The 72089-nt window shown below is 32.3% G+C and overlaps 3 protein-coding genes and 1 long non-coding RNA gene across 9 annotated transcripts; 2 read left to right on the top strand and 2 right to left on the bottom strand.

Moving 5' to 3' along the window:
* The first annotated feature begins 46125 nt into the window (after positions 1–46125).
* Positions 46126–46464, top strand: LOC122526374. Its single transcript, XR_006306043.1, has 2 exons — positions 46126–46165; positions 46245–46464. It is a non-coding gene; the product is annotated as an uncharacterized LOC122526374 (long non-coding RNA).
* A 6922-nt stretch (positions 46465–53386) lies between these two features.
* LOC122526412 (piggyBac transposable element-derived protein 3-like) lies at positions 53387–54802 on the bottom strand. Its single transcript, XM_043649805.1, has one exon. It carries the CDS (start codon positions 54032–54034, stop codon positions 53387–53389), a length of 648 nt encoding a protein of 215 aa, XP_043505740.1. The 5' UTR covers positions 54035–54802.
* Positions 54187–55077, bottom strand: LOC122526411 (piggyBac transposable element-derived protein 4-like). The gene is made up of 3 exons (XM_043649803.1): positions 55018–55077; positions 54365–54856; positions 54187–54252 (listed from the first exon to the last, which is right to left on the bottom strand). Exons 1-3 carry the CDS (start codon positions 55075–55077, stop codon positions 54187–54189), a joined length of 618 nt encoding a protein of 205 aa, XP_043505738.1.
* A 3105-nt stretch (positions 55078–58182) lies between these two features.
* LOC122526517 lies at positions 58183–71520 on the top strand. 6 transcript variants are annotated; one of them, XM_043649963.1, is made up of 13 exons: positions 58183–58381; positions 58854–58959; positions 59555–59752; positions 59850–61640; positions 61728–61956; positions 62059–62573; positions 62666–62889; positions 62974–64482; positions 64894–65054; positions 65147–65313; positions 65394–69360; positions 70363–70445; positions 70528–71520. In XM_043649963.1, exons 3-13 carry the CDS (start codon positions 59651–59653, stop codon positions 71245–71247), a joined length of 9468 nt encoding a protein of 3155 aa, XP_043505898.1. In that variant the 5' UTR covers positions 58183–58381; positions 58854–58959; positions 59555–59650; the 3' UTR covers positions 71248–71520. The 6 variants fall into 6 exon arrangements, with proteins under 6 accessions (XP_043505898.1, XP_043505899.1, XP_043505901.1 ...); XM_043649964.1 differs by having other exon boundaries at positions 58835–58959; XM_043649966.1 differs by lacking the exon at positions 58854–58959.
* Positions 71521–72089: the final 569 nt, after the last annotated feature.

The following is a 72089-nucleotide window of genomic DNA, read 5'->3' as shown; positions in this document are numbered from 1 at the left end:
TCTTGAGTCAAGGTCCTGTCGGGAATGATCTGCCTGTCTCATACTGCTCGCGAATTTTGAATAAAGCAGAAATAAATTACTCCACAATTGAAAGAGAACTTCTGGCAGTAGTATATGCAACAAATTATTTTAGGCCTTATTTATACGGCCGAGAGTTTACTCTGATAACTGATCACAAACCGTTAATTTGGCTGAAGTCAATTAAAGATCCGACCTCGAGACTCGTAAAATGGAGTTTGAAGTTAGCAGACTATTCGTTCAAAATCATGTATAAACCCGGAATTGCTAATGCCAATGCAGATGCCTTATCCCGAAATCCAACGGAGATGAGGAGCGTACTCCCTGTATATGCGGACGATTCAGACGACAGCCCGATTAGGTTCAATGTCAGACGCGCATTGACAGAAAACGAAGACTATGACATCGACGAAACAGCTGACGGGACAGACGATCTCGACGTGACGTCACCTTCAACAGCTGACGCAAGGATAACGGAAACAGACAATGAATACTCTGACGTCGAGAGTGCCAGCGACTCAGCTTATTACGATAAATTATTCTCTCCGTACACACCAACGAGAATAGACATGCGTTTGAGAATGATAACGGGAAATGTAGGCGAGACAAGGGACTCCCTGCATTTAAGGCGAGATAACTTGATAGTTTTTACGGATCTTAGCGGTACACCTTGCGACGATGGCGCCAAACTTTTGGATAAAGCCAAACGGCTCCCGAAATCAGAACAATTAGTGTTAGCTCGCGCTAGGGTAACTAACATCGGAAAATATAAACTAATAATAATACCTATAAAAGAACAAGCTGAGAACTCTACAAAATTTGAAACTCTAGTAGAAGCAATTGGCGCTTTACTTTCTGTTACCCGTGAATTGGGCCTTAAATCTGTAAGTATTTCTAAGACAAATAATATCGATGGCATCCCATGGTCGCACGTCCAAAAGAAACTTCAAAATACCTTCGAATCTAAAATTTGCAAAATTATAATCTGTCTTAATGAAATTCTAATCCCAGAACAGGAAAAGCGTGATGACATTCTTGCAGAATGCCACTCTTCGGCTATCGGTGGACACAAAGGCGTAACAAAAACATATAACAGAATTAGGCAAAAGTATCATTGGCCAAATATGAAAGGAGACATACAAGAATACATTAGAAATTGCGAAGGATGTCAATTAAAGAAATTAGTTAGAATAAAGTCTAAGGAGCCAATGATACTAACCGATACGCCAGGAGCGGCATTCGACAAAATCGCCATGGAAATTGTTGGACCACTTCCGGAAACAAAACAGGGCAATAAATATATTCTCACTATACAAGATTCATTAACAAAATTTTTCATTGCAGTAGCTCTGAAGACAGCTACATCAGTTGATATTGCGGAAGGCATGGTCCATAATTTTTGTAATATATTCGGAGCGCCACGCTCAATTCTGACTGATCAAGGTGAAAATTTCAACGGCTCCCTACTAAGGGCAATTGCTAAACAGTACCGTTGTAAGCAAATGAAAACCACAGCATTTCATCCACAGTCAAATGGATCACTTGAGCGTTCGCACATTGTCTTAATAGAGTATTTAAAACAATTTATTAGTAAGAAGAGCGAGTGGGATAATTGGCTCACTCACGCTATGTTCGCATGTAATACTAGCACACATGAGAGAACTAGGTTCACACCTCATGAATTGGTATTCGGAAGACAAGCGAATGCTCCTTCGGGAGAGGTGCTTACGAACGTTGCCCTGGAGAATACCTATTCAGAATACTATTTAGATCTAGTTCATAAAATTAGGTCAGCCCAGAAAATAGCAAGAAGGAACCTGGTAGGCGCAAAAATAAAATCCAAATTTTATTATGATCGAAATGCTCGCGGCCAAAAACTTGAGGTCGGAAATAACGTTTATCTGTTGAAGCAACCAACTTCTAAGTTTGGAAACCAATACACTGGCCCCCACCAGATTCTAGAGATTCTACCTAATAATAACATAAAAATTAGTTATAAAAATAGAAGTAAGACTGTCCATCGAGACAAAGTAAAATTAACTAGAAATAAAAATTAGGACAATTCTTGCAAAATTATCACATATATGTCCTTTCGTATGAATCTATTATAAGAAATTTTTGTAAAGACCTGTACATCTGCAACAGAAAGGATGCATTCCGAACTTTGCCGCATCATCATCGGTTACGTCACCATAGCTTCCGCATTGTTGGGATACGATTGCGGCGGGACAGCTGTGAATATAACATCTGTGTCACTGCTGGAGACAGGGGACTGCATGTCCCCACCACAACGCCCAATAAGACGAAGACGTACATACAGCTGTTACAGCTGACTGACTACGATACAACACCGGTATACCAGTGTCGGATTAAAGTTGACCGTGTCATTTACTACTGCGGCATCAGCTCACACATATCAGCTGTTCATAACGGGCGCCGCGTATATCTGATGGACGTGTCTGCCGACGTTTGCAAATCGATCATTAATACCGGTACGCTTTCCTTAAGGGGTTATACGCAGTTGCGAGGCTCGAAAAAGACGTATTTTCATGAATTTTTTATAGAAACAGTTTTTATTTCTCATCAAAAGTGATGGTAATTCAAATAGAGCCAACTTTTGAGAATACAATAGCGCGTCGATTATGTAAAAATATTAATCTGCACCGCTCCTGTAGATGATTTCCTGAACGTCCTCTAAAAAAAGACGTTTGGCGGTGATCTTCATTTTGGCGGTTTGGATTATTGAAATTAAAAAATATGGTGGATTCTTTTAAAGGATAGATTAATGCAGGTATTAAAACCAAGGAATAATAAAACTTTGATTTTTGACAAAATGGCGTCTATTTGAAAAAAAGTTGTTGTTTTTGACTAAAATTTTCGTTCTAAATTGTTACAAAAAAATAGTAATAAATTTTTTAAAAATTATTCCTTATACTTAATACCTGAGGAATATATCTAAGAAGATTGTGTAAAAATTCGAAACCGATCGGTTAAGCCGTTTTTGAAAAATCGAGATCACCGACTTTGAAAATACCGTTTTGAGAAAAACGCGTTTAAAGTTTCAAAGAGACATTTACACATAGTTAAAAATTTTTGTTTGCAGCTTACATGAAGTGAAAAATATTTTTCGGATCGATTTGAAATTTTCAGAGAATATACTTAAATATATGTACATTCCGAAAATGAAAAAAAAAAAATCGATTTTTTTTAAATTCTAACTGCGTATAACCCCTTAAATTCGTTCACTCAATTGACCGGACATCGCGTAAATACGACCGATTTTCGGAGTGTTACATTAGCAGGCTCCATAGCCACCGACGGTAAGTGCCTCGGCACACAATATGCAGATACCGACGGAACATGGGACGGTGTAGTAGTGCAAAGTGTTAGATAATTAATTTGTTCTTACTCCTCTTGACAACCCCATCTGGGACGTCACAGGAGGTGGAACTGGTGGCAGCGGTGGGATGCTAACCTTTTCGCCGACCGTAAATGGAATTTCTTTATATTTTACAACAAGCACTTCCCTGATATAGTCAACTTTTGTCGGAATGGAACGAAGGAACTCGTTGCCTAATATTCCATCCGTAGAAATAGGGAAGTGATTGTCTATTGCCTCGTATATCGTTTCCACTTTTGCGCTGTTTGCGATGTTTTCTTTTATAGGGATAATTATTAATTTATGTTTCCCTATGTTAGATACTTTGGCACGAGCTAAAGTCGAATCTTTTAAGTGTGGAATAAGATTTGTTTGTTCTAGTAGTTTAGCACCAGTATCGCAAGGTGTGCCGTTTAAATCAGTAAATATTACAATATTGTCGTGCCTTAATTGTAGAGAGTCTCGTGAGACTCCTACATTTTGTGTTATCATATTTAAATTGTTGTTTGTTTTTTGCTGTGTCTGTGGAGAGTATAGTTGTTCGTAGTCACTAGAGCTTTCACTGTCTGTATTTTCGTTCTCTAGTGTTGGTGTTGCTGATCGTGACGCGTTGTCAAAGTCATCTGTGCCGTCAGTTGTCATGTCGGGGTCACTGTCCTCGTTATCTGTCATCGTGTCCTTGGTTTCAAAATGAACAATACTATCGTCGGAATCGTATGTGTTTATAGGAAGTACTTTTTTAATTTCTGTCGGATTCCGTGATAGTGCGTCAGCGTTAGCATTTGCAGTACTACTCCCTGACGTTTTTGCGGTAACAATTATGAAGGGCCCAGGATATATGGCAATCATCGGTGGAGAAGTAGCGCACATCATTAAATGCACCCCTGTTCCAGTTAAAATTAGACACACAGATAGTTGTTTTCGAGAACTTCCGGTAACATACCAAAACGCAAGTATGTTCCTAAGACCTAAATCTAGAATTTTAGTAAGCAGAGGCACGCAGGAGCCCTGTAATTCTTTACTCCCACATGTATACTTTGTCGAAGGCGTCTGGTATCAACTACTGCCAAAACCAACTTATGTTAAAGAACCACATATCTTACAACCACAAACCGAAGCAAATTGGAAATATACCGATGCGGGCTCTCTCGCGACAAGTGGTATCTATTCGCAAGCGGACCTGGAAAATCTACGGGACCACGTCATGTTCCCAATGGAACAACCTTCAATAATAAATCATATCGCAAGAGGAGCCGCCGGAAAGGAAATAAACTCGGAAACATTAAATTTTGTGAATCTCGTGAGTGAAATATTAGAACATATACGGGAACAGTAAGAGTGAAAGATGATGTGATCTCACTAAGGGGAAATGTGCGGTGCACCTTTTCGGAAGGAACATGCCTCACGGACGAAAACGGGAGTGCTTTTTGGACAGTAATTCCTAAATCGGCGTGCAACTTCGAACAAAACACAGCCTTATACGAAGGCACAGCAACGAAAATAGTTTCGCTTGTTACCATTTCACTATTGTCAACAATATATACGGTGATAGAGGGAGATACGACTTTCGCATTGATTGGCAAGGAAGAACACCATCTCTGTGGGTATAGTTTGATCACGACGGAACATCCGAAGCTATTCATTTTAGAGACACAGCGAGGAAGAACGTTCACAACAAAGGCAAAAATAACACCTAACAATATGGATTTGTTCGCCTACGTGAACTCGAAATTTGTGTACGTAGAAAAACATCATCGTGACCAGTTAGAAACTCTATACCACAGTGTACTACAACAAAGATGCAATCTGGAACAGCAAGTCATTAGAAATGCGTTAGCTTTGGCAACAATCCTTCCTGATGTCTTTGCGTACACGATAATGAAAAAACCGGGATACATGGCAGTGATAGGCGGTGAAGTTTCACATATTATTAAATGCACCCCGGTTCCTGTAAAGGTGAGACACGCGGGAGAATGTTACCGTGAACTCCCAGTAACATATCAAAACACCAGCATGTACCTTAAACCAAAATCCAGAATTTTGGTAAGTAAGGGTACCGAAGAATCTTGCAACGCACTACTACCGCAGGAATATCTGGTCGAAGGTGTTTGGTACCAGTTGCTGCCAAAGCCGACTTACGTAAAGGATCCGCAAATTTTGGAACCAGACACGGAAGTGTTGTGGAAGTATACCGACGCAGGATCCTTGGCAACGAGTGGTATTTACTCACAAGCAGATCTGGACAACCTTAGGGACCACGTAATGTTCCCTATAGAACAGCCTTCAATACTGAACAGTATTGCCAGGGGGGCAACCGGTCAAAAAGTGCAAACAGAATCATTAAACTTTATGAACTTTGTGAGTAAGAACGAATTTAACAAATTTGCGGAAAGTGTTACTTCGAGAGTTTGGAACGGACTTTTGAAATTTGGGTCAGTCAGTGCGGCAATATTAGGGGTTATATTTATATTTAAAATAATAAAAATAGTCGTTGATTCTATCTTGCGTGGTTACGCCCTACACACGATATATGGGTGGAGCATCCATCTATTGGGTGCTATATAAAGAATTATTAGTTGTGACGTCCTAGAAGAGGACTGCCAGGGAGCAAGAACAATTTTAGATAATTCTCCGATCCGATACCGACTTTCTTGCTGTCTTCTCGGCAAAGAGAATAAATGCCCTATTTTGAGTCAGCCTGTAGAGCCAGTACTTTACCCGGGATCTGGGCCAGAAGTGGAACTTAACCCTTGTAATGAGTAAGAGATGACAACTTACCTTGATGTTAATATTGCTCTATGATTTTAGGGAATCCTCGGAATGTGGTCCTCTGTGCTGATTTCCGGAGCTCCTCCTAACAACCCGATTGTTATACGAATTTCAACGTCTTCACAGAATACAATTCTGAAGCATTGATGATATGTATATTAATGCAAAACTGATTCCTTCTCTTTCTGTATGTTTTGATATTCCCTTGGCAGGTTCAGCCACGTTAGCTTGACCTGAAACTAGTTCGCGTTTCCGTATCAACGTCATATGTGCTATGTATATATCTACAGTAACGCACTCGCGTTTGATATACCAATATAAAATCAAAACGTCTACCTTCAAATTATTCATACGTCAAGAATAAAATTTGAAATAAAATTTTACAACGATTTAAAAAAAATTTTAAGCTACAATTTATTTATTAACAATTTTTTCAATCTCATGTAGTTGAAGCATTAATTATACGAATAGTACTTTAATAGATAGACGATATTCTGTAAAATCATAACCTTTTCGAGGATATTGATATCTATATTTAATCATGTTCTATATTAAAATTATTCTACGTAAAAAAAAGTCTACATCACTTTCTTGTATTATATATTCATTGTTTTTTCCATTTATTCTAGCTCGCTAAATCGCTGTCGATAAAAAAGAAATAAGATACAAAATTAATTAAGAAATTTCAATTATTTTCTTTCCACTTTAAAAAATACGTCTCTCGAAGAGATTATCACAAAAGATTTCAGAATCTTCTCATGATATAAATAATAATAGATATTCTTTGTGAAATATCACTTGATATTATATAATTCTCAGAAGAAGAAACAAATTCTCTTTCTTTTCTCTCCTTAGTCGTTCGACGGAATATAATCGTAATATTATGCTTCTGATGTTCCAGAACATGTATATTCAGATTTATGCAAAAATAGTACAGGCTGTAGTAGGTGCACAGATGAAACTGGAATATTGAGCGGAAAATTTGAACTATGTGATTACGAGCGAACAAAAAAAGTTTGCTCGATCGCTCGATGAAAGGATATAAATTGTTTCGTTCGTTTTATAAGCGTAACGCTTACAAGGGGACCTTACACTGGGATACCCACGGATTTTAACGAGCTTTGGTATATTAGTTGTATATTTTTAAAGTGTTATCGTGGTAAAGGGTTTTTTCAAAATGCTGAGCCAATTTTGAGAAAAAAGGTTTTAAAGTTTTGATTTTTGTTGTATATATGTTTATATTATCTTAAATTTATCAGTCTATTAAGTGGCGCGCTAACATCAGTAGTAAGCGTTCTTGTTTCTCGTGCCGCTAGTTAGTGTTCGATCCTTCATGAAGGAAGTTATTTTTAATAATTTTTTTCTATCTGTTTTCAAATTTTTTTTCATATTTCTTAATTTTTAAATATATACAGAAAAGAGAAAATTATTTATTACAAAAAAATTACAAATAATAAATTTTTTAACATAATATAACATTTTGAAAAAACCCTTTACCACGATAATACCCTAAAAGTATACTACTAATATACCAAAGCTCGTTAAAATCCGTGGGTATCCCAGTGTAAGGTCCCCTTGTTAGTCCATGGATATTGCGTAAATTTAATCAGTATTCTAAGCCAACGTCAAAGCGTTACTGTAAGATAAATTAGAATTTCCTGCGTAGTAACGAATGTCGAACCATGAATCAGTATTTTCTACCGAGTGATGGAACTAAAGAGTAAAAGAATGAAAAATGAAAAATGGAAGAAACAATAAAAATTTGGCTTAAATTTTCATAATAATAGTATAAAGTTGTGAACCATGATAAATTTTACACCTCTATTATTTCACGACCCTTAACTAATAGAATTTTTCATTATTTTTATTCCACAAATATCTAAAATAAACTAACCGAAAATCCAAATGCTAGTAACGGAAGTTCGGGAAAATTTTTTAAGGCCATAATAAACGTATCTGATTTCATTCTTTTATTATCAAAATATTTACTTCTATAAGTAATATAATAACCATAATATTCTAAAATAGATATAATCAATTAGAAAATAATTTTAATACGAATAATTAAATGTTTATAATAACATAGATATGTACATTGTTAATTAATTATGTTTTAATTTATAAATAAGGTAAATAAATCGATAAAGATAAAAGTCAAAGGACAATTCATTTTATCGTTTATTTATTATAAGCAATTTCGTTAAACGATATTTGGAAACGACGACTGTATGATAAAAGATTCATATATTAAGATTTTAAGTCAATATCACTTTCACGACATATGTATTCTTTTTATTTTCTTGAATAGAAAAGAGAAGAATATTCACAGGTTACACGTACAGCATTTCATCATATTATTTTGCGGAAGAACTTTTCTACGTAATTGGAGGTGAATATAGAGTAGTTGATACTTCTTTCGTAAGATTTATACGGTGGATTTATAAAGTTTAGAGCTGGAAAGGTTACGAATACCTCCAAACAAGAAAGGAAGTTGAACTATTTTAAACATTTATACCTCACAAGAGACATTTGCTTAAAACCTTAACGATCTCGTAAATATATAAATATTCACTTATTTATTAAACATTTTTACCCTATTGTTAGCTCGAGAAAAGATCTTAAGAGTTGATTTCGAAGAATAATTATCCGAGAACAAGATCTGTTCTTCTTTTTCGTTTATTTAATCGATAGATACATATAGACTTCTCATCAAGCAATGAAAGTAATGAAATCATTCGAATTATCTCAGACGAATAGAATGATGAAAATTAGAATTTGCAAAATAAATATGTCAATGAGCATTATAAACAATTGATTAACATACAAAAAAGGACATATCCAGAAAATTGAATATTTTCGTTATTTATCGAATCCTGTGCAATGTAATTTTATTTAATCCTTTCTGTTACCAACAATAGATAAAAATCATTTATCATCGTACACACTCCTTGTATTTCTCCAATTTAGTTACTCTCGTTAATATTAGATATTATATAATATTAACTATATAGGACATTAAGAACGCCTGAGTCATACGAAATGTATAGACGAATCCGGAATCAAACAGTGACATTAGTAAGGCAAACAAAGCAAAATTATTGGGAGACTTTTTCGAAAAGAATGGAGAGTGACTTCTATGGACTCCAAAAACAAATCTGACGATTTATTAGAAATCAAAGAAAGGAGGTCAATGAAATGATAGAAACAAACCAGATCACAAAAGAAAATTGGATTAAATATCTAACAGAGCTCTATAAATCAGAAGAACCTCAAACGGAACTAAATACGCCAGAAATAATAACCAGAAGCGACATACAAATTGAGCCCAGTGATGTAGAAACAGCTATCCAAAGACTAAAGAATAGGAAGAGCTCAGGGCAAGATGGTATCCAAAACGAGTTAATAAAATATGGTGGCCAACGTCTCACACAACAACTAACATTCCTAATCCAAAAAATACTATGCCAACACAAAATACCTGACGAATGGCGTACTAGCACAACTATAGTTATGTTTAAAAAAGGAGACAAACAGCTGCCTACAAACTACAGGGGAATAAACCTTTTAAACACTTCATTAAAACTAACAACAAAGATTATAACGAATAAAATTAACAGCTTAACAAATCTAGAAGACGAACAGCAAGGATTCAGATCAGGCAGATCGTGCACAGACGCGGTTTTCATCATAAGATAAATAACAGAAAAATCAATTGAATACAACAGGCCAGCATATATATGTTTCATTGATTTGGAAAAGGCATTCGACCGAGTGCAGTTAAAGGATGTTATACACCTCCTTTATAACCGGCAAATTCCGAACAATATTATCAAGACCATAGAGGACATCTATAGAAACAATAAGATCCAAGCAAAGATAAATGGCGCCTTGACTGAACCGATTGATGCAGATCGTGGTATCCGACAAGGGGATTCCCTAAGTCCCCTGCTTTTTAACATCATTATGGACGAAATAATAAGAAACGTAAGACTGCTAAAAGGATATAAAATGGGCAGTGAAGAAATAACCATCCTATGCTATGCTGATGACGCTGTATTAGTGGCCGAAAATGAGGATGATCTACAACGTCTACTACACCGATTTAACTGCATAGCCAAATCATTCAACATGAAAATATCGGCCCAGAAAACAAAATGCATGACAACATCAAAGACACCGTTAAGATGCAAACTGGAAATTGAAGGGAAGGTTATTCAGCAGGAAATGAGATTTAAGTACCTAGGAATAGAAATTTCAGGATATGGTGATGTTGAAGCAGAGGTAAGAGAACAGACGATGAAGGCATCCAGAATAGCGGGTTGTTTGAATGACACAATATGGCGAAACAAAAACATTGACATAGAGACCAAAGCAAGAATTTACAAGACAATGGTAAGACCTATTATGTCACATACCGCAGAAACTCGACCAGACACGGCGAAAACGAAACAGTTACTAGAGACAACCGAAATGAGAGTGCTTCGCAGAATAGTTGGAAAAACACTACTGGATCGAGAGAGAAGCGAAGATATAAGAAGAACATGCAAAGTAGAAAACATCAACGAGTGGATACTAAAAAGGAAAAAAGAATGGAACGAACACATCAATAGAATGGACAACAGAAGAATTGTCAGAATTGCACGGGATAAGTCACCGGCAGGCCGCAGAAGCACGGGGCGCCCACGAAAACGATGGTGCGACAATTTAGCAGTGCAATAGGCAGAAAAACGTCGTTAAGGAACAGGCAATTTGCCTAAACTAAAGAAAGAAGAAGAAGAAGAAGATATAATATTATGATGAAGCAGGATAAATAGTTAAAATAATAGAAAAGAAATTAATTCAAGTAAGAGATTGTTCTGAAAAAATGTTAGTACCAAAAAAACAACGTATTAGAATAATAAGGTTTGTCATTTACTCGTCTCATCGATGTGATGTTACCTTAATCAGAGTTCGTACTAACGGTAGACAAATAATAATAAATAATAAATATTAAAAATATGTTACACTTGTGTGTTGGCTTGAATCTATTGTGTAAAAAATTTCGTAGATAGCATGAGTGTGAGAGAGTGTACAGGTATAATGAGTGGAAATATGTAAAACATAAATATACACATATAGATAGACCGATTAATATACAGGATGTAATAGCATAAACGCGAAATACTATCAGATAACTTTAACAAATCAAAACCAGAACAAAAAGTTTATATGAGCATATGTCCTATTTGACCTTGTTTCAGAGTTATAGCGAATTGGAGTTTGGATTAACTGAATGCACTTACATTCACAAGAGGTGTTCAAAATGACTTCCTTTTACCTATGCACAAGCTATAATCGTTTTACAAGCGATTGCCTTACTCTCTCTCCATATTTTCAAACAATTTCTCGGATATACCGGAAGCTTTTGTTAAATCCTTTCACGAAGTATTTCAGCATTGTCTATAGGTTTTTTTTATATAGAGAATGTTTTTTAAATAGCCTCACGAGTGAAAATCCAGTAGAATTAAATCTGAGAAACGAACAAGCTTGGTAGCAAGACCATCATGATTTATTATTTTTGTTTGGAAATCGATGTTTAAAAATTTTATAGGTAGTTGGTAAAAATGCAGCGGTGCTTCATCATGCATTAACTATATAGGTTGTTCGACATCCAGTTTAACGTCCTATTTCCGATTTTTGTAATAATCATTGCGATAGAAACACCACGTATAATTCGATGTAACTCCGAAACAAGGTCAAATAAGACATATTTACAGGAATTTGTATTTTTGTTTTAATGTGCCGAAGCTATTCGTATAATATTTTGCACTTATTCTGTTACTTATTCTGTATTGATGGAGAAATACCTAGTCAAATATGGACAGAGTGAGTGTGAAAAAAAGAAATAACTTTACGGTCTCACATAAGATTCAATATTATAAAATTAAAATCTTTAGATAAAAACTGAATTGTACTATTGGTTTTCTTTACAAATAAATAAATATATAATTGCAATCCTTTCGATATCACTCTTTAACAGTTTGTATTATCGACAATTAGTGGAAACATCCATCACCTTTCCATATAAGAATAATTTCCGTTAAATCCTTCGTATTTTTTGTCAATTAGATATTGTTTCATTATATAATAGAAACCTTGTTATATGTTAAATTATTCCAATTCATAGACAATAATATTTTTATGCAGCAATTAAACCCAATGTAAGACGTTATAAATACCTTAAAAAACGATTTATTTACAAATACCCTTTAGAGAAAAATTTTTTCGTTAGAAAACATTCAAACAGCTTGGGTTCTCAAGTGCGGTACTCCCGCTGACGGTCGGCGTCACGTAACGTGCAGTGATGTCGCAGTATTCTGTTCAGCGGAAGGTACCGTGGCGGAGAACCCGCCCATAGCGAAAGGCTTAATAATAAAATCAGAAACGAAAAAATACCACATTTTCGGTTAACAAAAGTATTCGGACAGATCTTATTTACCTTTTATTTAATACATTCGCAGCAGATAATTTTTTTAAATTTCTAATACCGAGTACCGGCAAAAATAATAAAATTCTGACTCTGGTTACCGCAAACTTCTATCGTTAAAAAAAAAAAGCAAGGATAAAAATTATAATATTTCTTTGAAATTTCAATGTTGCATTTATGTGTTGTTTAAGTTCGCCCTAGATTCTTTAATACGACGTAAAATCAAGAAGAATACCGGAAAATATATACCGGAACTGTGTCTCGTCGGATTTAATCCTTGTCCAAATATATTTGCAAATAGATATCGCATAAATTATGTGTATGTGGGGTTTTGTATTATTAAGAAGTGTAGATATGAATGTGTGAATGGTATGTGTGTGAATGGTATGAGTGTAAAGTGATTGAAAAAATGAAAGAATGCATCCGGTCGAGACAAAGGAAGAGCGTTAGATAGGAATGTTAGTTTATAGGCCAGTCAACGCGGGCCTAACTTCGACTTTTTTAGCTAAACGCGTGCATCTTTGTCCTAAGGGTAAGTTGACGACGCTGAATCGAATGGTGCTAATTTATTTAAATTTGATCCCGAGGTTTTGAGAAAAAGGGTAAAAAAGGGTAAAATATAGCCTTATCTTAGAATCTAGGCATTTAATCGAAAAAAGTTTCAATCAAAAGTTGTAGAGAATTAAAATATACATAAAAAATGCTCTATGAGTTATCTTCGTATTTTCAAAAATAAGCGAATAAAATTGGATTGAAGATGGGAAAAAAATTGTAAGAGTGGGAGAAAGCAAGCTTATTCCTCCGTCGCGTTTTACACGCGACCGAGCTAGTATGCGTGCGAGCGTCCGTGTGCACTAATACACAAATGAAGGATCTTCGGCAATCTTCGGGACTCTCGGTCTTGAATGAAAGTGCGAGTGAGAGAACAAACCAATATTTCTCTCTTTTTATTTATCATGCGATAACGAGTATTATTGTCCTTGGCAATCGATTGTTGAGCGTTCTGATATTTCTCTTTTTATATTTTTTCTTTCGGTAGCGAGAATTTTACGTCTTGGCCATCGAGCGTCGAGCGTTTTGTACACGAGTGCGAGTGAGAAAGAAAACCGATATTTCTCTCTTTCTATTTTTTCACTCGGTAGCCAGAATTTTACGTCTTGGCCATCGTGCGTCGAGCGTTTTGTATATCTATATATATCGGCGTATAAGCGCGGCATTTTTAAATCGAATCTTGATGCTTATGGCACGCCGTTTCTTTATTTATTGTCAAAAATAATGAACCTTGAGTAAAAAAAAAAATAATTCATTTTAACAGAAACTATTATTATTTAGTTGAGAGTAAAAATAATGAATTAATTTTGTGCCTCGCCATAAAATTAATTAGAATAATTAATTGATATAAATTCTTTGCCTCACAAAAATTTATTTGTATATCAAATTGAATACGTATTCTCTTTAAGACGAAATTTAAAATTTAAATATTTTTCCTATTAAATTATGTATTTTATAAAATTTTAAATTACTGACTTTTTGTCTCGTAAAAATTTATTAGTTTATCAAATTAAATACATATTTGAAAAAGAAGAATTTTATATCCACACATAAAATTAATTCAAGATATATATGAAAGGATATTCTAAAAACGTGGAATTTATTTTTTGTCTATACATAATTTTAATTCATTTTTATTATGTTATAAGAAAACAGTAATGCATTCTGATTCATCTTCGAGGTCTTAAGAATTGTACGAAAAAAATTGAGCAATTATCGAGTGGTGCGTTAGCCTAAGTAGTAACGTCTTTGCTTCTCGCGCCGGTTATTAACGTTCGATTCTTCGTGGGGGAATTATTTTTTTTATAAGTTTTTCTATCCTTAGGTTATATAAATTATTTTTACATTTCCTAATTTCTAATTATATATAGAAAAAAATTAAAATTATTACAAAAAAATTAAAAGCAATAAATTTTTTTACATCTTGCACAAATAAAGGAAGATTTATTACTTAAATTACAAATTCATCCTGTAAATATCATCCTAAAAAATGTCTCGTTTCAGGACGTTAAAAATTAATTTTTGTTATTTATTGGATATTATTTAATTTATAATTAGTAATTTTATTACTTGCGTAATAATGTTGATTTCTTAATAAATTTTATATCGTTAGTGCAAAATTTGAAAAAAATCTGAGGTGGCTCTCACTGACCGTCTCCTTGTTAAGGATAAGGCCAAGACGAAAAAATTCTTGCTACCGAAAGAAAAAATATAAAAAGAGAAATATCAGAACGCTCAACAATCGATTGCCAAGGACAATAATACTCGTTATCGCATGATAAATAAAAAGAGAGAAATATTGGTTTGTTCTCTCACTCGCACTTTCATTCAAGACCGAGAGTCCCGAAGATTGCCGAAGATCCTTCATTTGTGTATTAGTGCACACGGACGCTCGCACGCATATTAGCTCGCTCGCGTGTAAAACGCGACGGAGGGATAAGCTTGCTTTCTCCCACTCTTACAATTTTTTTCCCATCTTCAATCCAATTTTATTCGCTTATTTTGAAAATACGAAGATAACTCATAGAACATTTTTTTAGTATTTTTCAATTCTCTACAACTTTTGTTTGAAACTTTTTTCGATTAAATGCCTAGATTCTAAGATAAAGTTATTTTTGACCCTTTTTTACCCTTTTTCTCAAAAACGGCACCTTTCACCTCAAAAAAATTAGCACCATTCGATTCAGCGTCGTCTATTTACCCTTATATCAAGTTTCCACCTTCTTTCCTGAGATATGAAGGAAACGGCCCGCGTTGACTGGACTATTTCGGTAGCGAGAATTTGTCGTTTTGACCATCGATTGTGTGACGTCCCCGCAATTAAACGAGTAACCCCACACAAAAAAAAAATTCGTTCCTTATCCCGGTCAATTTCCTTTAATTTTAGAAACTCTACGCGGTTTAGAACTACGTTGCCCTATTTTTGGTCAGTCCGTTAAGCCGGTACTCTACCAGGGATCTGGGCTAGAAGAGCTAATAACTTGCAAGTTTGAGATGGATGAGGTGCACTTACTCTTGAAATTTATGAATATGACCTCTGGAAAGATTTCGTCTTGGTATGAATTGTGCTAAATGCCGATGATCCGCAGACCCTATTGCCTTTGAATCGATTGCGTCGATTGGATGGTCGCAGGATTTCGGTGTAATAAGGTTTTTAGTTATTAAATAAATGTCACTTGATTAACAGGTAAAACTAAAGTATATTCTTCAAAGTTTAAAAGTAAATAAAAGTTGCACAAGTGGTTACACAATTTCGATCACTTGTGGTAACTGTCACACGGAATATTACAAATGTAACACGAATTATAAACGTAGCGTGTTAAAGTGCGTTTACTGTACGCAAATTGTAATAATCGGTTATAAATGCGCGACGTGTACGAACTCTTTATAAAATTTGTATAATCAAGCAAAATTGTAAGTTGGATAAATTATTAACTATGTCTTGTTAATAATTTATAATAAATGATGAAAAAGTCTGTCTTCCAAGTTAATTAAGTTGTAATAATAAAGAAGAGTATCTTGAAAAAGACTGCTCTTTTGTTAAGCTTCGTTAACGTATAAAGAAGACTATCTTGAAAAAGACTTGTCTTAAACAAGAAGCTGTTGTATTAGAAGAGAGACTCTCAAGCACAAAATGTATAAGTATAAAATATTTAAGCAGAGGTAATTAAGATTTAAGGTAGCGGGTAAGTACTCCTACACGATCCCGGTGGAGGATAGACCTACTTTAGGGATGCGACCCTGCCTACGCAAGCCTTGGATTATCTCCCAAGACCATACGGGGGAATCCATTGTCCAATCCAGTATCCTTGTCTAAACCTATAAATTTCCCTAACACACCATCCTTACACCATCTTCCAACACGTCTTTAGCCAGCGAGGAAGATTAAGGCTAAAAACCTCTCAATATGAGAGAGGCTTTTGTCCAGCAGTGGACAGTATAGGCTGATGATGATGATGATGAATTAAGATTTATGTGTTAAGAGTATAGAGGTTGCCGGTAGACTACTGGCGAGGAGTCTCTTAGTCCAAGAGCCCGTGAGTGCCAGACCTTCAAATTTTCATAAAAGCTGAAAATTTTTCTATGTGTGTCCCTAATACAGGTAAAAATGATCCCCACCCATGAAGCTGAGGCAGCGGTGGCTTTGGCAGGTAACAGGTAACAAAGGTGTATAAAATTCCATCTCAAATTTATCATAAAATAAAACTGAATTTTTTTATATTTGATTCATAATAATATCAAAACTCGCGTTGCTCATTGCCAGACAGTTAGTATGGTTGCAACCCTCTGCCGGACACCCTTAAACTATTATAATTTATAATTATACTTACGTTATATTATAAAATCTCAATTTTATATATAATTTTTTGGGGGCCTATTAATCTATGTTTACATAATAGCCGGACAGTTTCGACGGTTCTATCATCTTGCTAGACGCATTCAAAGTGAGCAGTAGTTCGGGGAGCAAGGAACGTATACAGTAACTAGTGCGAGTGAGACAGAGCGCTTGGTCTATTGCGGCCCTTCACTGCGCATCAGCTGTTGTTTATTGTAACTATCTGGTGAACGGCTATGCTCATAATAAATGTATTATTTTTCTGTGCAGTTTATAAAATAAATGTGATCAGTTGTAATAAAGTCCTATCATGAGTGACGAAAAAATAGTTTGCTTTGTTTGCAGGAAAAGTGATGAACATATAATATTATTTTCTGAAGAAACTTTAAAAAAATGCCAGACTATTCTTAAATTACGAAAAATACATAAGCTAAAATACAAAGACATTATTTTACCTAGTGAATACACCGAAAGTGGTTACTATTGCAGAAAACAATGAAGAAGGCGATATTGAAGACGATCAATCCACAGAATGGAATAATAGTGACGAGGAGTATGGATGTATTGACGACGACGATGAAAATGATGAAAATGTTTAAAGATTTTATTAAAATAAATGTATTTTTCTGTAACTTTTTTATTTTAAAAAAATTTGCCTTTTGATATAATAAACAATAAAATTTGATTTACTTTAATTCATTGGCTTTACAATTTTGATAGAATTGAAAATATAAACTTCGTAAAAATGAAAAATAATATAAATAAAATTATTAGAGTCTCGATATGATTGAAGTTGTATTAGAACAATTTTACTGAGTACTGTTTTAAATATTTGTTATTCAAACTGTAAAAATTTATTTAATGAAATTTCTTGACTAAGAAAAAAATAAGCTGCACAATTTGAACTTGATAACAGTGGATGCGCAGTGAAAGGCCGCAATAGACCAAGCGCTCTGTCTCACTCGCACTAGTTACTGTATACGTTCCTTGCTCCCCGAACTACTGCTCACTTTGAATGCGTCTAGCAAGATGATAGAACCGTCGAAACTGTCCGGCTATTATGCAAACATAGATTAATAGGCCCCCAAAAAATTATATATAAAATTGAGATTTTATAATATAACGTAAGTATAATTATAAATTATAATAGTTTAAGGGTGTCCGGCAGAGGGTTGCAACCATACTAACTGTCTGGCAATGAGCAACGCGAGTTTTGATATTATTATGAATCAAATATAAAAAAATTCAGTTTTATTTTATGATAAATTTGAGATGGAATTTTATACACCTTTGTTACCTGTTACCTGCCAAAGCCACCGCTGCCTCAGCTTCATGGGTGGGGATCATTTTTACTTGTATTAGGGACACACATAGAAAAATTTTCAGCTTTTATGAAAATCCGAAGGTCTGGCACTCATGGGCTCTTGCTCTATCTTGGCTCCCCACGTCGAGTCCCGTACGGCCGAGTGGGAGGTACCCCCACTCGCGCTAGGTGCTTCCACCATTACCGACTTTTACTACCTCGTGAGAAAAGAATGTGCTGATCTTTTAGTTTTGCACGTGCGAATAAATATTAGTTACTATCAAGTGCTAAACTGCTGTTGTCAGCAGGGAATGGAATTTGCCTCGGAAAAATATCGGTTACTATCAAGCAGAATTTCTTGGAACTGCACGTGCGCCTTATACTTGAGCTAAAAGATTTCCTTTCACTGCACATGTGCTTTTATCACGAGTGTGGGAATTTATGTGCAAGATAACATTATTATTTATATAAATGTTATTAATAATAAAAATTATTTGTTTTATTAATTGCTAATAACTTCGCCTACATGATCGTGAAGGTCATGTTGCCGGTTCCAAGCCCGGATAAAGGAGGAGGGTTATTAGGTTAGGTTAGCTACCTGCCTGACGTAAAATAAAGCACAAGCTCGAAGAAACCACAACGCGCCTCGGAATAGGACGGATACACTGATGACGACCCATGCTAGAAAACGGATAACGAATTGGAAAAGAAAAAACATTACCAGGATGGCCTCTTGGAATGTAAAATCCCTTAATAACAAAGAACAAGAAATTCTACAAGAACTTGAAAATCAGAAAATAGACATTGCTGCACTCCAAGAAACGAAGAAGAAAAGCAAGGGCCAAAGAATATACGGTGAATATATTGTGATATACAGCGGCGTTGAAAAGAGCGAACGAGCTAAGGAGGGTGTCACCATTGCCTTACATAAAAGATACATCAACCAGATCGAAAGCTGTCAACACATATCATCACGAATTGTACTGCTCAAGTTGCTGACTGATTCGTCCCCACTAAATATCTTGTCCATTTATGCACCAGACGAGAATAAAGCGAAGCAGAAACGTGAAGACTTTTACAAAGAACTTGAACGTATCATTGAATCACTACCCCCGAGGGAACGAGTAGTAATTTTAGGGGACTTTAACGCTCGCATTGGTCACCAACCGATCCCCGGCATAATGCAGAGATTCAATGAGCAAACACTGAATGAGAACGGAAAACTCATGATAGACTTCTGCTCCCTAAATGGATTTAGAATCACAAACACATTTTTCAACCACAAAGAGCAACACAAGTACACTTTTAGCAACACACGGGGTCAACGCTCAACCATTGATTATATCTTAACCAATAGTTATATACCATCATCTGGAATCTTGGATGTGAGAACACTTAACTCAGCCGACGTTGGAAGCGACCACAGTCTACTTCTTGGTAAATTTAGAATCAAATGCCACCACAAAAGAAAAGATCAAAGTCACGTAACAAACGAAGAAACAATAAAGATAGATACCTTCTGGGATACAACAACACGAGAATTATACAAAAGATGTTTAAGAGAAAAAATCGAACTGAACCCAGCTGATAATCGTGACGAAGTAAACACTATATGGCTGCAACTAAAAACAAACATAAAAAGCGCGGCCATAGAGGCATTGGGAACCAAGAAATGTAAAAAACGAGGCGTCGCAAAAAATAAAACTCCATGGTTCTGCGAAGAGATAAAAGAACAATGTAAGAAAAAAAAACAAGCCTACCTTAAATATCTAACAACTAGAACTGCCGAGTCTTACAACGCATACAAAAACATCAGGAACGAAACTGGTACGCTAGTTAGAAGAATGAAGGACATGCACTGGGAAAAGTTCTCAAAACAACTAGAGAAGGACTTTTACGGTCTCCAAAAACAAATGTGGAGATTCATTAGAAACCAGAAGAAAGAAATTACGGAATTAATAGCAGAAAGCCAAATTGATAAGGAAACATGGACCGCATATCTAAAAGACCTATACAAGGATGACTAACCTAACACAACACAAGGTGTCCCAGATATCATGATAAATAATAACATCTCTATCGACGAAGCTGACATGAGAAAAGCACTATATGGATTGAAAAACAGGAAGAGCCCTGGTCAAGACGGCATCGCAAATGAACTCCTCAAATACGGTGGAGAAAGATTGGTTCAGGAGTTGACTATTCTCACACAAAGGATCCTCGAACAACAAAAAATTCCGGACGAATGGAGAACAAGCATAATGATTTTACTCTTTAAAAAAGGAGATAAAAAACAGCCCGGGAACTATAGAGGAATAAATCTGCTATGCACTACCTTGAAATTAGTCACCAAAGTAATCTCAAATCTTATCAGTGAAAGGATAACACTAGCTGACGAGCAACAAGGGTTCAGACCTGGACGATCATGTACAGATGCAGCATTCGTCGTCAGACAAATAACGGAAAAGTCGATAGAATATAATAAACCGGCGTTCTTCTGCTTTATAGACCTAAAAAAAGCGTTCGATAGGATACGACTAACTGATGTGGTTCATCTCCTCTATAACAGACAAATACCAAACAACATCATAAAAACAATAGAAGATATATACCAGAACAACAACATACAGGCAAAGATAGATAACGAACTAACAGAACCCATAACACTGGGAAGAGGCATTAGACAGGGAGACTCACTGAGCCCGCTACTATTCAATATTATCATGGATGACATTATAAAAAAAGTCTGTAGACAGGTTATAGGTTATAGGTATATAGACTGTTATAGGATGGGAGATAAAGAACTGAAAATCATATGCTATGCAGACGACGCAGTTTTAATAGCGGAAAATGAAGACGATCTGCAGAGACTTCTACATGAGTTCAACAACACAATGGCTCAATCTCTTGGGATGGTAATATCTACATCCAAAACTAAGTGCATGACCACATCCAAGATACCCCTTAGATGTAAATTGGTGGTTGATGGGAGCATTATACAACAAGTGATGAAGTTTGACTACTTAGGCATAGAAATTTCCAGCTTTGGTGAAATAGAAACAGAAGTAAGAACACAAGTGGTTAAGGCAACAAGCACAGTACGGAAGTGAGAACCAGCATGACCGTATAACCTTACAATGGGTATTATTTTTTTTTTGCGATTTTCCTCTCATTTACTCGTTTAATTATTACTTATCGTTATGTTTTCTCTTTAATCTTCCCTTCCTTTCTCGTTTCTTATATTCACTATTATATTTTCATCAGTCATCTTTCAAAATTTTTTTATTACTTTCAAGTTTGATTTTCAGTCTTATTATATTATTTTATTAATATATATTTTTTTGTATGTATACCGATTCATAGGTATGATGTGTGTGCATATATTATATATACATTCATATATACAAATATATTTATGTAATAATACATATAAGAATAATATATGTATTTAAACATTTTGCGCGGGTGCTCTACAGCTAAACTCACACTGGGCAGCGGGGACTGATTCGTCCCAATCGACTTTTGTTTTTCAACAATCTTGTATCAAGATTTTGGCTGTTAAAACGATGTGTCCTAATAGCCTGAGTGGATCATAGATCTTGGCGATTTCCGAACGAATCTAACGTTTCGTAGTTCTTTCGCGGAGATCTATCGGTACAACTGAATAGATCAGATGGTAATGGTGCGCAGATATCTAATAATTTACGACTTTGTCTAAAGATTCCGTCACCCCTTCTAACGCGGTACATCGCGATCATAATCAGTTTATTCAGTGCACTTAGGAAAGTCAATAAGGGCCAAACTTCTCATTTTTTCTTCGGAAGTTCGAAAATTTGATCTAAGGGTAATTCGACGACGCTGAATCGAATGATGCTATTTTTTTTGCAATCGGATAGTCCGTCTCTGAGAAAAAGGGTTAAAAATAGAAAAAATGGCTTTATCTTAGAATCTAGGTATTTAATAGAAAAAAGTTTTAAACAAAAGTTGTAGAGAATTGAAAAATACATAAAAAAAGTGCTAAAGTTTATCTATGTATCTGCTAAAATAGGCGAAAAGAAGATGGTAAAAGATAATTGTAAAGTGCCCGCCTCTCCGTCGGTTTTTACACGCGAGCGGGCTACTGTGCGCGAGAGCGTCCGTACTAATGCACAAACGAAGGGTCTTCGGCAATCTTAGGGCCTCTCGGCTTTGAATGAAATAAATTAAACTATCCGTCTATGTATTCGAGTGATCCGATAATTTTTGTTATTTCATTTAGAAAAATATTTCTTTTTATAGTCAAATGGAAAAAAGTTAAAATAGAAAACGGTATTAATGTAAAGGAATAAGTTTCATTTCACATAAAACAATCATTAGAATAAATACTAATAATTCTTTATCATTATTATCTTATTGTGGATAATTTTATTGCAATATTGTTCTACTAGATAACAACGGCGATAAACGTGTAGAAAGTTAAGTAGTAATTAAAAGGTTTAAGTAAAATCGTTCAATTTCAATAACTCGTAATTTTTAATAGTTAAGAATATTTTTAATAAGGAAAAGAAAAAGAAGAAGAAGAAGAAACAACTGTTTTCATACGTCTATTTAATTGTTACTCTTTGCACTCGTTACTCGATATCAATACTTTTATTATTTAACTTATTATTACTCGATAAAAATAATAATTGCAAATATAATTCGAACGTTCAAAGGGTTACAATATTATAATATTAATAAATTTGAATATATGTGAATAATTACGATATTAAAAATAATTTAATAACGCGCGTTTGTGAAATAAAATAAAACGAGATAAAAGAAAAGAAAAGAAAAGATAAAAGAAAAAAACTAATGTGTGTAGTTTTGTACGCACGTAAGAAATTATATTTCTTCTGCGTAACAAAACATTTTTTTTCGCAGCCTATAAACCTTACAACGTTCCGCGTTTGTTTATGATGAATACTTTCTTTTAGATACATTTTTATAACGATAGTAATAGATATTACACTTCTCTGCATTAGTTTTAGAAATCTCGAAAACTGAAACAAGAATTTAAATGTATACTGATGCTGGTAAAAAAGCTGCAAGAGATTATAGTTTAATAAGAATTATTGTAGAAAATAATTTACAAAAAACTAAGATGCATTCATTTTTCAATTTTTTTGATAAAATATTAATGCCCATTATTTCTCCCCAGTGTGAATAAAAAGAAGAGAGTATCTTCCAAAATCTTTCATGATTTCAGTATCGTCGTTTATCTTCTTATCATTGTTGAAAATAATGCACTCTCTCTTCCAGTAAAATGCTTTGAATAAATATTTTTCAAGAGAATTATAATATTTGTTTCTTTCAGAAGCAAGTTTATTATTTTAACCTTTTATCAGATTAATGTCTTGTATATTCCTTGTAACTGTAGTTAAATTCTATTTGCATTATAATTCACATGAAATCTCTACGAAGGAGACATTAGTTAAAAGAAATTTTTATATCGTTAACCTCTATTGGAAAATAAAATTTATGTGCATAGATCTGATGCTGGAATGGAGACTTTTTCTTGGATGTGTTACGGTCTTTGATTGGAATAAAAAATGTAGAGCCGCATACTTAGCTAAACCTAATTAAGAAAGTAGTTTATGTATGAAATATAAAAAATATAAAAAGAGAAGCAGAGCCTCATAAATTGAATTAAAAAATAATATAATACATATTTTTTACTCGGTAAAGTATTTTAACTGAACTTCAAGCTATTCTACTTACTATTGTTTGTTATAATATTAGGATAAAGGGAACAATTTGTATTTCATCGGTATACTTACAATAAGATTAACGGAGGAAAGAGGATGACATGTAGCTAATAGTAACGTTGAGGGCGATGAGACAGGAGAATGTACCTACATGGGGGCTGGATGAGCTACGGTGATCGACTACGTCTTACTGAACACGGCAGGATTGAACAAGATAAAGAGATTCAGAATCGAGGAAAGGACGGAATCGGACTACCTCCCTCTGAGCGTGCAATTTGATATAGCTGAAACATATAGAAAGAAGAAGGAAGAGAAAGTAACTACGAGAGAGATTATAAACTGGAGCAAAGAGAAAATGACAGAATTTAAGGAAAGTACCAGAACCAAAGAATTCACCAAAGAGAGGTTAGAGAACAGCTGGAAAGAATTACAAGAAGGAATAAGAGGATGTATGGTAAGAGAAATAATTAGACAAAAGAAAAGAGAATTAGGAGAGAAGATCTGATAGGACAAAGATTGTATAAGAAAGAAAAGGAAGGTGAAGAAACTGTATGAAATGTTGAAGAGAGGTGTAATAGAGAGGAAGGAGTATTTGGAAGGAAAAGCAGAACTAAAGAAGTTGTGCAAAGAGAAAGAAGAAAAGAGGAAAGAAGAAGAAATGAAACAAATAAGGAACGCGAAAACGGTAGCGGAGATTTAGAAGTATATTAATAAGGGAAAGAAAAAGAGAGTAACTATAGGAGAGAAAATAACAAATGAGGAGCTTTTCGGTTAGGCGAAAAAAGCTGAACTGAAGAGAGTACAACAGAAGTATATCCGCTAGTGTTTGGGGTTGGATTATTGCACGCCAGGGTATATAATTCTCGAAGAAACGAAGAGGAGCTAAAGCTAAGAATAAGAGCTAAATAACGTGCGTTAAGATTCGAAGATGAAGTAAGGAAAGCGAAGAGTAGGAAGCTGGTCAAAGAGAGTTTGAAGGAGAAAGAGAAAGAAATTTATAAAACCAAAAACAGTACGGAAAGAGAAGATTTTCTTCAAAAGGAACGGGTACAGCAAGTTAGGAATAGAGCGGTTAAGACAACAAGAGATAGACGTAAATGCGCTGCTGGAAGAGAGGGATAGAGAGACACAGGGACAGATGCAAAATAACAAAATAAAGGAAACTAGATATAATCCGAGATATGCGCAAATAAGGACGGTTACGGAACCGGAATATCTGACAAAAATGGGAGAAGAAGGTAGCCAGAAGTTATTAGCGAGGGCGAGGTGCGGGAATATAGAGGAGAACAATAGGTACTGACTAGAACAACAAGAAAGAAAATGCGCACTGTGCGGCACAGAAACTGGAACACTAAAACACCTCATAGAGAGATGCCAGAAAGTAAAGAGAACAGAGTTGAAGAAAGAGGAGATACTAGAGGGTAAAAAGAACGAAAGTGTAGAGAGATGGCTAAGGAGTGTGGACAAGCAGAGGAGGGAGGCCAGTAAAGAGCAAAACCAAAGAGTATGAATTAGAGTATGTAGGATAAAGGAAAGTGCAAGAAAGAATAGAGATAGAGATAATGAGGAGTTCGCTATGTTAAGGCATGTGTTAGGTTAAATAATGTTAATATTAAGGAATGAGTTAGGTTAAGGCATGTTAATGTTAAGGAATGAATGTAAGTTAGGAACAAAATGTAAACCAAGTCACTCTACATGGCTGTAAAGCTAGGAAAAATAAAAAAATTATTATATTAAATTATATTATATTATATTATATTATATTGTCTTATATTATATTATATTATATTATATTATATTATATTGTATATATATATAAATGATAAAATAATTTTACAACGGTAAAATGCACTGTTGCCTAGTTGTCAAGACACAATTTGAAAATGTTACCTCATCTGCTATATATGTGGTAAATTTCTACGATTTTATACCATATATATTGTATAAATACATATAATTTCATTTTTCGGACTAATATTTGGTCTCAAGGTTAGTTCAAAATGATTATTTCTTATATTCATGGAATACCCATATGAAGAAGAATAAAGGAAAATTGGAAATACAATAAAGAATGATTTCACAATAAAAGGACCAAGAGATAAGAAAGGTAAAAATAAATACATTGAAAATTCTTAGAAACTATTTTATTGTACTAACTTTTACCATTTCTTATTTCCCCTTTTTTGTTTCTTTTTTCTTTCTCTCTAATATTTTATCCTATTGGTAATTTTTCTAAGATATATATCTAAATTTATAATTACTAAAAAAGTATATATATATTTGTAGGAATCTAAGAATAAAATTAATAAAATAGAAAAGAACAGATCATGAAATCTGTTACTACTCGCGATGTTGCGAAGAGGGGATTTCAAACGAAAAGGTAGTTTAACCCTTTCGCTACGAGCGGTGACTATAGTCACCCAACGGTTTTTCATATTATTAAATAAATATTTTATTGATGAATTTTTTATTTGTGCTCATTTTTTAAGCATTTCTTTCCTACGAGCGACTGCACTCGCTCTGCGAAAAAAATCCGAAAAAAATCCGAAAAATATCCGAAAAAAATCCGAAAAAATCAAAAAAAATAAAAAAAAATCCGAAAAAATCCGAAAACCACAAGTGCACACGCTTGACACGGCGGCTCGTTCAGTGAGAGTAGCGCGGCGAAGAATCCGTCCGTAGCGAAAGGGTTAAGGTGAAATACGCAAGAAAGAAAAAACAACAAATAAATATATTTCTAGAATAAGACGAAGATGCTTCTAAATCTACACAGCTATTTCTAGAATAAATAAAGATATTTTTCTGATAAGTAAAGCTACAAGAAATGTTGTCCTCAGTTGTTATGATATGAAGGAATGAGAGAGTATGTGTGCATGCGTGTGTACGTGTATTTAACGTAGATGAAGAAATAAGTAATGTAGGACAAAAGCGAATATAAATATATAGGAGAAAGCGTGTATGGCTGGTAGGTATGCGGTAAGCAGCAAGATATATGTGTTGAATAATTTTGATGGAAAAGAATTATTCGTAGTTTCATTATTATTCATCGAGAAATAAATTGAACTATCCGTCTATGTGTGTATTCGAGTGATCCGATAATTTTTCTTATTTCATTTAGAAAAAAATATTTCTATTTATAATCAAATGGAAAAAAAAGTTAAAATAGAAAACGGTATTAACGTAAAGGAATAAGTTTCATTTAACATAAAATAATTCATTACTATTGTTTTATCTTATCGTGAATAATTTTATTGAATTATTGTTGTATTAGATAACAACGGTGATAAACGTGTAGAAAATTAATTAATAATTAAGGGATTTTGGGTTAAATCGTTCAATTTCAATAACTCGTAATTTTTAATAGTAAGGGAATATTTTGTATAATGAAACAAAAACATAAAAAGAATAAGAATAAGAATAAGAAGAAGAAACAACGGTGTTCATACGTCAATTAAATCGTAACCCTTTGCACTCGTTACTTAATACTTTGATTATTTAACTTATTATTATACTGAATAGAAATAAAAATAGCAAATATAATTCGAACGCGTTTAAAGAGAACGTGTTAAAATATATTTATAATATTAAAAAATTTGAATAAGTGAAGTGTGAATAAAATAAAATTAAATAAAATAAGTGAAAGAAAAAAAAAACATAAAACGAAAAGGAAAAAAAAATTAGAATAATAAATAAAGCATCGAAAGGAAAACAATTCGATTTACCGAAATTTATCTATTGTTTTTTTTTTCTTACATATAGACGATAGAAAAAAAGAAGAAAATTTTGTATAAAAGTATCTTCTAAATCAACATATTTTGTTAGAAGATTACAGACCATGTTAAAAACAAAATCATTGACAAGTACAAATCAAGACAGTACACAAACCGATTTCGGTAGTATTTCGACTTTAGATACACAATCCTTGTATAATTGTCAAATACAAAATAATTATAAACATTTAAACCAAATTTCTGATACAATGTCATTGAATATTTCTACGTATAATAGAAAAACTGTAGAAACCGAAGAAAATCAATGCCTGATGAAAGTATTAGATAATGTAGAAAATGAATTATTAAAAATAACTGAAAATGCGGATAACCTGTTTCTTATATTAACTTCGTATATACATACGATTGTATATTTAATTGAAGCAGGTTATCCGCATTCTATAGACATACAAAACAAACCAACGACAATTGTTTTCCCAAGTGATATAGATAATTCGACATTGTATGAACTCCGATGTCAAAAGTGTTGTAGATGGTATACCATGTACAAACACACGGTATTAAATGAAAACGAAAGATGTATATTCCATAAAAAATATCTACAAAAAATTGGCCATGGAAATACAGGAAGAAAAATATGGCCATGTTGCCACAAGGGGGTAAATTACGTAGATTGCGAAAAAACGACGAATCACGTATGGGTAAAATATATTAAAAAAAAGATAAATGGATTAATTATATTAAAACGAAACCTGCGAGTGAAAGAAAAAAATATTATGGAATATATGGTTTAGATTGCGGGATGATAACGACCGAAGGAGGGAAAACGCTATTATCGGATGTAGCTTTAATAGATATTTACGGTAAAGTTTATATTTTACATACGTCAATATTAAGGAAAATATTTCGAATAAAATGGCTAAAGAGAAATATCAACAAATTAAGAAGTCTCAGAAAACATTTGAAACAGTCAGAAATGAATTATTAGAATTTATAACATCTGAAACCATATTAATTGGGCACGGTTTAGAAAATGATCTCAAAGTATTACAAATTATACATTATACTTTTATAGACACAGCATTATTATTAATTAGAGAGAATAGATTTCCCTATAGATATAAAGTGCAGGATTTAATTAAATATTTTTTCAAAGAAGACATACAAATCGGGGCACATTCGTCCGTCGAGGATGCATATGCCTCGATAAAATTAGTACTTTATAAAATATATTATGACGGTTTCAATAGCGATATTATAAATTCCAGTTCAACAATAGTCAAACAAATAGTAAAAAATATAGAAAAAAAATAATATTCAAAGAGGGAAACAAATTTTTAATCCGGATAAAACAATTCATAATCGATTAAAAAAATAATAATTTTTTTCATTATCCTGCATTTCATATCTATAGGAAAAAGCAAATTTATTATTTTTTTGTTAAATTCTTTTTTTTTCAGCATGCCATGATTTGATTATTAATTATAATGAATTATTTGTAATGTATATCAGAACGTTTCTAAATCGTGTGACTTTTAATAAGTTTCAGATGTTATAATATTGTTAATATTTCTTCATGAATTGTTTTAAATAGTTTTTCTAGACTTCGATTTTGTATATATTTGTGTATGTATATATGTAGGAAACAGTTTTTTAACCCTACAGATACTCTGAAAGTACTCTTTACTCTGATTTTGGTGCTCTACTCTTGCAACTTTTACTCTACTCATTTAGTTCTTACTCTATTCTTCTAACTCTGATTTTACTCTTTTAGCTCTTACTCTACTCTTTTAACTCTTATACTCGTCGATACTCTTTCACACACTCGTTAATCTCACTCGTCAAACTCTTTTCTCTTAATATGCTCGTAGATTCCTCAATACTCTTTACTCTTAATACGCTCGTAGACTTTTCCTTCTTTGTACATTCTCTCTCGCCTTATATCCTTTCTTCCTTTTGTCTTCCCTGCATCCACGCTAAGCACATCCATACACGCATACTCTCTCATTCCCTAACCGAAAAACAACTTTTTACCTATACTAGATCGTTCTCGAACATTCACATTTCAACGTTTCTCGCTTCTATATTTATCCTACCATAATAAAGGAAGACATTTCTTATACTTCTGTCTAATTGAAAAACAATTTTACTTATCTTGAATATTCGTATTTCAACGTTTCTTGCTTCTATATTTATTCTACAATAATTAAGGAAATTATTTCTTATGCCTTTACCTAGCTGAACAACAATTTTACTTATACTCGATTAATCTTGAATATTCATATTTTAACGTCTTTTGCTTCTATATTTATTCCAATCCCACACTCGGCCATTCTGCATGTACATTCGTCCTCGAATGTATCTCTCTCTCTTTTTTCCACGCATTCACTCATTCATAACATCTTTCTCTAATTTCGCCTTTTATTTTACATTTAGTACCTCACGCACTCTTAACATCCTTTGTCCTAACTTCATTTTATTTTACATACTCGTATCTCACTCATTCCCATACATACACTCATCCATTACATAGGCGCCTTCGTTTACAAATTTTATTATATTTTATTCTCGCTCGCTTTCTAAGACGATACCGAATCTCGCTCGTTGAAGTCGTCTTAGTCGGATATAACCACGCGAATTTAGAAAAACTATCGACCACTACGAGAATATGACGATAATTTTTCCCCGTGGAAGGAAGTGGTCCAAGATGGTCTACGTGATAGGTATCCAACGGTAGTTCGCCTTTATTAATGGGGTTAAGCAAGCTCTCTAACCTCCCCTCTTTTCTCGCGGATAGAATACACTCTACACAATTGCGAATTACTCTTTCCAACTTCGGTTGTAGCCCTGGATGCTAAGGGCATCCACGTGTGCCATCCTCCTACTCGACCGATGCTCTATATTATAATTAAACTCTTCAAGGGCTAATGGCCAACGCGCCACCCTCACGCATAAGACCTTTTCACTATTTTAAAAGGAACACCCAATAGATAAACCCTAAACTTCCGTAGCGCTCTTACTATCGCGAGTACCTCTAATTCGTAACTCGCGTATTTGCTTTCCACCGGTGTTGTCTGTCCGCTCGCGTAATATATCGGGTGTAATTCTCGTGTCATACTATCTCTCTGCATTAGTATTGCACCGAACACGCGCGACGATGCGTCGGTATGCAATTCTGTCTCTACTCCGGCCTAATAAAATCTCAAGCAAGGATATTCGCGCAACTTAGCTTTCAGAGAATTAAACGCGGCTCTTTCTTCTTCGGCAAAATCGAATTCTACATTTTTTCTCAGCAAATTAGTTAACGGGCGAGCAATTTCTAAGTACTTTGGAATGAATTTACGGAAGTACCCAGTCAATCCTAGGAAACTCTGAACTTGCCGTACTGTACATGGTTCCGAAAAATCGCTTACCGCTTTAGTTTTCCGTTCTGACGGAAAGACGTAACCGTTTTCTATGACGTGCCCTAAGAATTCTACTTTACTTTCTAAAAATTTACACTTTCTCGAGTTTATCGAAAGTTCCGCTTCACTCGCAACTTTTAGCACTTTTTTTAACTTATTTAATCCGCTCTGTAAATCTTCCGACGGTATGATAAGATCGTCCATATATGCTAACACTACTTTGTCATTAATTAGTTCTCTGAAAATCGCATTAATGTATCTCTGGAAAACAGCTGGCGAGTTACATAACCCAAAGGGAACTTTTAAAAATTCATAGTGCCCATCAGAAACTATGAAGGCCGTGAACTTTCGTGATTGCTCATCTACTGGTACATGAAAGAATCCATTTTTCAAATCTAACGTGCTGAATATCTTTGCACCCTGTAACGCGTCTAACTGGTCTTCAATCAGTGGTAGTGGATATCTGTCTCTTACTACTTTTCTATTTAGTTCTCGATAATTAACACATAATCGATTCAATCCGTCCCTTTTTTTTTACTAAAACCACCGGACTCGCGTACTCTGATAGCGATGGTCTTACGATACCTTCTTTGATCCACTGCTCGATTTGCTTATTCGTCTCCTATTTCTCTAAAGGAGATAGCCGTCGCTCTCTTCGGCTAACCGGTTCATCGTCTTTTAACACTATGAACTCCTACTTCCCGACTCTTTTTAGGAACGTACTCTCCTATTACTACTTCTACCCCCTCTCTAACTCTCGGATCTGATATATGTGATAACTCTACTCATTTGTTTGCACATCGATCGAAAAAACCTCCAGAACTTGTTCTGTTTTCCTAACCGGCTTTTTCGGTCCCATAAAAATTTCACCGTTCTTTATCTCATAATTTATAGTACGCAAGAAGTCAAGCCCTAATATCATGTTATGCCCTAAAAACTCATCTGCTATTACAAAAATAGTGATTGGGCAAACCTCATCGTCGACGTTCATTCTGGTTCGGAATTCGCCCATTGTCGGACTCACGCTCGTGCTGACTCCCTTGACCAAGATCTCTTCTCCTGTCAAGGTCGGCGAACCCATCCTCTGATACCGGCTCAGCGGTATCGCTGCCTGTATCCACTAGGGCTGATACGGCGTGACCTGTGATGTCCACCTGCTTCCAGATTTTGGGTCCTCCTACCGGTACCACCGTCATTGCCGTCGCCGTGTTCTCTGCTACCGTGTTCACTTCGCGTGACTGCACCCTTCTCGGACACAATGCCGATCGATGCCCGCGCTCGTTGCATCTGAAGCACTTAGGACCCTGTCCTCTCGTAGGGCACTCTGCGCCCACATGATTTGCCTCGCCACAATTGAAACAATGCCTACGCCCCTGTGCCTCAAATGTTGTTGCCTCTGCCCGTGCGCAGCGTCCCTCTTTCCGCTCCTCTAACCTGAACCGTTCCGAGCTGCTAGCGGCAGTGGTTCTCCCGCCGCTTCTTCTGTGTGCTTCGGATGTGGTTCTCTCCCACAACGTAATGCTCGCGAAGGATCGAAGAAGATCATCTGTGGTTCACGGTGCCTGAGCTCGCGCTAAATCTCTTAGCCGTCGGTCGGGTATCCCCTGTAAAATATAACCGACAAGTTCTTCTCTTCTCATTGCAGCTCTGTTCCCCAGGATGACCTTTTGGTGGAGATATTGGGAAAATGCTCCAGGATTTCCATCCGAACTCTCCGTACGTTTCCGTCTGGACCTTGAGCTCCCTCCTCGACAGATCGAGCGTCTTCCTCTTCAATGCTCGCTCCTCTGGAAGTCCAACCTTCAGCTGGATCTGCTTGCTGAAACCTGGCCAAAAGTTCGGCCCTTTTTCCATACGTCCGCAAATTGTATTTTCTTAAAATTTCTCTTAGTTCTTCTACTTTGAAATCTTCGGGTGCGCGACTCATGATTGTATGGCAAATGATGTGCACTTAACTTTCACTATTAACTTCTCACTCTATCTATTCTATTCAACTCTCTCGGTTTTAAATTTATTCTAATCTCGACTGAGCTTCCAAAATATGTAGTAAATATTTTGAGCTACTCTGCTTCTACTCTGTTCAAAACCCTTTTACTCTGTTCAGACCCCTTTTATCTCTGTTCACATCCCGGACGAGCCCCCAAAATATGTAGGAAATATTATTTTTCCCTACAGATACTCTGAAATTATTCTTTACTCTGATTTTGGTATTTTACTCTTGCAACTTTTATTCTACTCTTTTAGTTCTTACTCTATTCTTCTAACTCTTTTTTTTTTTTTCCCTTTATCTCGATCAGTTCTTCTTGGATATTTATCATAGACTTGGACAGCTCGGCGAGGATTCTCGCCGTCACCTTGCCGTCCAAATCTTCCTCTTTCCTGGCAGCAACTAGCCTCCCCTCTGCGAAAGACCGGGCCTGGTTTGCTGCAACTGCAACTGCTCTAGTTGGGACATTCGCAGTATTCCCCAGTTTCGCTTTTTCGAGAAGCGCATCTTTTCGTTTCAGCTCACGCCTGAGGCGAGTGCACTCCTCTTCAACTTGTTTGAGCCTGTTATTGGTGGCTCTCGCTTCGGTGCGCAGCTGCTCTAGCGACTCCCGTATATCGGAGCCGCAATTCGCCCTGTTGCGAGCCTGCAGCTCCCTAGCAATTTCCGCAATCCCCAGGTTACAATTTTTGATTCTTCCGGAAATCTCCCCTTTAATGTTGCCGCAGGTCTTCCTTCTAACCTCGGCCTCGGCGGCATGATCCAAAATGAAGTCGATTAACCTCCCGGTCTCCAAACTGGAGACTGATGGCCCCTCTGGAACGACCCCATACATATTTGTGAGATCAATCACCTCATCCTCCGATGACGAGGTGTAGGCAACTGGTCTTGCCCTTTTCTTCATAAATCGGACTGGAATTGTGTCCGATTCCATCTCCTCAATGCACCTGATAGTGCACTTTGGCCCCTCTTCCAAGGAGCGCCCTCGCCTTCCTGTAGCATTGGTCATTCCGCAGGCCAGGTCGCCTACCCGCGGACAACTTCCCGAGGCAGTAACCAGAGTCTGGGCCGGGTTGCCTACCGCAGACTCATGACAGTAGCAGGCTGTCGACGATGGGTGGCCTGTCCTACCACCACCAAGCACCGCCGTTGTGTGGGTGTCCCTCCCACACTGGTTGGACACTGAATTTGTACCTTCCATATTTTTTATTATTATGTAGGCACAAGCCCAGTGGAAAGAAAAGGGAATAAAGGAAGTAAAAGGCGAAGAAAAGAATAGAAAAGAGGGGATAGAAAGAATCACAGAGAGGAATAGCCACACAGAGCACGCACACACCATTCATACCCTCCCTTTTAGTCGCCTCTTACGACAAGCAGGGAATACTGTGGGAGTATTCTACTACCCCCTACCCACGGGGGGGGAACCCACGGGGGGGGGATTCTTCTAACTCTGATTTTACTCTTTTAGCTATTACTATACTCTTTTAACTCTTAATCTACTCTTTTAACTCTGATACTCGTCGATACTCTTTCACACACTCGTTAATCTCACTCGTCAAACTCGTTAATACTCTTTACTCTTAATACGCTCGTAGACTCTTTAATACTCTTTACTCTTAATATGCTCGTAGACTCTTCATATAAAACTCTTCCCCCTCTGCCCATTCTCTCACCTTATATACTCTTTTTTTCTTGTATTCCCCGCATCCACGCTAAACACACGTACTCACTCATACTATCTCATTTCCCTCACACCATCACAATAAAGGGCGATATTTCTTATGTCTTTTCACTTATTCGAATATTTAGTAAAGATCGTTCTCCAATATTCTTATCTTAACTTTTCTTCTTACATTTTTTCTAATCCTTCCTAACTGCCAAACAACTTTGCTTTTCCTTGAAATACGGATATATTTAGCAATGATCGTTCTCGAATATTCATATCTTAATGTTTCTGCTTATATTTTTTCTAACTCTTCCTAACTGACAAACGACTTTACTTTCACTTGAAATATGTATAAATTTAGCAACGATCATTCTCGAATATATTCGTATCTTCAAGCTTCTTGCTCATGTTTTTTCCAATCCCACATATATATAAACGTATAAAACGTTTCGTCTTTTCTTAACCGATTTGTTAACTTATAAAAAAGAAAAACCAGTCAATTTTGACCATGCCAGTTAAATTAAGTATACGTTAACCGTCGAATATTCTAAAATATGAGTGAAAATAAAATAAATACCTTTCTAGAACCGTCGATTTTTTTTAGAAATAGTAGAAAAGAGATAAAAATTATAAACAAAAATGTTAGACAGAAATAAAGGTGGGAAGGGTTTCATTTTAACCAACATAAGTGAGTGGAAAAGAGACAGAAATTTTAATTTAACAAAATGTTAAGGGACATAAAAGTGGAAGTGTGGGGGTGGAGGGTTCATTTTAACCAGCATAGATGAGTGGAAAAGAGACAGAAATATTAAACTAGCAAAACATCTGCGATGGACATAAGAGTGAGAGAATTTTATTTGAACCAACATAGATGAGTGGAAAAGAGACAGAAATATTAAGCTTTTGTGTAAGAGACTAAAGGGCGTGGTTTCCTTATGATATTTTCCACTTTCCTATTGGTTGATTTCAAACATATGCATAGAACAATAGGACTTAAGGGTATAAAGCTGGCCGCATAGGATTCCGAATCTTCAGTACTTTCAAAATTTCGTTCCAGAAAAGTTTAGTGTGCGAAAGTAGATTTTTTGAAAAATATTAAAATGGGACTTACAAATATTGTTGATTCCACAACGGATAATTCTAACTTGATCAATAAGAAAACAAAAAGGTTGAAAATGAGGAGACCAAGGAAGAAGAAGCAGTGGTAAATCCAATAGGGGCATCTGATCAAAAAGGTATGTACAATTTTGTATAATTAATGATATTCAGTTTCGTTAAAAATTAGATTTCTCTCTCGTTTCGTTTCGTTTCGTTTCGTTTCATTTCTTCTTCTTCTTCTTCTTCATCTTGTTATTCCGCGTAAATTTGTCCTAATGTTATATATTTTAATCGTAATCGGTAATAGAGAGAGAGAAATTTTTTAGTTTTTTTTTTCTTCGATATTTCTTGAACGGGAAAAAATTGATCGGAAAATAAAAAATGTGTCGAATAATTTTGATGGAAAAGAATTATTCGTAGTTTCATTATTATTCATCGAGAAATAAATTGAACTATCCGTCTATGTGTGTATTCGAGTGATCCGATAATTTTTTTTATTTCATTTAGAAAAAAATATTTCTATTTATAATCAAATGGAAAAAAAAGTTAAAATAGAAAACGGTATTAACGTAAAGGAATAAGTTTCATTTAACATAAAATAATTCATTACTATTGTTTTATCTTATCATGAATAATTTTATTGCATTATTGTTGTATTAGATAACAACGGTGATAAACGTGTAGAAAATTAATTAATAATTAAGGGATTTTGGGTTAAATCGTTCAATTTCAATAACTCGTAATTTTTAATAGTAAGGGAATATTTTGTATAATGAAACAAAAACATAAAAAGAATGAGAATAAGAATAAGAAGAAGAAACAACGGTGTTCATACGTCAATTAAATCGTAACCCTTTGCACTCGTTACTTAATACTTTGATTATTTAACTTATTATTACTGAATAGAAATAAAAAGAATTGCACGGGATAAGTCACCGGTTGGCCGCAGAAGTACGAGGCGCCCACAAAACGATGGTGCGACAATTTAACAGTGTAATAGGCAGAAAAACGTCGTTACGAAACAGGCAACTTGCCTAAACTAAAGAATGAAAAAGAAGAAGAAGAAGAAATAAAAATAGCAAATATAATTCGAACGCGTTTAAAGAGAATGTGCTAAAATATATTTATAATATTAAAAAATTTGAATAAATGAAGTGTGAATAAAATAAAATTAAATAAAATAAGTGAAAAAAAAAGAAAAAAAAAACATAAAACGAGATAAAAGAGAGAAAAGGAAAAAAAAATTAGAATAATAAATAAAGCATCGAGAGGAATACAATTCAATTATCCGAAATTTATCTTTTGTTTTTGTTTTTCTTACATATAGATGTTTTGTGCATTTCTTACATATAGTGTTGTAGATGGTATACCATGTACAAACACACGGTATTAAATGAAAACGAAAGATGTATATTTCATAAAAATGTACAAAAAATTGGCCATGAAAGTAAAGGCAAAAAAATGTGGCCATGTTGTTATAAAGGGGTCAATTACGTAGGTTACGAAAAAACGACGAATCACGCAAGGGTGAAGTATTTTGAAAAAAAAGGTAAATGTAATAATTATATTAAAACGAAACCTGCAAGTGAAAGAAAAAAATATTATGGAATATATGGTTTAGATTGCGGGATGATAACGACCGAAGGAGGGAAAACGCTATTATCGGATGTAGCTTTAATAGATATTTACGGTAAAGTTTATATTTTACATACGTCAATATTAAGGAAAATATTTCGAATAAAATGGCTAAAGAGAAATATCAACAAATTAAGAAGTCTCAGAAAACATTTGAAACAGTCAGAAATGAATTATTAGAATTTATAACATCTGAAACCATATTAATTGGGCACGGTTTAAAAAATGATCTCAAAGTATTACAAATTATACATTATACTTTTATAGACACAGCATTATTATTAATTAGAGAGAATAGATTTCCCTATAGATATAAAGTGCAGGATTTATTTAAATATTTTTTCAAAGAAGACATACAAATCGGGGCACATTCGTCCATTGAGGATGCATATGCCTCAATAAAATTAGTACTTTTTCAAAATATATTATGATGGTTTTAATAGTGATATTATCAATTCTATTCCAACAATAGTCAAGCAAATAGTAGAAAATATAGAAAAAAATAATATTCAAAGGGGGAAGCAAATTTTTAATCCGGATAAAACGATTCATAGCCCGGAAAAAAAAATAAACAAAGAACAAAAAGAAATTAATATAAAAAAAGAAAACCGCGATTAAAAAAATAATAATTTTTTTCATTATCTTGCATTTCATATCTATAGGAAAAAGCAAATTTATTATTTTTTTGTTCAATTCTTTTTTATTCAGCATGCGATGATTTGTTTATTAATTGTAATGAAGTATTTGTAATGTATATCGGAACTTTTCTAAATCGTGTGACTTTTAATAAATTTCAGATGTTATAATATTGTTAATATTTCTTCATGAATTGTTTCAAATATTTTTTCTAGACTTCGATTTTGTATATATTTTTGTTTGTTTGTGTTATTTATATTGTTTATATTTTTTGTTAATATTTGTATATATTAGTTTTTGGTTTTTTTCGCTTTAATCTTGTTCACTTTATTCTAACGTATGTAAAATATATAACACCGTAAATGATCCTCTTGGTTACATTCGATAATATTAGTTTCTCTTCTTCTACCATTCCACACAATCGAAACCCTAAATTTTCTTTCTGTTCTTTCACTCGTTAGTTTAGTTTTTTTTTTCTTTTTTTTTCTTTTTTCAAAATTTTATGTTTTTTTTTCGCAACCTACGTAATATTCAAACCATGTGTTTTACATGGATACATCTATATACACACGTGACCTTAATTTAACACGTTTAGCAGTTACTGCCAGCTTTTTGTTCACTTCAAGCCGCGTGAATCACCGGTCACTGACACGCGATAGATTTTTCAATAGAAAGTAACGCGCGTGGCCTTACTCGTATTTCATTAAATTCGCATAACGGTGAATGTGTTAAATTATAGTTCGGAGTATATATATAGTTTGATTACTAGGGGAATTAATTACTATTATTTTTGGTAATTCATCTTCAAATTATTTCAATATTTCAATAGAATATAGGTTTTATATTTGTAAATATTTATTAACATGACGATATGTTCTATTATATATATTCTATTATATGTTAAATATATTCTTTTATATGCTTATTGTAAATATGATATTTTAAAAAAAAAAACATTCGTTAAAAATGTTGCATAATAATGAAATAATTAATAATTCATATTTGATTATTATACGAAATCAACCACAACAACAAAAGTATAACATCAGTTAAATGTTATACTGATCGAATATGAGAGAACAATTCAAAATCCTGGAGTTAAAAACAAAAATATATTCGAATTGAATCATTATTCAAATGGGAAGAAGCAAGAAAACATTTACTTTTATCAATGATTGTTCGTGCTATTTTTATCAAATAATTCATGAATTATATTTTGAGATAAAAAATGTTTCGAAGTAATGTATATAGTATTTTTAGAATTTGATTAGGTATATGAGGTTTTAATTTCTCACATGAGAAAGAAAACTTGTAATACTTATTAACTGTGATAATAGAAAAGAATTTTGTTTTTTAATATTTAATAATTTACTAGAATGTTCTTTTCTTAAATCCTAATTATTTATTATAATACTATTAATTTTTAGTAGCTATCGTATACGACTTTTTAATTGAACTATTATCGTTTTAATCATTTTTATAACTTGTTTTTTTTGTAGATTTTATTTATGAGATTAATTGTTAATGAATTTTGAATGGTGCCATATGAAACCACTATTGTGGCGTTTTTTTTACTATAATGTTAGATAAAAGATTGATTACTTAGATAAAGAATGAATGTTAAACGTAAAGACTGTTCTATTAAATGTTATTTGTAAATAATCGTCAAATATTTTCTTATACGATGTAAGAAAAGAAAAATTTTGCTAATGAATTTTTATTATATGTAATTAATCATAAAAGTTAATATAAATTAAGTACATTTTTTCTTCTTACAAAGTAAGGAAATTTAACGTGCAAATGTAATCCAACGATTGGGATTTATAAAACTAGTAGATAAATTAGTTTTTAATTAGATTTCTATCAATTTTACTGACAAGTATTGTACACCTTATATTAGAAAATTTTTTATTCTTTTACTTTTTGCATTATATAGAATCATAATCGTGAAACCAAATATGTACATATATATATATATATATATATAATAATATATATATATATATATATATATTAAGCAAAAAAATATTTATATTTGTAAATAATATATACTTTCCTTATTTTTGTAAAAATTTTTCTCTCCCAATTTCCTCCCATTTCGATTTTCTATTTTAAATATAATTTTTCTCTAGCAATTATCGTTAGTTAGATAAAATTCTTCGACAATTTAAAACAAACAAACAAACAAGCAAAATAAGAAAAGGAATAAAATATTAAACAATAATTAAATAAATATACCGTTCCTTTCAAAAAAATTCATTACTTATTTGCAACAAAATAATTAATATCAAAATTTAGAAAAAAAGAAATGAATTTTGATTAAACGAAATTAATGATAAAAGGTAATATAGATAAAATACATTTGCACCTTTTAATCGTGAGGCCCAAAATAAAAAGATTAATTATAATAATTATTATTATTACTATTTAATTATTATAAAATAAATAGGCAATAGATTGTGATTAGGCTAAATTAATGATAAAAATTAATAGAGATCAAATACATTTGCTCTTTTAAATCGTAATGCTAAAAATAAATATTAACTATTATTATTATTATTATTATTATTATTATTATTATTATTATTATTATTATTATTACTATTTGATTATTATAAGAAAATAGACCTATGCTATGCTCACTGCAAGGTTCCCCAAAACTGACAGGTCCAAATACAAAAAAGTAGGGCCTGTAAAAGTAGGGGCAGGAAAAGCAAGGGCCGTGCACTATGGGTCCAAATCCCGAAAACGCGGGGTCCATATAAAGATGCAGTTTTATTTCTTTGTTTAAAACTAGTATTGGAAGGATTTTGGGGATCGCTGATTAGGATTCTGATGTTTTTCTTTTTCAAAATAGCGGATGGAAAATGGCGGACTGTTTTTTACTTAAAATTGATTCAGTCGTTTAGAAAAATTAATATTCAAGGATTTTTGGAGCCGCTGATTATAATTTTTATATTATTTTTCGTATCAAACAAAAGATTACAAAAATTTGTAATATTTGAAATATATGTTACGACATTTGAATTCATATTAACATGAAATAAAAAATATAATTAAATAGTTAAATAAAACGGGTTAATTCTAATTAATAAATTTATTCCTTCTTTTCATTTTCTTTTTCTTACAAACAAAATATGAAACGATGATAATGATAATGATGATGACGATAATAAATCGAGTACGTTGATTTATGGTTGACTAATAGGCCAGTCAAAAAGGGCCAAAGTTCGACTTTTTTAGCTGAACGCCTGGAAATTTAATCTAAGGGTACCTTGACGAAGCTAAACCGAATGGTGCTGATTTTATTAAAATCTGATACCGAGGTTTTGAGAAAAAGGGTAAAAAAGGGTAAGATATGGCCTTATCTTAAAATCTAGGAATTTAATCGAAAAAAGTTTCAAACAAAAGTTGTTTGGAATTGAAAAACACATAAAAAATGTTCTATAGTTTATATTCGTATCTGCAAAAATAATCGAGAAATATTGAAAAAAAGTAATTGTAGAGTGGGGCGCAAAGTCCCGCCTCTCCGTCGACTTTTACACGCGAGCGGGCTAGTATGCGTGCGAGCGTCGTATGTCTAATCACAAACGAAAAATCTTCGGCAACTTCGGGACTCTCGGTCTTGAATGAAAGTGCGAGTGAGAGAACAAATCAATATTTCTCTCTTCTTATTTGTTTATAGTCCAGTCAACGAGAGCCGTTTCCTGCATATCTCAGGAAAGAAGGTAAAAACTTGATATAAGGGTAAATAGACGACGCTGAATCGAATGGTGCTAATTTTTTTGAGGTGAAAGGTGCCGTTTTTGAGAAAAAGGGTAAAAAAGGATAAAAATTGGTAAAAAATGGCTTTATCTTAGAATCTAGGCATTTAATCGAAAAACGTTTCAAACAAAAGTTGTAGAGAATTAAAATATACATAAAAAATGTTCTATGAGTTATCTTCGTATTTTCAAAAATAAGCGAATAAAATTGGATTGAAGATGGGAAAATAATTGTAAGAGTGGGAGAAAGCAAGCTTATCCCTTCGTCGCGTTTTACACGCGAGCGAGCTAGTGTGTGTGCGAGCGTCCGTGTGCACTAATACACAAACGAAGGATCTTCGGCAATCTTCGGGACTCTCGGTCTTGAATGAAAGTGCGAGTAAGAGAACAAACCAATATTTCTCTCTTTTTATTTATCATGCGATAGCGAGTATTTCTTTTCTTGGCCATCGAGCGTCGAGCGTTCTGATATTTCTCTTTTTATATTTTTTCTTTCGGTAGCAAGAATTTTACGTCTTGGCCATCGAGCGTAGAGCGTTTTGTATACGAGTGCGAGTGAGAAAGAAAACCGATATTTCTCTCTTTCTATTTTTTCACTCGGTAGCCAGAATTTTACGCCTTGTCCATCGTGCGTCGAGCGTTTTGTATATCTATATATATCGGCGTATAAGCGCGGCATTTTTAAATCGAATCTTGATGCTTATGGCACGCCGTTTCTTTATTTATTGTCAAAAATAATGAACCTTGAGTAAAAAAAAAAATAATTCATTTTAACAGAAACAATTATTATTTAGTTGAGAGTAAAAATAATGAATTAATTTTGTGTCTCGCCATAAAATTAATTAGAATAATTAATTGATATTAATTTTTTGCCTCACAAAAATTTATTCGTATATCAAATTGAATACGTATTCTTTTTAAGACGAAATTTAAAATTTAAATATTTTTCCTATTTAATTATGTATTTTATAAAATTTTAAATTACTGATTTTTTGTCTCGTAAAAATTCATTAGTGTATCAAATTGAATACATATTTAAAAAAGAAGAATTTTATATCTGCACATAAAATTAATTCAAAATATACAGGAAAGGATATTCTAAAAACGTGGAATTTATTTTTTGTCTATACATAATTTTAATTCATTTTTATTATGTTATAAGAAAACAGTAATGCATTTTTATCTCCATAAAAATGTATCAAAAAAAAATTTAACAATTATCAAGTGGTGCGTTATCGTAAGTAGTAACGTCTTCGCTTCTCGCGCCGGTTATTAACGTTCGATTCTTCGTGGGGGAATTAATTTTTTTACAAGTTTTTCTATCTGTAACAAGGAGACGGTCAGTCAGTTTGAAGTAACAATGGCCTATAAGAGACATTTCTGTATATTTAGCATAAAGTTTGTGTGTTCTATCAAATGTCAGAGCAAGTTGAGGAATTTATTGCAGCGAACAATTTCTGACCATGTTTACCAGTTTTATTGCGGAAGAGTAGAATGATATAATTCGTAATCTAAAATATTTTTAACCCTTTCCCTTACGATCGAATTTCCAACTGTGCGGGCTTAAAGCGACACCAGTCGGTCGCGCGCAGGGACATAAACACAAGCTTGGCTCAGCGTTCGAAACTATACTAATCTCAAACTTCCTACGATTTGTATATACACGTGCGCGGTACAATTAACTTTGCAAGATGTTTGATAAATAATTACGGTTAGTTGGTTATTAAACAAAAAAAGACTTATTGTTGCAAATTGAATAATCCATTATTAATAACTGAAGAAACTGAACGTCGCGTCTTTGGAATTTCTCTGTGACCTATTATATTCATGTAGGATTGGAAAAAATGTAAGCAAGAAACATGAAGATATGAATATTCGAAAACGATCGTTGCAAAATATATACGCATTTCGAGTAAGAGTAAAGTTGTTTTTCGGTTATGAGAAATGTAAACAAGAAAGGTCAGGATATGAATGTTCGAAAACGGTCGTTGCTAAATATATACGTAGTTCGAATAAGTAAAGTTATTTTTCGGTTGGGTAGAGATATAAGAAATATCGTCCTTTATTACACAGTAACAGAGTATAAGTGTGAAGAGGGAAAAGAATCAAGGTAGAGAGTAAAAATATCAGAGTAAGAAAGTGTAAAACTAGAGTTACGAAAAATATTCCTACATTCATATTTGGAACGGCCGCCCAAACAATATTCTGAAATGTTTTGTTTTTTTCGCCCGGTAGACTTACGACGCCTCTGAGGCGTCTTATTCATTTTTGGTCCCAAAACCTTGCGACGCCTCTGAGGCGTTTTATTCGTTTTTGGTCCGATAACCTTGTGACGCCTCTAAAACGTCTTTGTAAGCTAAAGGGTTAAATATATCCCCTGCAGGTTTACCAACTTTACTTTTATTTTTTTCAAAGTGCGCTTGCACCTTGAATTTGTGGTTGCGCATGCGCATAACATACAACCTCTTCATGACGTTTTTTGATTTTTAATTATTAATAACTAATTAAATAATTAATTATTAAAGTTAAAAGTTATGTATTTAAAACAAACATTTTATTAGCAAATTAGTGCACTTATTCATTTTTTTCTGCTGTGGCCAACTACGTTGCTTTACTGAGAAATAACAACAAAAATTTTCAAATTTTGAATTATCAATAACTAATTAAATAATTCATAAAAAATTTTTAAAAATATGGATTTTGAATTAGCTTCTAGCCAGCAATTAAATGCATATCTTCATTTTTCTTAGTTCTGGTGGTTCTGTGCCAACTTTTTTGCGCTAAATAAGCAGCAGTTAGCGCTTCATAGGACGATTAAAAAAATCACCGATTGCCACCAGATGTCGCACAATACTTTCAATCTGTAGCGTGTTCAATGATATTCAAAAATAACAAATTTACTGGGGGAAAATATTATATGAATATTTTTATTAAAAACGTATCAGAAAAGACATATATAAAATTTAATACAAACTTAACGAGAATCTCAAAAGGGAAAAGGAAGTTAGGAACTATTATTCACGTTACTGTCGCTGCTAGTCAGCAAGCGTGTGTTTCGCTCGGTGGTTGAGAAGGAAGAGAGCGAATAGCAACGGTTGTTCAGGTACGTGGGGTCTTTTTAATATACAGTTCCGCCGCCAGAAGCGTGACGGTAAGAGTGTAGCGGAAGGAACCAGAAACTTGAATTCTATTGGTTCAAACACTGATAGTAACTACTATTTTTATGTAACATTTATTTTATTCATAAACTATTACAGAACTAAAGAACGGATAACGAAAATGCGTTGTTGATCGAGCACGTGTAACTTCTTAATTCATTTCTTTATTTATAATAACGGAAGAAGAAGGTCTTTGTAACTATGGAAACATTAACGTTCCCATAGAAACGTTGTTAGCCGTGATAGAGCGCCAGCGCTAAAGTAGCTTGGTCAAAGATGAGCGGTGAGGATGGCGGCGCCAGTCGTCGCATAGGATAAGGTAGAAATCTGCTTATCGACAGCAGGCCGCTACAAGAGTGCCGAAGCGCCAAGCTCTGGCGTGGCGTTCACAAATCATTTTCCTACATAAAAAAGTATAATAAAGCGAAGAAATCAAGTCTCAATATCGTTTCTCGGTCTATGGCTAAGCTTAAGGTGTAGTAGAATAGTCTTATTAATTTTACATTACCATCTCGCCGAATCACTTGTGTTTATTACTTGCTCTGTATCATCGACAACCATTGTATAAATTGGTAAATATAATAAAAAAAAACTGGCGTGTGTACTTATGTACGCACGTAAAAATTTATACTTCTTTGGCGTACGAAAATGAATATAGCATCAACAACCTCAAAAATAACTTCAAAAAAATAAGTATAATCTTATTTATTTATACATGTGGAAGAAAAAGGGTTTAATTAAAATAAGAAATAAAATAAGAAATAAAAAATTCATCAAATAATAAACTTTGAGATAAATTTTTTTCGCCAGGTGCAATACGTAAATATTGTCCTTTATGCCACATTAATGTTTGTTGATGCGCCGTAAGACTCTCTTCTACAGGAATGTGTTCGCTGACATCATTTTGTTCAACTTTGTCGTGAATTTGATTATCATTAAAAAATGAATCATCAATTTTAATATCGTACATTCTATACAACGGAGAAGGTATTAAAATTTGTAGCAAAGCTTTAATTGTACGCTTGTTAACAATGCCATGTAAGTAACTAGATCGGTGAATTTTCTTACGTTTAATATGTACATTTATACAATAATTGTCATCAATATTTCTTGGAAGAGATTTGACCATTGTATTAACTGAAAGAGGCACGTTAATTACTTGACCATAAATGCCGTATTGACCATTCACATGTCTCAAACGTCTGATCTGCATAAAAGGAATACGAAGCGAAATTAATCTTTCAGAAACTAAATCTAAAGGTGTTAGATGCTGAGGTACATCTGAATATTTGAAGCCATTATATGTTGATATTAAAGGAATATTCTCCTTGTTTAAAGCTTGTATGCATGTATTACAAAGCTTAGTAGTTTCCATAGGTACATTAGGTATAAATTGTGTTAGAATATCCTTATCTTCATTAGATGGCTCTTTTAAATCCTTTTTAAACTACAATCTGTCACATACTGAGCATGGATGTCCAAATGAATTGCCCAAGAATTTTATTTTAAATTCCTTATGAGCTCGTTTAAATTGATGATAATTGCTATATGGTAAAGAAGGATCTAAATCCATATCAATTTGCTCGCCAGTAGAATGATTAATTATTAACTGGTCTGAAGAGTTAGAATAAATAGATGGTACATCTGATTGAGGTAATTCCTGATCCATGATTGTGTCTTGGTTTAACGAATTGCGTTCTTCATCCAGTACAATGTCTTGATTAGACAATACATGTATAATCGAAGCGTCAGCTAAATATTGATTATTTCGTGCTCAAGATCGTGAACTTTGCCCCATGTTTGTTGATGCAATGTTTTTTGATGTTATACGATGATGACACGGCATAGAAGAATTTTCCATATGCACATCAGCTTGCACAGTAATATAGTTGTGATAGTCATCTTTTGCAGTAGACAACGATGCATCTTGAAGAAGTAAAAGTAAAAAATAAAGACCAAATTCCCAAACGTACCAAAAAGAAGTATAAGTTCAAAAATAATAATTAGCAGTACTATTAGTTATTGCTGTGAATTTTAAATTGTATAAATTTGTACCGTTAACCATAGGCTGAGCCAATGGTTCAGAAGTCACTAGTAAATTCGAAGTCGATGGGGCACATAAAGTTTCATTCGAAGACAATTGGATTTCTTGAAGAAATAAATGTAAAATAAATGTTAAATAAAATAAATGTAAGAACTTCAAATAATTTCAAAACATAAAAACCAAACAAAAAAATAAATAATTAGCAATAATATTAGTTATTGCTGGGACATTTAAATTATTTAAATTTGTACAGGTAATCACAGGCTTAGCCGATGGTTCGCAAAGTAAATTAGAAGTTGACGGAGTACATAAAATTTCATTCACAGGCAATTCATAACCTTTTTGAATAATTTTTCTTCGCAGCTAAGAACCCTACAACATTTGGCATTAGCGTGCATTATGTTTTCCTTATTTTCCTCATTATTTTCCTTATTTTCCTTATTCCTTTTCCTACGAAGACGATAATCTCTACATTTCTCTGCATTAGTTTTATAAGCATATTGAAAACTAAAACAGATATTTAAATGTATACTGATCCTGGTCAATAAAAGCTGCAAGAGATTATAGTTTAATAATAACTTCAAAATTAAAATAATTAAAATAATTAAAATAAAATAAATAAATTTTCAATAATTAATAATAAATAATTAAATTTAAACTATAGATAAATGTGAACGCTTAATCTTAATTTTTGTATTGTTGCTAAGGAGAATAGTTGAAGATCTACGTCCGATCGGCACTATTGTTTTATTAATTTAAATTGCAACGTGTCCAGCAACTTTTTGTACGATTTTCTGGCAAATCTTTAGTGAATCTGGAAACTTAAGCCACACAACATTTACTTCTCCATCTTCATTGTATTCAATATGAAATAACTACAATTTTCCCGAATGCCAATATATACTCTACATTTGTAAATAACATAAAATATAACTTCAATAAAAACTTTAATAAAATAAAGATATTAAATACAATTTAAATAAAATACAATTATTAAAAAAATTAATAAAGTAAAACAACAAATAAGAAAAAAGAAAAACACTTGGTTAAATCAATACAAAGTATAACATTATATTGGCTCGTCAGGAAAAAGCCTTGTAGCATAAAAGCTCTGGTTGATAAATTAAATGTAAGGAATTAAAAACTAACAAGGAAAATTAATAATGATTATAATAATAATAATAATAATAATAATAATAATAATAATAATAATATGTAATCATTGTGATAGGTAATACACATAATAATAAAATAATAAAAATAATAAAAATAGGTATGTTTAAGATCAGGAACGCTACACACCTACTCACATTCTCTCATTTCTTTATACCATAACAACAGAGGACAACATTTCTTATATCTCTACCTATCAGAAAAACATATTTACTTACTCTAGAAATATCTATTACATTTGTTTATATGGAAAATGCCTTTATCGTATCCTAGAAATACCAACTTAAATTTAACTATAAGAAAACATTAACTTACATATTCGACAATGATCGTTCTTGAATATTCATATTTTAACCGTCTTTTGTCTTTATATATTTATTCACACCCTTACTTATAAATTTTCCCTAATCCTACATATTTATATAATCCTATATATTTATTTAAACGCGTATATTGGATATAATTTAATATAATATAATAAAGTATAGTGGAATAGAATTGTAAGTGTCTATAGTCTTCTCCCTCCCGAATCACTAATTAATTACTGTCGTATCTTTTCGTCGTAATTTTTAACTAAAACTACTTCTTTGTACGTTTTACTTAACTAAAACTATCCTTACTCATTGTATTTCTTAACAGAATGTATATCTTTATTCGTCGTACTTCTTAACATCTTATTCTAATTCATTGTACTTCGTAACGTAACATAACATAATCTAATATTCCTTCTATTGAACCTGCAACAAAAAAAACAAAGGGATAAGGAAGAAGAAGAAAAGTGGCCCTGAAAACGAACCTGAAGAAGAAAAAGAAAAGATTATTTTCGATTTGCAAAGATGCAATGAATGATCGATGGTATCTGTAAAAGTAAAATTTGGACTGATTCATGGTACCTGTAAAAACATGAAAGTGCATTAACAATGATTTTTCTCACATCAACATAAAACGATGAATGCATCTGAATAGAATTTAAGTGACATCGATGATTTTACTGAAAATTAACACACTGTAGTATATAATTGAAATATATACACATACGAAGATTACACATTATGAATATTTTTAATTTAATAATTTTGCAATTTACCTAAAATATAGTACAATAAAAATAAATGTATATAATTTTCTGCTGTTCCATGGTACCTGTAAAAACATGAAAGTGCATTAACAATGATTTTCCTCACACAAACCTAAAACTAGGAATGCATCTGACAAGAATTTAAGTAACACCAATTATTTTAATTGAAAACTAACACACTTCAATATAATATCGATAAATGCATATAAGAAAATTACATTTTTTTCTTTATTTCATAAATAATAATTTTAAATCTACCTAAAATATAGTACAATAAAAATAAATGTATATAATTTTGTGCTGTTCCATTGTATCTGTAAAAATAATTATGTCATACTACCATTTACCATAACTCAGTCCTCTTTTGATTTGTTTCTTCCTTCTCTTGGACGGAGTGTTGCATTGTCTCCATAATTCATCCTGCCAATAAAATATTAAAAAAAGAATCGTTTGGTGTAGGTGGCATTTTAGGTAAGGACATGATGGTTACATTTGGAGGTAAGATAGAATCAAGGCTCGCGTGGGCAGGGTCGCTTCCCTGAAGTAGACCTTTCTTCGCAAAGAAAGAATATACTCGCTACCCATTGAAAAAAATACTGGAAACGAACTTGAAAAAGAAAAAAGAAAGACTAGTTTGGATTTGCAAAGATCCAATGAATGCATTGGAATTAATCATATCCTAAAACAAACTAAAAAGAAAATTAATTAATTACATAATATAATAATTGATTAAATCTTTATACCTAAAAAATAAAAGAGACATTAAAAAACATCATAAGATAATTAGTTTCTACGAATGAAATGAAGAATGAAAAGTGGGGAAACTGTGTGTAATAGGAAATCAGAAAATGATATGATATTGCAGCGGGAATTCGGAAATAGTATTGTACTCTATCATGATTTTAAAGTATTTTCTGTCTTTTAAATGAAATATCATTTAAAATCAAATTTTGTTAATACTCGATTTATTTTTAGGAAAAATTATGCTTGGTGTTTGGTGGGTGGTATGGCAAATCCAACGACGTTCACCTGTAACAAAAAGAAAACTATATTAGTTACTTCCATTCTTAATAACCACTATAAATTATTGACGAGCAAAGAAAAATCAAACAATAAAAAATATCAAATGACCAACGAACTATTCTCTCAAGATTCGATCATGCTATCGAATCATAGAAAATAATTCATTAAGTCTGTAGTTGCCCTCTTGAGCCACAGTTAAGTGGAGGCCTCTTCGGCTTTTAGCCTCTTCTTTCTTCAAGCCTACTGTCGACATTCCTTACGTGCTAGCATGAAAAGAATCTTTGACCAAGAACGTCAATCGTTCCAAAAAGTATTCGCATAATTTGGCATATTACAATGATTAATGATATAGAATTAGAATCGTCCCTGATTCTATATTATAAAAAAACCTAACCGAACCTGACGCAACCCTGAAAAAAAATGTGATTAGTAAAACATCCTGAGCTTTTTACATAGAAAGTAATTATTACCTTTTAGTCGAGAGATATCTCATCGCCGAAAGGAATATTATTAACTAAAGTATCGATAAAGTATTGATTCTATTCTAATACCACATCGTTATAATATGCCAGATTATGGTCCTACAATTTAGAAACGACTTAAAGACATTTTAACCTAATTACGCTCAACTGCTTATAACTCTAATATAAATGAAATACATTTCACATTAAAATATATATACGAAATAATTCCATTTATTTTCTTTCATCATACATCTTTTGCAAATAATTCCGATGTTCGTTAGGGGGGTGACCCTATTTATTAATTATTACAAAATTCATTCGCGTTTACCGTTAGCTATCCTAGCTCGTGGACAATCAATGAACTTAAAAGTTCATCGATTGTGCACATATTACACGAGCACATTTAATCGAATGTCCGAGCAGTTAATTATGCTAAACGATGACCTAATAACACTTCGCACTTCTGCTATCGTGTAACATAATCGAATTGAAATAAAAATAATACTAAAAATGCAATGCATTTCTTTGCAATATTTTTATTTAATTTCGAGTAAATTAATACTCGATTTCACCACTACTAATTAGGAGAAATGTCACGCTATATAACGCAATATAATTGCAAAATCATATATAATCCTGGAAAAGAAAACACCGAAACTGACTGCCTTAGCAGAAACCCTGTCTATGTACACGATGAAAATGACGAAGACAAGTTAAAAACAGTCAATATTATAAACCTGAATGATATAGTAATTGATCAATAAAAGAACACAAGTTTAAAAGATAAGAAATATCTTATCATGAAAAATAATATCTATTATAAACAAGATAAAAAGAAAAGAAATAAAATAGTCCTAAGCGAAGAATATAGTAAAATAATAATAAAAAAAATCCATGAAGAATTTTGCCATATTGGAATGAACCAATTAAAAGCAAAAATGAGACCATTTTATACGGCACCAAATTTATCGACTAATATAAAATTGATTTGCAAAAGCTGCGAAATTTGCATCAAAAATAAAACGAGACTAAATAAGAGATTTGGATTGATGTCACACTTGGGACCAGCAGAAAAACCGTTTCAAATAATATCAGTGGATACAATTGGTGGCTTCGGTGGACAGAGATCGACGAAAAGATATTTACATTTACTGGTGGACCATTTCACCAGATTTGCTTATATCGTATGCTCTAAAAATCAAGCAGCCCAAGACTTCATAAAATTAATCAATAAGACTCCTAAGGAAAGTAAGATTGAAATATTACTAGCAGATCAATATCCGGCGATCAACTCAAAAGAATTCAAAAACTACCTCAAGGAGAGAAATATTGATCTAATTCACACAGCAGTAGATGCACCCTTTTCAAATGGATTGAATGAGAGATTGAACCAAACTTTGATAAATAAAATAAGATGTATGCTTAATAGTGGTGATAAAAAGAAGGCTTGGTCGAAGATCGCGGAAGATTGCGTGAAAGCATACAATAATACAGTTCATACAGTAATAGGATTTTCGCCTACTTATTTAATGAGCGTTGAGTCTACGGATTTACTTCCTCCTGAATTAAAAGACACAAACAAAGATTCTAATAATTTAGAACACGATCGCTATTAGTGTGCTCAATTAGGGGTCCACTTCTGAAATTGAATTTTCTTGATTCTTTGATCTAAGGGTAAGTCGACAACGCTGAATCGATTGGTGCTAATTTTTTTGCAATAAAATGTGCCGTTTTTTGAGAAAAAGGGTTAAAAAGGGAAAAATGATCTTATCTTATAATCTAGGCATTTAATCGAAAAAAGTTGTAGAGAATTGAGAAATACATAAAAAATGTTTTAAGGTTTATCTTCGTATTTGCAAAAATAAGTGAGATAGAGTGGTAAAAGTAATTGTAAGAGTGGGGAAGCAAGTCCCGCCGCTCAGTCGGCTTTTACACGCGAGCAGGCTAGTTGCGTGCGAGCGTCTGTGTGCACTAAACACAAACGAAGGATCTTCGGCAATCTTCGGGACTCTCGGTCTTGAATGCAAGTGCGAGTGAGAGAAGAAACCAATATTTCTCTCTTCTTATTTGTTTAGGCGATAACGAGTATTATTGTTTTGGCCATCGATTGTTGAGCGTTCTGTATACGAGTGCGCGAGTGAGACAATAAACTGATATTTCTTTTTTTATATTTTTTCTTTCTGTAGCGAGAATTTTTCGTTTTGAATAAAAGAAAAACAATAATTCTTTCTTAACACTTTCGTCACCACGTCACCCAGATCTGGGTGACGGTATGCTTCCGTGGGGGCCCCGTCACCCAAATATGGGTGACGCTCTTCTTATTCAAGTTAATACGACTTTCAGGTGGATTTTTAAAACGAATTTAATGGAATCAGTATTGAAATATAAATATAGGATATACAACATAAAAATACTACAAATATACATATTATACTATAATTTTTACTAATTTATATAAGATAACATATTGCATTATACTATCTCGTATGGTGTGCGTTGAAACATTGTAAACACATTTGTGGTGAATTCGGACACTTGGAACAATAGGTCGTAGTTTTTTTTACATTTTTTTTTGCTTCTTGTCGTTCAGCAGTTTGTCTCCTTTTCTGGTAACATAGGGCGCACGTCCTTCTTACAGACTTGCCCTGCTCATTCGTACGAATCTCCAGCTTATGGGACACGTTCCTTGTTCTAGTAGAATTTTCCGGGGACAACCATTCGGCAACAAGCAGCTCTCGAAATTTTCTTATTCCAATTTTTTTATTTTTGACTCTCTGGTATACGATGTGAGCATTTACTACACTGGTACCCAAAAGCAAATGTAATGCTAATTTTTGATACCACTTGATACTTTTCCGTATCGTTGTGGCATATGACACCATCTGGTCGCTCCTGTCGATGCCATTTTTTCCATTATTATAAGCAATTACCGCCAAAGGTTTCTGTTTAGGAGGACGTCCACGATGAGTAGAATCCGTGGTTGATGTCATGATAGGTGGATGTTTTGTTGATAACATCCTAACATCGCGAACGTCCCTCCACCTCAGCATCACAATACCGTTGTCGTCTTCTCTTGATACTATATCACCTCTCTTCAGTGGGTATGACATTACAAATCTCGGCATAAATTTTTTGTTATACCGCACAGTCCCAACGACATGCGTCTTGAATTGTAAAAATTTTAGTGCTAACTCATAACTGGTATAAAAGTTGTCGACAAACAAAGTTCGTCCCTCATTTATCAATGTATCTGCTAGTTCAATGCAGACGTTTTCCGCTAGGCCAACTTGCCTTCTTCCGCTGGTATCTCGTCCAGAATATACTTTCGCCGACCATGTATATCCTTCGGTAGAGCACAATTTGAACAGTTTTATACCATATTTGTGGGATTTCGTTGGGATATACTGCCTGAATATGAGTTGTCCCCTTCAAGGAAGCATTGTTTCGTCTATTACAATATCTTCACCTGGTGAAAAGACTTTCTGGTAATTATCTACCAATAGGTTTAGGAGTGGCAAAACTTTTCCGAGTCTGTTACCCTCTTCTATCGTTTCGTTATTTGCAAAATGCAAGTTTGCTAACAGTAACTCAAAACGATTACGGGACATCTGACTGCGCGGAAATGCGAAGTTGTAGATCGGGTCCTTTGACCAACATGTAACGAGCGGTGTCTTTACCAGACCCATCCAAATCATCAGTCCTATAAATTTTTTTATTTCTGCACAAGTCGTGGGCTTCCACCTCTTCGATCGAGCATGTTCAGTCGTTTCTTGTTGCAATTTTTGCTCTGCATATCTGTTGGTCTCTGTGACTAAAAGGCTTATCAGGTTTTCATCCAAGAAAAGCAAAAGTACTTCACTTGCCTTAATGTCAGACGGCAAATCCATGAGAAGGCCACTTTTTCCGGTGAACGTAAATGATTGTTGCCTCTTAGCAAACTCGTTCCACTGAATATGGTCCAATGAATAAGCATAGAGTTCAGCTCCTCTTCTTCTTCCAGAGCAAGTTGTTCTAACATGTGGTCAAGGTCTTCACTTGCATATGATTCCTCAGTATCGGAGCTTGAACTCGATGAGATTCTATTTAGCACTTTTCTTCTAAAACTCACTACTTCCTCACCACTGCTCTCCTCACTTTCAATTATATTTTTACGCTTTCCAATGAACATTTTGAGGATAAAAGTATGCTTCTCAAATGAAGGATCTGCGATAACTGCAGTGAGATCCTAGACAGTCCACTAACCGAAAACCTTATCGCTCTCCCCATTTTAGAACTAAATATTAGGTCTACCGGAAAGAAAGAATGCAACAAAAGGAAAAAAATTTTTTAGAATGCAACAAAAGGAAAAAAATTTGTTAGAATGCAACAAAGGGTAGACCTGATAAAAAAGTATCAAAAGGAAAATTATCGAAGTATCGAATGAATATCAAAATATCGAATGGAATACAGTAAGACCTCTTTTTGTGCGGTCCTTTTTTATACGATTTCATTTTTGTGCGATTTGTTTTGTGCGATTTATTTTTATGCGGTATCTAAATCTCAGCAGCGTTGCTACCAGTTTTATGTTTTCTTTCTATGTACATATACATGTGTGGACGAACTGATTACATGGTCTCCTTGACGACGATGTATCTGGACTTCGCGACACTGTTCATCTGATTTAAACAATCTCCTAACAATTATTTAATTTGATTGAAAGCATTTTCACATCTATATTTCGCAAATAATTGATGTATTTTCTAAGTGCGACTTTTTTTATGCGGTCCCTATCCACCGCACAAAAAGAGGTTTTACTGTATATCGTACAAAGTTGTTTATAATATGTAAGTATTTATAAAATTAGCGAATATTTTTTTGTACGATTTCCTTTATGCGGTCCCTATCCACCGCACAAAAAGAGGTTTCACTGTATTATGAATGTTATGAATGGAAAACGATACTCGAGTGCCTACTCGAGTTACATCCCTGCTATTTCCCGCTTATCGCTCTGTTTATGTTTCGGCGCTCCGACAGTCGAATTTGGGCCTCGGGAGAAACTCATTGCAATCGCACTTGGCGAAGAATGTGTTAATAAAATTTATAATAAATTTTTCTTTCTTTTTAATTTTTTTTTCTGAATAAATTTTTCTTAATAAAATTTATATCGTAAGCCAAAAATAAATTCGCACTGCCTATAATACAAATGCATTTTTTTTTTAATTATATTTTCTATAAAATTATTATAAAATACTATTGAAAAAATAGAAAAAAATTTTAGGCTTTTGCACCCTGGTGGTATGTGAGATAATCGTGGAGTGAGTGAATGGTTATGTATGTATATTTGCTCATTTTAGATATTGCCAATAGATTGGCAGGTAGCATACTTAGGTGTGAATGTTTATTTAATTTGTAAGTAGGTAGGGACCGGAGAAGTCGCGCGATTGTAATTTCCACTTAGGAGTGGACAATTTCTTCTCCGGATATTATACAAAGTTTCAGCAACTTTTAGATTCATTTATTATTTAAATATTTCTTTTATTTTTTCCATATATTGCTGATACTCTGTACCACGAGATATAAATCAGTATCGAACGATTCAAAAGTCTTTGCGTTTTCTTAAAAATTAATTTTTTTTCGAAAAAGTGAAGATAGCTGAATACGTTGGATACTTACTTAATATTAAGTATATTAACGCTTTGTTCTTTAGTAATTTGTTATATATGTATAGTAAATACGAAGTAGAATAAAGATAAAAGATAAAAGTAGTCGAGTAAAAAAGCAAGACCATAAGATGTGTGACAAGGTTTCTGCTTTTGTTTGATATTATTTAATCTTTTAAATGCAAAGTGTTTATAATAGGTTCATCGATTAGATCAAATATCATACAGCAGCGTTTAGGGCATGAAGAAAGAAGAGGTATTATGCCGAAGAGGCCCCCACTTAATTGTGACTGAAGAGGGCAACTACATAGACTATTAAGTTATTTTCAAAGGTTCAGCAATAAGTTCGAATTTTTCGAAAATAGCTCTTTAGTCATATTTTATATTTTATTGTATTATTTATTTGCTCTTCATTAATTTGTAGTTGTAATTGGAGATGATGGACCATTTCATCTCCTTGGGACACCAAATTTGTGTCCCTCAAAATCATCAAAAAGATGCACCTGTGTTTAGTTAGAGTCAGAAATATTAAAATTTTGTATTATTAAATTTTGAAGTTTAAATAACGTTCGTTAAATATTACAGTAATTTCTCTTTTCTTGTTTCGTCTTTAAAATTTTTCACTGTGTTCGTATTTTATTAAATTTGCAATTTTTCTTTTCTATATAATGCAGTTTAAAAATATTTCTCTCATAATAATTAATAGATATTACTTTTTTTAGTAACTTAGTATTTTTACTTTTCCTATTTCTTTATTTTTATTTATTTTATGTAAATGTAAAATCACACGTTTAAATTTAATTTTATTGCAATAGTAAATATAGATTTGATAAAAATAAATAGAGAATTCAATTGAAAAGTGCATCTGCAAATTGGACGATTATGTCAGGCTATTGTATCACTTGATTGTATGATTAATGTATTTTTCTTTTCGTTACAGGTGATCATCGTTGGATTTACCATCTACTCGTTTTGATTTTCTTCTACTTTTTAAAATATATATGTATAAAGGCATTTCTGAAGGCACACACAAAAATTAAATATCATAACATATACATTGTTATTTGAAATTCTATAATAAATATAACTCTGAATATTTGTGAGAATGTACCAAAGATTTTGTATATATTGTTGTTAACAAAATAATTATTAAATTTAAATTAATATTTCGAATACGCGGAAAAGGAAATTGTTCATGATTTTCTAAAAGTTTTTCACAGTTTTTTTTTCATCAATGAACTTTTTCTGAGCAGGCATATTTTTTTCAATGACTGATTTCAGTCGCCATCTAGAGGAAAAAAGTCGAACTTTTAAAATATACATGTGTGTATACACATACATACATATTTACCGTTATATATATTGATGTTCATTCATATACAAACAATACATAAGCAACAGGTAAAGGTAGAGGTTAATTATTTAAGTAGAATTGTTTTTGGAAATATTTTATATTCTAATTTATTGCAACAAATTTTTTTCCAGATCAAATTTTTAAATCTACAGACTTAAATTTTCTTTTTTTTTTAAATACAATTTACTCATAATATTTTACTTATAATTGTGCCAAATAAAACAAAAGAAAGATTTGAGTAACCAATCATTTCGCAGAAAAACAGGTTCCCCAAATCCGAGATACTGTGCTAACCTAGTAGATACTGGCACACAAAGATACGTTCTTTCACACAGAGCATATATTTAATAAATAAACTAAGTTTAATGTATTTAGTATTCAAAATGTAATATTATTATAAAAAAATAATATTTAATATTATATTAGAGAGTGACACTCCTGAAATATTGCAGAAATGTATCACAAAAAGTTGAAATCAGGTGAAAATCGTTTAATTGCTACGTGCATAATTTACAATTAGTGATAACAAACTATGCGATCTTTATTTATAACATTCTTAAAAAATTTTAATTTATTTTGCATGCATTTTTCGTAGCATTTTTTTCAATAAATAATACTTTGATATTTTCATTTCGTATTTCTTTATATTTTTTATTTGATGCATATACGTGCAGTATTATCGATTAAATGCGTTCCATTGTTGCCATCTTTAATTTTGCAGAATAGTAAATTCTTGAGTACCACGTGATCTATCGTATACAAATGACCGTTGTAGACAATTTAAGCGATTCTGTCTAGTGTCGTGATTGTAATGTGAATTATGATCAGAACAAAGATATTATCATTTTAATTAGTTATACATATATATATATATAGTTAATTATAAATGTCAGTATTACATAGGAGATATAAGTATCAGTTAATGTAAGCAGATTTTCCTTTATAATATAGGTTATGATTTCCTGGAGGTATCTTTAAATATGCTCAATTAAGTGCATTACTTTGATTTGGTATTCTTGTGTACCTTATGTTCTCAACAACAGCAAAATGACTTAGTGTAAGTTTAATTTATTGTTTTATTTTCATCAATAATATTCATTGTTCATTTATGAATCATGCTTATAACATCTTTAAAGTAAATGCACTTTCTTAAAATAAAAAAAGAATCAGTTTGTGGTTAGATTTATTGTCATCATATATAGAGAGTGTCCTGTAATTAGTAATACGAGTAAGCAGGGAATGATTCTTGATTCAATTTTAGCTCATGAATTTCATTATTTTTCTCTTAGGTATTTTGGACAGTATTTTTATGTTTTCTAATATATTTACAAATATTTTATATCTCTTGTATTCATTCTACTTTTATGCTTATCAAACAAAGATTTTAGATTTTGGATTTGTAAATTCAATCAAGTGCACGCATACTCTATAAATTTTCAAACTTATTTTCTTAAAAACAAAGTCATGCACAAATTTTATTCTACGCTTTTGATTTAATTTTTCACATAGAATCGCTTTCTGTTTGCTTGTATCACCAGCACATTCTGTATAAATAGTTAATTAGTTAAATTAAGTACTGCGTGAAGTGTGTATATAAGTTGATTATTTAAAAATATGTTATATTTTTATTGACTTTTTATTTTCATTTTCAGCAATAGTTAATAAGGGGAAACCGTATAAGCGTAAATCTATAGATTTACAAAAAGTAGTTATACTTAGAGGTATCTACATCTTTTAATAATGAAAATATGAGTAGTAATGATAAAAAAGAAGACATAGGCCTTAAAAAAAAATATGTCTTCTTTAATGACCCAGATATTATTGTTAAGCGTGCAGAAAATTTGGTTAATGTAAGTAAATAATTAGGTTTATTTGTAAAATGGTATAGTTATGGATTTCTGGACTTTACTAGATTTTGTATCATGAGATTTATTTGTATAATTATAGACACATCTTGGATTAAAAAAGCTTCAAATAGATGATAGTAAGAAAGATTTGAAAGAAACATCAAATAACACATCGCAACTTGATTTTAAAAATGTAGAGAATTTGTTGTCTTTTCATCCCGTTCAACCATATCCATTTACATTTATTAGTGCTGTTAAAAGAAAACTTTCTCTTGGCGACCATCCAAATACGCAGAAGAAATTATATGACTTTGGTAATAAAACAGAAGGTGAAGTGTATTCAAAAGAATTAAAACTTAGCAGTAATCATAATTTATATCAAGCGATGCAAAATATGGCTTTTAGAGAGTCGATAAAAGTACCGGATTTAAAAATGTCCGCTAAGACCTTAGATTATTCTTCTAAAGACAATCCTACTTCGAAAGATGTTGCTGGAATAAAATTGGCTGTATCATCCAATGATTTTGTGCCTGAAAGATCAGAAAAAACATCGAGGGAAAGAGTACAAAGAAAGCTAGACTTTTCATTGTCTGAGGGGCCATCTGTAGTAGCTTGCGAAAATGTTGAACCTTTAAAAGCACCTAATGTTTCAATAGCATCTAATTTCTCTAAAAAGAAAGAGCATGTTAGAGAAAATTCTAGGGAAAAGGAAAATAGATCTAAAAGAATAAGAAAAGATGATTCTTTGTATACAAAAAGCGATGAAGTATTGTATTCTTCTTCAGATTTTAGTAAAAGATCTAAAAGCCCAAGACATGTTTCTAGAAAAGATATTACAGACAATACAAGCGGCTCTGTATCAGTAGGGAGAGTTAAAAGTGATCGTTTGCCTTTATTCGTACCAAAAGAATGTGATTTTGTATTGACTAAACCAAAGACTAAAAATTTTGCAACTTCTACCACTAGAAAGGATAGTGATAAAAAGCATAGATGCTCCAATGTACAATCTACAAAATTAAGAGACACTTCTTTAGAATGTAAAAATAAGGCAAGTAATAATGAATCTCATTCTGATCGCACTACAAAACCGTCTGAAAAAAATGTAATAAAAGATACACTTAAAAATATGGTATTTGATAGCATAGAATACAAATGCAAAGAAGATTTGCAGCCACTGAAACAAACTGATGAGCACAAATATAAATTGGAAAATAAGCAAGTGAAACAACAAAATAAAGTATCAAGTCAATCTGTTAACAAACAAGCAGGTATAGGAATTAAAGAGTATAACAAGAGAATATATAACAAAACTAAGACGTCTATAAATAGAATTGAAGGAAAACATTATGTTACGTATTCAGATACTTCTGGTGATGTTGAGATTATATCTGACTCTAACAGCAGTTTAAAAAAACGCAACAATACCTGTTCTACAGTTTTTACTGAACTATCAAAGTATAAAGATACTGATAAATTTAAAACAATTCAAAGTTTACATTTGAAAAAATCAGGAAAAGATTATGAACATTCAAACTATATTGAAGATTCTTCTTCTGTACAATGTACAGACACAAGCAGCAATAAAAATGAAGCTTTTTCTCAAGATGTTAATGTATCTAATAAACTTCAAAGTAGTAATAATGATTTAACTAATTTAAATGAAAGCTCATTACGAGAAGCCTTGCTAGACCCACGATGGATAACTTTTAGAGATACTAATTATACGCAAGAAGAATTCCGCGATTTAGTTACACCTGATATGAATCTTATATTTCGATCAAAAAGAAAAAAACAAGTGGCACAGGGTAATGAAGCCAATGTTGATGGTGCAAAAACTTCGAAGTATAAAACATCCGCAAAACCAGAAACAATTCAGCATGGAATACAACTTGTGAGTATATATAAAATTGTATGCGATATTTTATGGATGTATTAATTTTGTGAAATTATTAAATTTAACAAATTTGCATTTTTTCAGTTACATCCGACCGCTTTGCATATGCAGTTTCAAGCAGAATTGCATTTATTAGATTCGATGAATGAATCACTGAGGCAAGTTATGGATGTGGAGAAAAGTTTTTACAATGTAAAAAATGAACAAGAAAAAGAATTAATACAGAAACAAAATCAAGCTGCCGATGAATTTATACTACATTTAGATGATATGGGAAAAAACACTACAATAGATAAGAAAAATGCTGATAGAGGTAAATTATTATAAATGTATAATTTGAATGTAATTCATTATACATAAATGTTTTATAGGTTTTAAAATGACAATTTAATTAGAATTTTTTCTTTTTTCATAGTAGTATCACAAATTAATGACAATACAAGTATAGAAAAAGTTGTTATTGATAAACGAATGATAAATAAAATTGATGAAGCTTCTTCCATCGATGAACAAGTATTCATGCAGAAAGAAGAAACAGAAGAACAAAATAATAATTTAAGAAAAAGGAATAAATCAATCATTGAAGTAGCAGAAGTTCAAACTCAAACAGTGAATGATATTGGAACTCAAACTGACATATGTCCAGGCAGACGTAGTTTAACTAATAGTTTTTTGGAAATTCATGAAAATACGCATGGACATGAATTATCTTTAGAAGATTATGAAATTCCATTACTTTCCTTAGGCTCTAGAGATCAATTTGAAGATTTGGATCAACTAGAAGATCTTTCATTGCCTAGTAAAGTAAGAACAATGTCAGAAATCAGTTTACATGAAACTACATCTTCTATAAAAACAGAAACTGGTACAGAAATTAGTATTTCTACGAGAGATGTAACTTGTTCTTTTAACAAAAATCTCGATTTAGAGGTAAGACCAGGAATTTTAATTTTTTTATTTTTTAACATGAATTTGTCATATTTATGACATTTATAAAATATATTATACTTTTATTTAATTAGATTGCTCAATTGATAAGAGATGAAAAACAAAGATATGACAAAATAGAAATGTTATTTAAATCGCGTGAAAAAACATTACATGATAGAACTAAAAAGTTAGCGAAATTGGAAGAGCAAAAAAGAGCATTGAGGGATACTGGTCAAGATAGTCGTATTAGTTCAGTTAAGAAAAAGCAAAGGGCTTTATTATTAAAATTACAACAAGAGAAAGATGAAATGAATAGGTAAGCGACTATAATTATTCTTTTGTATTATTCATTATTACAATAGTTTGAATAACGTTATGTGATATTTTTATTTTAAAACAGATTGAAAGAACTTCATAAAATTGCAAGTCAAGAACGTAAAGTAATGTTACAAAAGCAAAGAAATATGCTTAATCCTCAAATGTCTACAAAAAATATTTTAACAAAATTAAAAAGAAGTGCTGATAGTCACTCTCCACGTAGATCATGTGGACCAATGAAAGGTTATGATATTCGTAGTAACAGTTCGATGAGTTCTTTAGTAGATTCTGATAAATCTCTACATGATAAATCTCTACACGATAAATCACATATAGATCCGAAGATACCACTAACAGAAAATGATTTGCAATTTCAGAAAATAAATTTATCGAGTACTGAAAAAATAGCAAATTTAGTAGACGAATCTAATATTTCATTATTAAAATATGATAAATTAAACGACTCTGTAGAAGATTTAAAATCACAAAACAAATATGCTGTTAATTCTCCGAAGAGTAGTAATAAATTAAAATACGAATTGAGATCCCGTAAATTTGAAGATAAAATGCCTAAAGCAGATATTATTAAATTAAGGTCTCATCAGCTTGATGTTGAATCCAAATTGATGCAAGGACATTGCGTGAATGTAGCTGGGCATGTACATGAGAAACAAAAGACTATTAGTTTACAATCATTACAACAAGATTTAGATAACTCAATTACAGAATATGTTAAGTCAGAATCTGATACTTTAGTAGACGAATTATCAAAAAAATCTAAATCATCACAAGTTGATTTTCGAAGTGTAACCTCCTTAAAAGAGAAAGAACCATTTTCCAGAGATACTGCAGTAAATACTGAAACGATACAAGAACTAATAACTTCCGTTGAACAGGATGCTTTGTCAAAGACATCAAAGTCTTCTCAAGTTTCTGAAGATACTCTTCAAACTTATTCAAGAAATTCAAAGAAAACAGATAAGTCAATTTCTAGTGATAAAGAAATTACTAAAAAGTTTCAACAAAATTCTGAGCTTAAGGCAAGCACTAAACGGAAAAATTCTAAATGTCAAAGAACAAGATCATCATCGACCATATTGACAGAAAATATACTAAGATCAAAATCGAGTTCTCAAATAGAAGAGTTTACAAAACACCATAACAAACGCACAAAAATAGAAAACGAGTTCATTCAATCGGATAGAAATGATGAAGGCTCTATTTTAGATGAGCTTGATCTTAGTACCGATCGGACTATTAATCAGAATGCTATTGAAGTTTTATTCAGGCAATCGAATGCTATGAAGGATAAAAATTCTAAATTATTTGCCGACATAATAGATGAAAGCAAAGAAAATATTTCAGTAGAAAATGTTTTTGAAAGAAGTCTTGAAAATTATAGCGACAACAATTATCCTTCTAAAGATAAAGGAAAGAACGCACACAACTGTGGTGATATATCTACAAGATCTCAGCTTGGAACATTTGCTATTTCTAATCATAATACTGTAGATAATGGAAAAGAATATACTAGATCAATAGTTATCAGATCACAAAATCATGATTTTAAAACTTCAAAAAAGCTTGAACAGTAAGTAATACTTTATTACATATATTTAATAAAGTAATTTTTAAGTTTAACAGTCATGATTCTTCTCTTTTCTGACATTTCACTATTAATAATTAAATGAATAATTTACTAAATCTCTGCAGCCATATATAAGATTTCTAATAATAAACCAAAAATGTGAATTCACCATGAAGTCAACCATTGTAAAAATAGATTCTCTTTAGTGGCAAACTGCATGCTGGTGTTATCGTAGAATTTATATTTGGTGCAAAAATTTTATATATAATCTGATCTTTTCATAATTATAACTACTCAATCATATAGTAATCATTTAATCAATAATTGCTAATTATTTATCACACAATATTTATATACGATATAATCTTATATGGATATAACTAATTTTTAACTAATTAATAATGTATTATACAGAATCTTGAATGCAAGAGAAGCAGCACTTGTTTCACGTAGAAATTGTGTAGAAGAGTGGATGGCATGGGATGCACGATTAAGAGCTGAAGAAGAACGTGTAGCACGGATGGAACAAGCAGCTTATAAGCTTGTCACTACAACTTCTGCTTTATCTCATCAAGGTAGGGTATTTTAATATTTACATATTGATTTTTTTCATATTCAATTATTATACGACTTTATTTATAAAGAATTTATATTTCTTTTTTTATAGATTCCACACTCTCATCCGATACGAGTGACGTGGAAGGAAGAATAGAATTACTTACAGAAAAATTAGCAGAGCGTAGAATAGAAATGTCACGTTTAAAAAAGGAAGCTAGAAAACAAACAAAACAAAAGCTAAAAGCATTAGAAGCAAATTTGTTAAACCAAATTAAGGTATATATTTAATCTTATTTCAAGAGTTATTTAATATGACTATATAATACTAACATATTTGGTTTTTTATTTTTAAACAGAAATATGATACAACTATTCATGAGATGAGAAAAAAATTGGAATCTAGAAAAGAAACTATGAAGGATAATGACAGATTGGCTATAGAGTCTAAATCATTGGCAGAATTTAAAGTACCTGATATTCCACTTAAGAGAATACAAGAAATCTATAAAAAAAGTGACTTATTACGTTCAAGATCAGAATCTGATTTATTATCAACAAAAATTCAGCAAAAAGGCATTATTAAAAACATCCAAACTTTAATATATGAGAGTAAAAGCGAAGAAACAAATTTTTTAAAACCATCACAAATAATTAAAAGGAATAATGTGGTGGAATCGTCGAACACTAAAAAACAAGATATTCATTATAATGTTCAATCCATATTTGCAGATTTGAAAGATACAGAATATGAAAAACTCAGGTCTATTTCAATATCATCAACTTCCGACGATGATCAAGGCGAGAAAGCTACAAATTATAATACCACATTCCATTCAAGTGGAACTCAAACTAATCACACGCTTGTTTCTGTACCAGAAATATTAACAGCTGCAATATCATCTGACAATAATTCAAGAGATATTAAAGATGAAGTTAGTGTAATAAATACCGATACAGATATTCCTACAGCATCTGAATTAAAACAATCCAAGAGTTATAGGAGTGATCAACTTGCAATAATAGAACCAAAATCAGATTTAATTGATGTTGAACAAGTGCCTTTAAAAAATCTTGTGTCACAGTCCAACACAATAGAAACATCAAAAACAAATAATTCAAAGCTTATTTCAAATAAATCAGAAACATATATTCCAAGCTCCAATATGGAACTTGCTACTAATAATGATAGTGGAACGCTTACTTATTCTAAAAAATTACACTTTTTACAACTAAATAATAAAAATCTAAATGAAGATATTAATTGCCTTGAAAATGAGCTTAAGGCTCTATCAGAAATGATGTTACGAATTAGTAGTTTATCCAATGAAAAGCATGATAATGAAGAAAAAAGTACCTTAAGAGATATATCAGAAGTCTTTTCGAAATCTGAGCTAATCGACAATAACACATTAATTTCTAATAAAGAAAAAGATAAAACCATTCAATCGGATATTACAGATACAGAAATTCCTATTAAAACGGATATTAATACTGAAATCTCAAGTCATTCTACAGACATTTCAAAATTAAACCCCGCCAGTGATCCTGCAGATTTAGCGGAAAATGTAAGTCACGTTATATCTGGATTAATTCCGGAAGAGGAAATATTTTCCGAATCAAATCAAGAAATAGATTATAAAGCGGAAAGTAAGAAGATATTAAATGAAATCGAAAAATCTATTATATCCGAGCATGCAAAAATACTTGAAGGCGACACTAATTCTTCAATTATATCATTGGAAACAAATACACAAAAGATACAAAAACTTAATAAAGATTTTCCGTATTACCTACCTACTACAGATATTAATAAAAAATCAGAATCACCAATATCCATAGAAGAAAATAAAAGTCTTAATTATGCGAAGGATACATTTGAAATTAATACTCCTTTGGATAAAGAAATGATTGATGATAAAAGTGTAGATGTTCAATTTGTAGCACAGGAATCATACGGAGAAAATCTTTCTGAAAATATAGAATCAATTTCAACGAATATATCAGAACAAAGCCCAATGACTGAAGACGATAGTTTGAAAAAAGGCAATGATGTAATAGCAAATGAAAGCATATTACATTTAGAAAATATTTCACAAATTAAAGATAATGAAGATAGTTTGCAAATTGAAAATATTTCTTCCGCTGAAAATAATGAAATACATTTATCTTCAAGAGACTTTACTAATAAAGAAGAAATAAATACAGGTCAATATAATATTTCTAATAGTAAAGACAAAGAGAATATAATTTCACAAAATGCAAATACATTGTCTGTGAATTTAGTTAAACGTGATTTCAATGTTGAAGAAAATCAATCTGAAGTTATTTCCACCGAGAAAATGTCTGTAGATAAGGATGACTGGACTATATCTGATTCATTTAATATTGTTCACGATGAAGAAGAAAATGAAGGGGAACAAACAGAGAATCGTGAAATAGAATCGCACATTCATATTAGTTCTGATTATAAAAATATATCGGAAGAAGAAAATGATGTCGTTCAAGATTTTACAGAAAACTTATCTGTTAGTATGGAAGATGAGTCTATGCTTTTACCGAGGGCAGAATCTACAAATATTGATGCTCTTAATTTAAAGATTAATGAAACTGACATTGAAAAAACTACTGATGAGCTTGATGATATATTAGATATAATTGCCAGGGAAAATGATAAAGTATATGATAAAGAAGGAAAGCAATATGTAGGAACAGACAAGACCAATGAAAACATAAACGATATAAAATCTATTAAATCATCGATTTCTTTAGGAAAAGAAAATGACAACAATAAATTGGATGAAATTAATATTCAAACGAAGATTATCTTAGAAACAGATAATATGGATCTTACGATAGAAAGTCCATTCCCATCTATTACATGCGATTCTACACTTGATGATAAGTTGCAGATTCACAAATTGTCAACAAGTGACAATAATACAATTAATATTACTCCATTATATTTAGAATACAGTAAAAATCGTATTAATGCAAGTAGTGACGCGATAGATATTCCATCCAATAAATTAGATGATGTATCTGTGGTAAATATTGAATTAAATTTAGAAATAGAAGGTAAAGATACTGTCCAACAAGAAATAGTTCAGTCACGAGAAATAATAATCACAAAATCTGATTCAGAAAGTACTGAAGATTTATTACCGCAATTAGAAATTAGTACTAAGATTGAATTATCCGATGAAGAACTAAGTGGTAAAAATAATATTCACGATGAAAATAAAGAATCTCACGTAACTTATCTTACTGCTATCGAAAAAGAAAGTAAATCTCCAGTAATTGAAAAACAAATAGATTTAGAATCATTGCCAGAACCAGAAAGTTCTGAGGGTGAACAACTTGATAATTTAGTTGAAATTGCGGAAAGTAGTTTAGATGTGATAGAAAAACTTTCTGAAACAGCAGAAATACATTCTAATAAGAGTGCTAGCTTATCAGAAAATAATAAACAAGAAGATATTGAAAGAAATCTTTCACGAGAAAATGAAGCTTCAAATAATTGTCAATTTACGCAGGAACAAAGTTTAGCTTCCAAATTTCATACAACAAATGCTATTGATATTATTACTAAGGCACAATTTGAAGTATTAAGAGATCCCGAATATGAAGATATCTCTGAGGAAAGTCTTGAAGTATCGGAAATTCTTGATAAAACAGAAAGTCAAAAAACACAAAGTTTACAAAAGGGAACGACGATATCAGAAAATTATCAAGCAGTGCACAAATCTGAAGTATTAAGGATACTAGATGAAATTTCTCAAAAATCATTGCCAGAATTGATAAAAACTTTACAAGAAGATAAAAAAGAAGTGCAACCAGTTGAAACAATATCTACTAAAGAAGTGACTGATCCATCTTTATTAGATAATGAAAATCAAATAATACAAATAGAACAATCAACTGATCCAAATATTGAGATTATGAAAGATACAGTATCAGATAATTCTAAATTAACTAAAATTGAAACTGAAGAAGTTTCTAATAAACTGAATGATCTATTATCTCAGTCTGAGGGAAAAGACGTTAAAGTAATAAGTGACGTAGATCAGAGCGCGGTACAGAAACACGAAGATGTATCATCTGATTCTAGCGAGGGCGGTGATACTCCTGTTGGCGTATCAGAAATAGAAATAGATTCACCAAGAGATCTAAATAACTCCAGATTGAATATTGATGCCTTGGACGATGATCTACTTAGTAATACGAATATAGGAAAACAAGATCAATCAAAAACGGATTTTCACGCAACACCTATTGTTACAACATCGGAAAAAGACATAGAAGCAATGATCGATAAAATAAAAGGTATTTTTTTTCTTTTACAATTATTATTGTCTATGCTAAGATTTTTACAACATGAATGAAGTATAGATAGTTTCATTCATATATAATATCTTTGTTATATATTTATTATTTAAAGATATATCAATTTATATATAGAAAATAATCATAAATGTGTTTGATCTTCTAAGTATTATTTTGATTCTGTATCTTCATTCATCAAATTTTTTATGTAAATTCGTTTACATAATTCTATGTATTGAACTTCATTTAAACTCTTTATAGTAATTACCATTTGATCAATATTTCGTTTATATTTGTTAAATAAATATATGTGAAATGATTGATTTTTTATAAATTATAATGACAAATTTTGGGTTGAAAATGATGTCATGCAGTTTATGTGAAGTGAATTTCAGCGAAAAAAAAAGGAAATATGCACTTTTATCTTATCTATTTCAATTTTCATAATGGCTGAGCGTTCTTATGCAAAGCATTGCCTGGTATAGCTATGTGTTATTTATTTTCAGAATAGCAAAGTCGAGATAATATTTACCTAAAGGTAATACATCATGAAATTTCGAATGAAACGAACATTAACTTGTTCATTTTGTACTAATCAGTGTTGCATGAATGCTTGAACCTTATTAATTTGTTGATGCACAAGAAGATTTGTAAATGTTGTAAATCACGACACATTCAAACAACGTTTATATGATTCTTCTATATATATATATATATATATATATGTATATAGGTATATATATACATATTTTCAGAAAGAAAAGTCTTTATAATCATACTAGAATGTTTGATTTTCTCACATTTTAGCATTGGTTTCTTATGTGCCTTGAAAAGATATTCCAATTTTTCTACTACTTTTATATTCCCTATTTTTCTGAAGCACTAAAATTTGTAAAATATTATCCCTAATGTATTGTAACAAATCTTGATGCTTTTCCTATATATACTGTTACATACTATAATCACGTTTGATAAATATTATTCTATTTTTAATGCCTACAGCTTCATTGAAACAACCAGGCTTAGAAGTTGCTGACTTGGAGGCTAAGCTACTTCGTATACAACAACTTCAAATTGAATTAGAGGTAATACACATTTGGTAGTTATTTTAAATTATTTAAAATAAATTACGCTAAAAATATCTTTTTCTTTTTCCTTTTTTTATAGATCAAAAAATTGGAAGCTGAAGAGGTATATTATGTTAGAGAAATACCGAATAAACCTCCACCGCCATATACACCTCCAGGAGATAATCGAATTTCCATTGCTATTGCTTCACCTTCTCCGCCTCCTGCAGTAATTCCTTCGAATATCGAAGAGTTAACAGCTTTTACGGAAAAGGCTACAGCTTTAATATACAAAGCTAAACAATCCGGACAAGATATTATGACTTTAGAAGCTCCTCCGGAAATTTACGAATTAACGAAAGAAAGTAACGAGATCGCGAAAAAAGATCGAAAGATCTACAATACATTCCTTTTCGATTTATGTAAGGAAACTATTTCGGAAGTTTATCAAGCGGAATATGAGAAACCTGGTCCAAGTTGGATGAAGCCGAATGTGAAAACAAAGCCAGCTATGAAAATCCCAAAGACAGTAGAAGAGCTTCATGAATATGTTAGTAAGGAAGTAGCGACATTGTTTGGATTCAAAACTAAATTACAAAGGGAGAATATGGTAATGCGTTGGAGTAGAAAACGTAGGGATAGAGTCGACGAATTATTAGCGAGAGAGGCCCAAGCTGAAGAAGATGAATGGACTAAGTTTCATCATGATGAATTGGCAGTGAAAAATGGACTCACAGTAGCCATATTAGAAACTTTGATTATGGAGACTACGAGTGTGGTTAAAGTGGCACATGCAAAAAAAAGAAAGGTGATGATATAGCTATTATAGTTCTAATTGATCAGATAATCAGTTGAACTCGTTAAAAAAAAAAAGAAATGCAAACATACACCATATATGTTCTTATGCAGTTTTCTTTTTCTGTAATATTACGTTGCGTTAAATATTTAGCATTGATTATCACTTGATCGTTTATGATTAGGAGATTTCTTTTGTTAATTAGTGACTTCACATAATGCACAGGCTGGTTCCTATTTATTTGTAGACAGTTTAACTTTTTTTCTTTTTTTTTTTTTAGAGAAGGGCACATACAAATAAATAACACAATCTATAGAGTGAGACTGAAATGATGCGTGCGTGTGAAGAGTGCTAACGTAGGCAAAAAACAAGGGTTAAGAAAGGTGCTCAGAAGTCTCTTGATAATCAAATGCCCTAGGTTTATTTGAATTTATTTTAACCTTAGAGTAATCAGTAAGGTATATCATGTAAAGGTATTATTCTATAATCAATGCATAGATTGCAGTCCGTTGTTGTGTAGATTGGTATATCGTAGTATATTTGATTTTTGTCATTGTTTTCGTTTAAATAATAATAGTTATTAACTTTGTAATACAAGGTAGAATATTATGTACGACTGAATTTTGACAAAAACAAAATGTCAAACGTTGTAAATAATTCATATCTCGATGAAAAAACAATGTAGTTTTCCTTAGACGAGGTAGAATATATTATTTGAGTTTTCTCTTTGTTTATCTTCGGAAGAAAGAGTTACTCAGGTTTTATATGATGGGTTTTTTATGATATATAGATATTATTATTTAATTTTAAATATTTATGCGTATTTCAAATTACTAAGGACATGGGCTGCTCGTTAGACGTAGCAT

Source organism: Polistes fuscatus, unplaced genomic scaffold, assembly GCF_010416935.1.
Source record: "Polistes fuscatus isolate 324 unplaced genomic scaffold, CU_Pfus_HIC Scaffold11, whole genome shotgun sequence".
Lineage (NCBI taxonomy): Eukaryota > Metazoa > Arthropoda > Insecta > Hymenoptera > Vespidae > Polistes > Polistes fuscatus.
Note: the sequence above shows the minus strand (reverse complement) of the source record. Positions and strands in the feature narration are given on the sequence as shown.

Bases quoted from the DNA above. Each gene is read 5' to 3' on its own strand.
- LOC122526517 (XM_043649966.1), top strand. From the start codon at position 59,651: ATGAGTAGTAATGATAAAAAAGAAGACATAGGCCTTAAAAAAAAATAT. The intron at 62,574-62,665 runs GTAAGACCAGGA...TTATTTAATTAG, and splicing joins ACAAAAATCTCGATTTAGAG to ATTGCTCAATTGATAAGAGA. The intron at 64,483-64,893 runs GTAAGTAATACT...TGTATTATACAG, and splicing joins ACTTCAAAAAAGCTTGAACA to AATCTTGAATGCAAGAGAAG.
- LOC122526411 (XM_043649803.1), bottom strand. From the start codon at position 55,077: ATGTTCATTGGAAAGCGTAAAAATATAATTGAAAGTGAGGAGAGCAGT. The intron at 54,857-55,017 runs GTGAGTTTTAGA...GACCATATTCAG, and splicing joins AGAGCAGTGGTGAGGAAGTA to TGGAACGAGTTTGCTAAGAG. The intron at 54,253-54,364 runs GTAATAGACGAA...GCTCTACCGAAG, and splicing joins TTTCACCAGGTGAAGATATT to GATATACATGGTCGGCGAAA.
- LOC122526412 (XM_043649805.1), bottom strand. From the start codon at position 54,034: ATGCCGAGATTTGTAATGTCATACCCACTGAAGAGAGGTGATATAGTA.